The sequence below is a fragment of the Aegilops tauschii genome, chromosome 1, assembly GCF_002575655.3.
Source record: "Aegilops tauschii subsp. strangulata cultivar AL8/78 chromosome 1, Aet v6.0, whole genome shotgun sequence".
Taxonomy (NCBI): Eukaryota; Viridiplantae; Streptophyta; class Magnoliopsida; order Poales; family Poaceae; genus Aegilops; species Aegilops tauschii.
In genome coordinates this window covers 491215648-491268394 of record NC_053035.3, presented here as the reverse complement: position 1 = coordinate 491268394, position 52747 = coordinate 491215648, and the positions used below count along the sequence as shown (strand labels likewise).

At 43.8% G+C, this 52747-nt stretch overlaps 2 protein-coding genes and 2 pseudogenes across 2 annotated transcripts; 3 read left to right on the top strand and 1 right to left on the bottom strand.

Moving 5' to 3' along the window:
* The first annotated feature begins 5234 nt into the window (after positions 1–5234).
* LOC109760109 (serine/threonine-protein kinase 52-like) lies at positions 5235–20503 on the top strand (annotated as a pseudogene).
* Positions 20504–23115: 2612 nt separating this feature from the next.
* On the bottom strand, positions 23116–25906 carry LOC109760110 (uncharacterized; annotated as a pseudogene).
* Positions 25907–29127: 3221 nt separating this feature from the next.
* Positions 29128–29984, top strand: LOC109760120 (probable calcium-binding protein CML14). Its single transcript, XM_020318959.4, has one exon. It carries the CDS (start codon positions 29263–29265, stop codon positions 29794–29796), a length of 534 nt encoding a protein of 177 aa, XP_020174548.1. The 5' UTR covers positions 29128–29262; the 3' UTR covers positions 29797–29984.
* A 7110-nt stretch (positions 29985–37094) lies between these two features.
* Positions 37095–41035, top strand: LOC109760121 (delta(14)-sterol reductase). The gene is made up of 12 exons (XM_020318960.4): positions 37095–37568; positions 37723–37793; positions 37882–37938; positions 38190–38281; positions 38433–38480; positions 39006–39126; positions 39205–39251; positions 39407–39488; positions 39709–39785; positions 39896–40015; positions 40500–40574; positions 40668–41035. Exons 1-12 carry the CDS (start codon positions 37388–37390, stop codon positions 40819–40821), a joined length of 1125 nt encoding a protein of 374 aa, XP_020174549.1. The 5' UTR covers positions 37095–37387; the 3' UTR covers positions 40822–41035.
* Positions 41036–52747: the final 11712 nt, after the last annotated feature.

The window sequence follows — 52747 nt, the reverse complement described above, 5'->3', positions numbered from 1 at the left end:
CCATAGGAATCTGGTTGGGTTATACTGTAGCACACGAACACTCTGCCTCCACATGAAGTAGAAGACATACCTTCTCCTGGATCTAGCCAAGTCAAAAAGCTAGATGAGTACTTGGAATGTACTCGTAAGGCAACCAAACAATGTACTCCCTCCGTTTCAAAATTTTTGTCTTAAATTTGTCTAGATACGGGAGTATATCTCAAGCAACGCAAGTCACTGAGCAAGTGGCAATATAATGGTTAAACATTTAAAAGTATCAGGATTAGCTTAACTACCATGGAATGACTCAATAACTAGTTACATCTAGAGAGTAAAGAACATGAATAGATACGTGTCATCGAGATAGTACGCCGAAGATTTTTTTAAGAAAAGGAGGAATACCCCCTGCTTCTGCATCTGGACGATGCATACAGCCATATTATTAATTATTAACACAAGACCTTACAAAGTAGTACAACAGTAAGACCAAAGCCACCGTCTAAGCAACATCTGTCGCTACTCCTATCCAGTTGATGAAGGGGCGCCGATAGTCTGGGCATAATACCAAACAGACCTCGCAGCCAAACCTAACACCTAAGACCTGAGGTCCCAACCAGGACGCCTGCCGGGTATGGGCACCCACCAGTCCGGCGTGCTCCTCAACCAAGACGCCTGCCGGGTATGAGTCCGCCGCAGCCACCTGCCACCAATCCATCTTCAGAGCTGTACTGCTGCATCGACCTTGCCCGGTCTAGCTGCCGCTGACGCCACCACGACGCCAGACAGCATCGACCTCCTGCGTGTGTCCATCACCACACATCTGACGCCAAGCCTCCGCTGCTCCATGCCGCCAAGAGTCGCCGCCATGAATATGTAGAAAGAAACACCGCTCCACCGAAGAAGCCATCCGCTGGTCCCTCGAGCCCGAGTGCATCTCCAAGAATGCCGCACCCAAGGGGGTAACGACACATGAATGCCGCCGTCATCTGATCAACTGATCTAGGGTTTCCCTCGGAGGTATTGGGTGGGTTTGGGATTTGTACCTCGATGATGCCTTCATGAAGGAAACGATGATAAGGGCATCGTCATCACCGGCTCCGGCCAACGACCGAAGACCAAGTTTTCACTCTGATCCGTCCCAAGACATCCACCCGACAACCTGTGCACTGTCTCGACCGCCTTAAAAGCCCCAGATCTAGCCGCCTAGATCCGGCGACCAACCGCAACAGCAGTGCCACCGTAGGAGCCCTAGCACACCGGCCACTGCCTGAATGCGCCACCACTGGAGCCTGGGAGGAGGACTCCCACTCCACCTCGCCAAACCGCGAGAGCCGCCGAGATCGATCCCGCACGCTCATCACCGTCTCTGATCTGAACCAATCCGCGGCAAAACCACGAGATCAGCGATGCAGATCCGCCTTGGATAGGGACAACACCACGCCATGCCGTCGCGGGAAGCCCGAGCTTCACCCGTCGCCACCTTCCAGGGCTGCCTCCCCGGGATCCAGCCGCCGTCGACAGCCGACCCGCCGGCCACCGCAACCAAGGCCGCCATGCCCGCGAGCCCATCGAACGGCCAGCGCCACTAGATCTTCCTCGGAGGCGCAGCTCCGCCTCCCCGCCCAGCACCACGCCGCCGCCTTGCGCCGTCGCCTAACGCGACGCTGCGCCGCCGCGACGCAGATCGGGGGAGAGCGCTCCGGCGCCATGGGTGACCCGCCTCACCTGATCTGGCGCAGGAGGGAAGGGAGCCTCCGCTGCCGCCATCAGCCGCCTGGGGCTTTGCCCGGCGACCTTCTCTAGCGGCGGCGGAGGGGAGGGGGAGGATGGACGTGCCCGGCGGCGGCGGCTAGGGTTTTCACCCGAGCCGCCATAGTAGGAGGGCGACGCGGGGGTGGATGATATGTCAGTACGCCGAAGATGAATATGTAAAGTATTTTGCATCACTTTTAACTTGTTCTTGTGATCGTTGAAGGAACACCATTATAGATCGTAGTTCCCACGGTCATCCCAAGACCAACATTCCCATCGAAGACCATAATTCTCATAGTCATTCCAAGCAGAGCTTGACAGAAATCTCGGGGCTCAAGATTCCGTATTTTTACAAGCCACGGTCTAGTTGGGGGTTTACATAGATGTAAGAGGCCTACATACTTAAGAGGCGGACATGGAGCATGAAGGATGTTGGTTGATGTGTGTGTGCCTACCCATCAACATGCATGCTGGGCCATTTTTTTGGAAAAGGGGGATAGACCTCCAGCCTCTAGACGATACATGCAGCCATTTTATTAATTATTTACAGAGATCATACAAAGTAATACATCAGTCAGCCTGAAGCCACCGTCTAGGCAACACATGTTGCTACTCCTATCCTATTGATGAAGGTGTGCCGAATATCCAGGCCTAATACCAAACGAACATTGCATCAAACCCTAACATCTAAAACCGGATGCCCCAGCCCAGCCACATACCGGGACTGCGTCCCATACCGGACCGACACATTCTCAGAGGCTGCCGCCACCATCTTCCACCGGTCCATCTCCAGAGCAGTAACTGACCCATCGACCTTGCATGGCCTGTCGTCGACGCCAGACAACTCCACTATGCTGCACGTATCTGTCCACACGCGGCCGTCACCGAACCTCCGCAGCGCCATGCCACCGGGATCCGTCGTCGGCCTTGCGGTGGATGAGACACCGATATTCCGCTTGTCCCGTCCAACCAGCACTTGCTCCAAAATGATGCCCTCAGGAGGGACAATAACATCAAAGGTACCATCATCGTCCGATCCGGTAGATCCGGATCTAGGGTTTCCCCCGGAACATCACAAGTGTGGTGCCACGACCTGCAACAACGATGCCTCGAGAAGGGAACGACGTCATAGACGCCGTCATCGTCCGCCATGACCGAAGTTGGCATGATTTTCATCGGAAGTCGCGTCCCCCAACCTCGCAGCTAGCTGGAACCGAACGGAGCCTCACTATGGAGACGAGGGCCGCCGTCGTGCGACTGTAGGGAGCCTCCAGTCGCCCCTGACCGGTCCTCCTTGCACCATCGTTCGGCCAAGTCCGTACCGATATCCGCAGCCATCGGAGCCACCCATGCGCACGCAGCCGCCACACCGCTGGCCATGAAGGCTCCCATCACCGCCAAGCAGCAGGGCGTCGCCCTGACTACCGCCCCCGGCCTCCCCACATGAGACGCCGTCTCCGCCTCACAAGGTCCACCGTGGCGATCACCCACCCTGGACCTGCGGTGCATGGCCTGCCGCCACCGCGGCCCTTACCGGCGGCATCGGCGACTGGGGTTGGAGCTGCGGGGAGGGACCGGCGGCTAGGGATCTGGGGGCCCTGGCGTCGCCTGAGGGGGGCGATGCGAGGGGAGGATAGTCAACAATCAACACGCATTTGAAGGCAATGAAGAAGGAGCTGGCATCGCTGAGGAAAGAGCAAGAGAAGAGAGCTGCGAAGGGCTAGGGTTGCTATGCTTATTGTAGTAGCTGGTGCGGTGTTTTGAAAGAGAGGCGGAAGATTTGCCTCATTCCATTAAGTAAAGTAGAAGGAACAACCGAGTCTGTAGAGGCAACAAAAGACTAATAGTATGCATGAGGAATTACTCTGCAAGATGTTTCCCAAATGATACGCACTAGCCACCACCCATGTTGCCGCCTCGTTTTAAAGCTTCGCAAGGATGATGGTCGCCATGCTTGAAGTGCCTTGGAATACTCTCGTATTTATTTAGTTCCACAACATCCAAGTAAGAAGCATTGTGAAGGTTACCATAGCCTTTCTTCAGTGGTTTTTGTTCAACATCTGCTTGGCCCACCAATCCATGACCGAGGTGTTCACCACCCATGATGGCATGTCCAATGAGTGAAGACCTAGTCAATCTTAAATCATACCCAAAACACAGATAGTGAAGATGCTTTGTAACACGAGGTGAGATGTCGTCTCTGGAGCCCTCTTGCATAAAGGGAAAAGGCTATAATTTTCCCAACCCCTCCTCTATAGCCGGTTCGCCGTCTAGCACCTTTTTTTCACAATTAACCGGGCAACGAATTTGCATGTTGGAGGATCCCACATCTTCCAAATGGTGTGGTGCATCATTGTTGTACATACTTTGATCTTTTAATGTAAGAAAATATTAAGAAGGATTGTTCTACAGTACTAGCTTCAAAAAGAATTACTTGGGTGCTTATTGAAAAAATGAGTAGTAGCGAGTAATGATTTAGTTTGCGAGAAACCGAAGAAGTCTGCACAGTTAATAATTGGCTAATGGGAAGGAGGTACTTCTAGCATTAGCGACACCAATGGCTTGGAATAGCTAGTTAGTTTTTGACAGGAATGATGCACTGACCTTGTCCTCTTTAAAGAAAAAAAATTGAGAGCGTCTAGAGGTTGAAGACGGTGCTAAGGGAAAGGAATGGATGTACGATGAGTGTCAAGAATGTTCCTTATGGTCACTAATTTCAAGGTTGAAGACGGTGCTAAGGGAAAGGAATGGATGCATGATGAGTGTCAAGAATGTTCCTTATGGTCACTAATTTCAGGACCACTCAGACATGCCAGATGACACTGAGTACCCAACCCCGTCGTAACCCAGTTCCGCTAGAAGCCATCATCGTTGCGAATAGGATACCATGACACACTGACCCAGCGCCGCCTCCTGACATCCCCCGGACAACAACGGCTGAACTCGCAAACCAAACTCCAAGACAATGCCGTCGGGAAAGGACCACAATGCATGAGGGCTGCCATCGCCCATTCCAGGAAGATCTTGAACAAGGGTTTCCCTAAAGTGCAAGAGAGGAGGGCATATGATCTAATAGCAAGACACCTCCAAGAATGTTAGACGGCGCCCAAAAGTGTTGTTGGCTCTGGTGGAGCTAGAGCAAGGCTTTCTCCAGAGCAGCCACCGAACCCTCCCCTAAACCATCCAACAAGAATAACCCCATGCTTGAACATCTGCTGAGGACCACAAGGCTACCTGTAGTCGCGCCAGAGCTCCGATCAGCCACCACATTGTATTTCAATTATGTGTTCATTGTTTATCATTGTTGTATCTATCACATATTTATTAAGATGCTATATTTCATACAGTGTCACAGTGGTGCATCCCTCCTGACAAGGGTTCAAATCTCTAATGTTATCTAAGGAGCTAATAAACTCGTATCTATCATTATTTTTGCATGTCTAAACTTAAATTTTTTGCAGTTGGATGAATCATTAAACTTGCTGTTCTGCCCACGAGCAAGGATGTGCGCCAAAATAGCTCGAAACTGCACGAATGCTAAAAGAGATAATAGACCTACCATAAGTGAAGTAATCTGTGATCTAGATGAGCTCGAAAGCATGATTCCAAAGTCTTTCATAAATCAGGTATGTTTGATTAAGAGTAAATTACTCCTACAGTACATTAACTCGCATTTGCAAAGCAGTTTAGTCCATTAACTTAGCAATCATATACTCAATTTTGTAAACTTGAATTTGAAGAGCAAGTGCAATGTGATATTTGCTTCTGCAACTTGACAAGCACCATGGATGAGGATGCACGCGCAGGATCAGCTTGTTGTCGGGTCCCACATTTCAGCCAGCGTAGAGTTAGCTGACGTGCGCTAGATAATTGAGTCATTGACATGTGGGCTAGCTTGTTGGCGGGTCCACATGTCAGCCATCGTAAAGTCAGCTACCGTATGCCAGAGAATCTAGAGCGCCACGCGTGGCTTACGTTTTTGCATCTAGCCACTTATTTGCACTTACTTTGTCTACATGAGCACTCCTGGCTCGCTCTCCTTTATCACTTCTTCCTCGACTTGCCCCCTGCTTTTCATCCCTACCTATCGTGGTGCCCTCAATCCTGGCCTCCATGCCTCCATAATCCGTAGCTCTCATGGATTCTCAGCAAGGTAACTCCTGATGTTGGCTATGGAAAGGTTGTGCCACCGCACCACACAAACATGGAGTGGTCAAGCCTTAGGAGCTCATCGCGTGACCATTGATGGACGACATTGAGAACCCACCACTTGAGGTCGTGGAAGACAACCAGGAAGCAGTAGGGTTCATCCTTCTACATCGGTGACCACACGGCGTGTTCTCAGTTGTGCTTGACCACTCCATGTGTGTGTAGTGTAGTGGCAAAACCATTCTGCGGGTGACAACGCAGCTGCCTCACCGGGATCCACAACAGCCACATATTAGAGTAACTTAAATAATATAGCCAACGACAGGCTATATAAGACTTTCATGCCATCAAAAGCTAACACCTGAAAGTTCTTGTCTAACAGAGTTTGCTACGGATTAGAGATGTCTTTTTTACTTTCACCTTTCCTCTTTCTTCTCGTTTACTCTTTTCGACTAGGAGCATGCATACAACCTGATTCTGGCATGAGAGCCCAATCTTTTTTCTCTTGATCTCTCTCATCCACATAAATGGAAGTGTGATGTAAATACGCTTAGGGCATCTCCAATGTTGACTGCAAATTTCTCCGGCATATGTCCATTTTATGTCTAGACGAGGTCTGCAGACATGATGCGGGAGGGATCCATCCAATGCTAATCACAAAATATTCGGTTGGAAGGAGAAAAAGTAAGTGGGCACCATGAATGTGGTGGGATGTTTGTGAATTGGTTCGAGTTGGGAGGAGAGAGATGAGAGAGGGACCATGCATATGCGGTTGGGAGGAGAGAGAGAGAGAGAGAGAGAGAAAAGAGGGGGACCATGCACGTAAATGGTAAAGTGCATGTCCGGATTCCGGCAAAGCTCCCTAGTTTGTCTCTTGGATACCGGAATCCGTACGCCTGGACTGCTAAACGGACATATACAGGTCCCCGTTGGATTACAAAAGTGGTCCGGACATATAGTGTAGGCATGAGGATCCGCCTTGAAAATTCCCTTATAACCTGTACTTGCTCTTATGAAGACATGATCGGTAGGGATTGCTGAAACAAGGAATGAGTCAAGGATAAAAAAGGGGGCGCGGAAGGAGTGCTCACGTAGGCCTAAGGAAAATAGGGGGCTAGTTGCAAAAATGTGAGCCCCACACGCGACCTTGTCCATGTCGTCGCATAGAAGGAATACGACCGTGAACAGAGATTGGGATGTATTTGCTTTCCAAACCCAATATTTTTTATAACAATCCTCCCTCTTTATTACTTCCTATGTCGCATAATATAAGAGCGTTTTTTACACTATTATGAGACGGAGGCAGTACATTGCAATTAGTGTGACAACAAGAGAGGAACGAGGTCATTAGGAGGGTCAACCAGGAAGCTATTACAGAACGGCCCCTTGGCCAAGTTTGCCAGCTCACGAGGAACAGTATTCGCCTCCTGGGGACAGTGAATTAAAAAGGTACAGGGAAATTCAAAAGCCAGCTGATAGCAATCATCAAATATAGCAGCAGCTGCGCCTACAGATCGACCTCCCTTGTAGAAGTGCATGTTCTAGCCAATGCAACCAAAAGACCGACCTGATGGAAAAGACTAGGCAATACATTTATACGTAACACTCCCCCTCATGTGTGGCTCCTCAGGCCTAAACGTGGACCAAAAGTAGGCTACAATTTAATTATGCTAGTCAGTTCTTGAACTCAAGACCCCTTGGCTCTGATACCATGTAGAAGTGCATGCTCTAGCCAATACAATCAAAAGATCGATCTGATGGAAGAGACTAGGAAATACATTTATACGTAACATTCCTCATTCATAACAAGTTAACATAACCAAGTGTACGATTTTTGAGTCAATGGATTAAACGGCTCTACACCAGCAAGTTAATGTACTTGGTGATTTATTTACTTTTTGATGAATGTACTTTTTGTGCAAATCTATGTTCTTTCGTGAAGATATCTCTGTGCAAATTCCACCTGGACAACATTTTATACACGATTGATAGTCAATTTCCCTCTTCATGTACAGTTGACACACAAGCATGTCTACCCCTGGGAGGCTGACCCCACGAAGCTCGTAGTCCGTTACCTCATTGCTAGCGGACCCTTTGGAGACATGTACCACGGTGTCTACGACGGCCTCGAGGTCACAGGTCGGTACCATTTTCGATGCTTTTATCACGGATGTTAGTTTTAGACATCAACGCTTACCCAGTTACGTTTCAGTGAAGTTGCTTGATTGCAAGGAGGATGGTTCAAGGAGTCAAAAGGAAACAACAGTAGCAAGAGCAACTTTTTCGCAAGGAGTCTCCGTCTGGCACAAGCTTGATCACCCAAATGTAACTAAGGTACTCTTTGCCTCAACTATTCTATTTCCTTCAATTTTATTTGGTTAATTTGTTTTGCCCTCCTGACATGCATCATTTAGATCCCTACTACTAAATTAAGAAGTTGTTAATAAGCTCAGTATAAGCAACTGCAGTATCAGCCGTATGTGTTCTGTATAGTCCGTTAATTGCAATATGGAATGCACTTTCCTCTGGGCGGGAGCGGGCAAGACAATCGGCGCCAAGTGCAAGGTCAATTGGGACACTTTATGCCGGCCACTCGTGTATGCTGGTCTCGGTGTGCTCGAAACCGAGAAATTCGTAGGAGCCCTGAGATTAAGATGGCTTTGGTTTGAATGGAAGTAGTCGACCAATATTTGGGTTGGTTTGGGCAACCCTGTGATGACATGGAATACGAGCTCTTCTACGCCTTCACTTCTATCACCGTCGGCAACGGTGTGCGCATGCCTTTTTGGGACGCACCTTGGTGCAAGATCGGAATCACAAGAACATTGCACCCTCCCCTCCCCCACACACATTTTCAAGTCATCCGCAAGAAAGAATTGGAAAACTATAGAAGCGTTGAATGATGATACTTGGGTTTTCGAAGATCAATACGACCGCCAATTTCTTGCTAGAGCACTTCCCTAATTCCACCAGCTTTGGTCTTTCCTTCATGGCTTCTAGTTGCGACATGACATTGATGATGACATTGTGTGGAAGCATACTGACAGTGGCCACTACTCCGCGGAGTCTGCTACAAGGACCAGTTTCATGGCATGATCCACTCCTCGATGGAGCACACGGTTTCGAAAGCATGGCTCCGCCAAAAGTGAAGTTGTTTCCTTGGTTGGCCTCCCAGAATAGGAGGTTCGCCGAATCGTGGTCTATGCCCTCTTTGAAAGTGCGAGCAAGAAACAACCGACCAACTAATCTTCAAGTGTCAGTTCACAATTAGACTATGGGACACGAACAAGGACTGGCTTCAACTTGACTGCATTGACACCTCCGGTTGGCACATGCTTCACTCCACTAAGGAGTGGTGGATCGGTCATTCCCACTTTTCCATCCCCAATAGGAAGGCAATGGCCTCTCTTGCAATGCTAACCTCTTGGGCCATTTGGAATGAGCGTAATGCAAGGGTTTTCTGCCACAGGTCTGCCCCGCCCTCGGTTTTATTGTCCAATATCAAGAGGGAGGCGGCCCTTTGGATTTCTGGTGTCTACTACGCAACCTTCTTGTAGACTCGTGTTGGTCCTCGAGGCGCAGAATTTTGTAGGACATAGCAAATTTTCCTCAAGTGGATGACCTAAGGTTTATCAATCCATGGGAGGCGTAGGATGAAGATGGTCTTTCTCAAATAACCCTGCAACCGAATAACGAAGAGTCTCTTGTGTCCCCAACACACCCAATACAATGGAAAATTGTATAGGTGCACTAGTTCGGCGAAGAGATGGTGATACAAGTGTAATATGGATGGTAGAAATATATTTTTATAATCTGAATAAATAAAAACAGCAAGGTAACTAGTAACACAAGTGAGCAAAAACGGTATTGCAATGCTTGAAAACAAGGCTTAGGGTTCATACTTTCACTAGTGCAAAGTATCTCAACAATGATAACATATTAGGATCACATAACAATCCCTCAACATGCAACAAAGAGTCACTCCAAAGTTCCTATCGCGGAGAACATAAGATGAAATTGCTTGTAGGGTACGAAACCACCTCAAAGTTATTATTTCCGATCAATCAATTGAGCTATTCCTATAAGTGTCACAAACAGCCTAGAGTTCGTAGTAAAATAACACCATATGATACATATCAATCAACCCTAATGTCACCTAGATACTCAAATGTCACCACAAGTACCCATGAGTCAAGTATACGATATGCATAAAAAAACTTCAGATTCATAATATTCAATCCAACACAAAGAACCTCAAAGAGTGCCCCAAGATTTCTACCGGAGAAACAAGGATGAAAACGTGCATCAACCCCTATGCATAGGTTACCCCAATGTCACCTCGGGAATCCACGAGTTGAGTGCCAAAACATACATCAAGTGAATCAATAGAACACTGCTACTTCTTGAGATTGCGTTGGTTTTTCCCTTGAAGAGGAAATGGTGATGCAGCAAAGTAGAGATAAGTATTTCCCTCAGTTTGAGAACCAAGTTATCAATCCAGTAGGAGAAGAACGCACAAATCACCAATACCTGCACAAACAATCAAACAACTTGCACCCAACGCGATAAAAGGGTTGTCAATCCCTTCACGGTTACTTGCAAAAGTGAGATCTGGTAGAGATAGATAAACAAAAGATAAAATATATTTTTTGTTTCTTTTTTGTTTATAAATCTAAAAATAAAAGATTGCAAAATAATAGATCGGAAACTAATATGATGGAAAATAGTAGATCGGAAACTAATATGATGGAAAATAGACCCGAGGCCATAGGTTTCACTAGAGGCTTATCTCATGAAGGCAAAAAATACGGTGGGTGAACAAATTACTGTCGAACAATGGGTAGAAAAGTGCAAAGTTATGACGATATCCAAGGCAATGAGTATGCAATATAGGCATCACGTCCGTATCAAGTAGACCGACTCCTGCCTGCATCTACTACTATTACTCCACACATCGACCGACTCCTGCCTGCATCTAGAGCATTAAGTTCATAAAGAACATAGTAACACATTAAGTAAGATGACATGATGTAGAGGAATAAACTCAAGCAATATGATGTAAACCCCATCTTTTTATCCTCGATGGCAACAATACAGTACGTGCCTCGCTACCCCTACTTTGTCACTGGGTGAGGACACCGTAAGATTGAACCCAAAGCTAAGCACCTCTCTCATTGCGAGAAAACCCAATCTAGTTGGCCAAACCAAACCAATAATTCAAAGAGAAATACAAAGATACCAAATCATGCATATAAGAATTCATAGGAGATTCAACAATATTCATAGATAAGCTGATCATAAATCCACAATTCATCGGATCTCGACAAACACACCGCAAAAGAAGATTACATCGGATAGATCTCCAAGAACATCAAGGAGAACATGGTATTGAGAATCAAAGAGAGATAAGAAGCCATCTAGTTACTAGCTATGGACCCGTAGGTCTGTGGTGGACTACTCATGCTTCATCGGAAGGGCAATAGAGTTGATGTAGATGCCCTCTGTGATCGAATCCCCCTCCAGCAGGATGCCGAAAAAGGCCCCTAGATGGGATCTCACGGGAACAGAAGGTTGCGGAGGTGGAAAAGTGTTTTCGTGGATGCTTCTGGTGGTTTGGGAATATTTGCAAATATATAGGCGGAAGATCTAGGTTAGGGGGGTCACCGAGGGGCCCACAAGGTAGCCGGGGTGCACCCTCCACCCTTGTTGTCGCCTCGTGGCTCTTTTGACTTGCACTCCAAGTCTCGTGGGTGTCTTTTGGTCCAAGAAAAATCATCGTGAAGTTTTATTCCGTTTGGACTCCGTTTAGTATTCCTTTTCTGCGAAGCTCAAAAACAAGGAAAAACAGAAACTGGCACTAGGCTCTAGGTTAATAGGTTGGTCCCAAAACTAATATAAAATAGCATATTAATGCATATAAAACATCCAAAATACATAATATAATAGCATGGAACAATAAAAAATTATAGATACGTTGGAGACATACATCCAGTGTCACCACAGGTATCCCACGCAAGACATACATCCAGTGTTCTCAAATCCATAAAAGTATTCAATCCGATAATAGTGAAACCTCAAAGGTAAAACACAATTCATCACAAGAAGATAGAGAGGGATAAACACCATATGATCCAACTATAGTAACAAAGCTCGCGGTACATCAAGATCATGCCAAATCAAGAACACGAGAGAGAGGGATCAAACACATAGCTAATGTACATACCCTCAGCCCCGAGGGTGAACTACCCCCTCCTCGTCATGGAGACCGCAGTGATGATGAAGATGGCCTCCGGTGATGGTTTCCCCCTCCGGCAAGGTGCCGGAACGGGCTCCCGATTGGTTTTTCGTGGCTACAGAGGCTTGCGGCGACGGAACTTCCGATCTAGGGTTCTTTTCGGGGGATTCCATATTTATAAGAATTTTTTGTGTCGGAAACAAGTCAGGGGGTGCCCAAGGTGTCCAAAAGCCAGGGGCGCGCCCTAGGGGGTGGGCGCGCCTAGAGGGCTTGTGGACTCCTCGTCCACTTCTTGGCCCAACTCTTGTGCTTCTGGGGTCTCTTTTGGCCAATAAAAATCATCGTAAATTTTCATCCCATTTCAAGAACTTTTATTTCTGCACAAAAACCACACCATGGTATTTCTACTGAAAACAACGTCAGTCCGGGTTAGTTCTAATCAAATCATACCAAAACCATATAAAATTGTTGTAAACATGGCATGAATGCTTCCTAAATTATAGATACGTTGGAGACGTATCAGCATCCCCAAGCTTAATTCCTACTGGTCCTCGAGTAGGTAAATGATAAAAGAAACAATTTATGAAGTGTGAATGCTAGCATAGTGCATAAGTTTGATCAATGATAATTCCAAACACCTTTTCTAGCATCAATATATATCATAAACAGTAGCTCGTCTCATAAAACTTCTCATGATCAAGTAATCTATCTTATTGTGGCATAAATATTCAGATCCATAAGATTCAAAACAAAAGTTTAATATTGACATAAAAACAATAATACTTCAAGAATACTAATAAAGCAATCATGTCTTCTCAAAATAACATGGCCAAAGAAAGTTATCCCTACAAAATCATATAGTTTGGCTATGCTCTATCTTCAACACACAAAATATTTCATCATGCACAACCCCGGTATTGGCCAAGCAATTGTTTCATACTTTTAATGTTCTCAAGCCTTTTCAACTTTCATGCAATACATGAGCGTGAGCCATGGATATAACACTATAGGTGGAATAGGGTAGGGTGGAGGTTGTGAGGAGAAGACTAAAAGAAGGAGAAAGTCTCACATCAACTAGGCAAATTAATGGGCTATGAAGATGCCCATCAATTGATATCGATGCAAGTGAGTAGGGATTGCCATGCAATGGATGCACTAGTATAAGTGTATGAAAGCTCAAAAAGAAACTAAGTGGGTGTGCATCCAACTCACTTGCTCACGAAGACCTAGGGCAATTTGAGAAAGACCATCATTGGAATATACAAGCCAAGTTCTATAATGAAAAATTCCCACTAGTATATGAAAGTGACAAAATAGGAGACTCTCTATCATGAAGAACATGGTACTACTTTGAAGCACAAGTGCGGAAAAGGATAGTAACGTTGTCCCTTCTCTCTTTTCTCTCATTTTTTATTTTCTCTCTTCTTTTTTCTTTTTGGGCTCTTTGGCCTCTTTTTGTTTGGGGCTCTTTGGCCTCTCTTTTTTTGAAGTTCGGATTTTCATCTCTACTTGTTGGAGAATCATAGCCTCCATCATCCTTTCCTCACATGGGACAATGTTCTAATAATGATGATCATGACACTTTTATTTACTTACAACTCAAGAATTACAACTCGATACTAGAACAAGTATGACTCTATATGAATGCCTCATGCATATGAGAACAATATGACAATGATGGTGTGTGTCATAACAAAACGAAACGGTGGAAGTTGCATGGCAATATATCTCGGAACGGCTATGGAAATGCCATAATAGGTAGGTAAGGTGGCTGTTTTGAGGAAAGGTATATGGTGGGTTTAATGCACCAGAGAAATTTGTGCGGTACTAGACAGGCTAGCAATGGTGAAAGGGTGAGAGTGCGTATAATCCATGGGCTCAACATTAGTCATAAAGAACTCACATACTTATTGCAAAAATTTGTTAGCCATCGAAGCAAAGTACTAATACGCATGCTCCTAGGGGAGAGGTTGGTAGGAGTTAACCATCGCGTCCTCCCGACCTCCACACAAAGGATGACAATCAAAAAAATAAATCATGCTCCGACTTCATCACATAATGGTTCACCATACGTGCATGCTACGGGAATCACAAACTTTAACACAAGTATTTCTACCAATCCACAATTGCTCACTAGCATGACTCTAATATCACCATCTTTATATCTCAAAACAAACGTGAGGAATCAAACTTCTCATATATTCAATGCTCTTATATGAAAGTTTTTATTATATCCATCTTGAATACCCATCATATTAGGACTAAATTCATAACCGAAGCAAATTGCCATACTATTTTTAAGACTCTCAAAATGATATAAGTGAAGCATGAGAGTAATGACAAACTACTCCACAAAGATAATAGTGAGGATCAATGAGTAGTCAAATAATTAAGTAGCTATGTGAAGACTCTCTCTCATTTAAAAATTTCAGATCTTAAGTATTCTATTCAAACAGCAAGCAAAACAAAATAAAATGGCATTCCAAAGATAGCACATATCATGTGAAGAAGCAAAACTTAGGCTCAACCGATACTAACCGATAATTGTTGATGAATAAAGGTGGGAGCCAACCCGGGCATCCCCAAGCTTAGATGCTTGAGACTTCTTTAAATATTAAGTAGGGATGCCTTGGGAATCCCCAAGCTTGAGCTCTTGTGTCTCCTTAATTCTTCTTATGTCACGGTTTCCCTGAATCTCAAAAACTTCATGCACACAAAACTCAACAAGAACTCGTGAGATAAGTTAGTATAAATCCATGCAAAACCTTATCATTCTCTACTATAGACAATCACTAAAATTATAATTTGAAATTACATACTAAATGCCTCTGCATATTTAATACTCCCATCCTCGAATGGAATCATTAAACAAGCAAACATATGCAAACAATGCAATCATAACAGCAATCTGTCTAAACAGAACAGTCTGTAAAGGATAAAGGAAGATCCATACTTATTTAACTAAAAAATTTCTGAAAATTACCACACTGTAGAGAATTTATCATTGCATGTTGTGTCAAAATTTCAAGCTTTTGTCACATTCTGACTTTTCTAGGGAATTTTTGCAATAGTGACAAACTTTCTGTTTTGAAATAGCAACTCATATACTTGCAAATTGTGCATGATGAAGGCTATCCTTGAATATTTTATTGAAATAAAAGATACAAAACCTTATTCTAAATAAAAGCAAGAAAATCTAAACAAAAGAAATTGACGCTCCAAGCAAAACACATATCATGTGACAAATAAAAATATAGCTCCAAGTAAGGTTACCGATAATGTTGGAGACGAAAGAGGGGATGCCTTCCGGGGCATCCCCAAGCTTAGTTGCTTGGATATTCCTTGAATATTATCTTGGGGTGCCTTGGGCATCCCCAAGCTTAGGTTCTTGTCACTCCTTATTCTCTTCATATCGATATCTCACCCAAAACATGAAAACTTCAATCACACAAAACTTAACGGAACTTCGTGAGATATAGGTTAGTATGATAAAGACAAATCATCCACTTTGGTACTGTCAAAGACAAGATTCATAATTGTTTCCACATAACGGCTACTGTAATTTATCACTTCCACAATTTATATCACTTAATATAATCTATGGAAACACTAAAACAAGCAAACTATGCGTTGAAAACAGAATTTGTCAAAAACAGAACAATCTGAAACTCCATAGTTCTAAAACTGCATACTTCTGAAACTCCAAAAATTTCTGAAAAATTATGAAAACATAGAGAATTTTTATACAAATCATTTAAAAAAATCATATCAAAAGCACGTTCTAGTGAATTTTCAAAATTCCTGGACTGAGAGGAGAAGTTTCTGTTTTCGCACAGAATCAAGTCAACTATCATCCAGACTATCCCAAAGGATTTACTTGGCACTTTATCGAAACAAAAACTATAAAACATGATTAATACAATATCTTAATCATGTGAACACACAAAAACGGTAGGGGTAAATGTTGGGTTGTCCCCCGACAAGCGCTTTTCTTTAATGCCTTTTTAGCTAGGCATGATGATTTCAATGATGCTCACACAGAAGATAAGAATTGAAACACAAATAAAGCATCATGAAGCATATGACTAGCACATTTAATACTAACCCACTGCCTATGCATAGGGATTTTGTGAGCAAACAATTTATGAGAACAAGAATCAACTAGCATAGGAAGGCAAAACAAGCATAACTTCAAAACTTTCAACACATAGAGAGGAAACTGGATATTATTGAGATATGTAAAAGCATATGTTCCTCTCTCTAAATAATTTTCTATGGCATCATGAATGAATTCAACAATATAACTATCACATAAAGCATTCTTTTTATGATCCACAAGCATAGAATTTTTAATACTCTCCACATAAGCAAATTTATTCTCGTGAATAGTAGTGGGAGCAAACTCAACAAAATAACTATCATGAGATACTTGATTGACATAATCAAATTGAACATTAAAATCATAATGACAGGTTTCATGGATATCATTACTCTTTATTGCATACATATCATCACAATAATCATCATAGATAGCAACTTTGTTCTCATAGTCAATTGAAACCTCTTCCAAAATAGTGGATTCATCACTAAATAAAGTCATGACCTCTCCAAACCCACTTTTATCAACATAATCATCATAAATAGGAGGGATGCTATCATCATAATAAATTTGCTCATCAAAACTTGGGGGGGAGGCAAAAAAGATCATATTCATAAACATAGCATCCCCAAGCTTGTAGCTTTGCATATCATAGCATCATGGATACTCAAAGAATTCATACTAACAACATTGCAATCATGATCATCATTCAAATATTTAGTGCCAAACATTTTACTGACTTCTTCTTCTAACAATTGAGCACAATTTTCCTTTCCATCATTTTCACGCAAGACATTAAAAAGATGAAGCATATGAGGCAACCTCAATTCCATTTTTTTAGTTCTCTTTTATAACTAGTGATAAAACAAGAAACTAAAAGATTAAATTGCAAGATCTAAAGATATTCCTTCAATCACTCACCTCCTCGGCAACGGCGCCAGAAAAGAGCTTGATGTCTATTAAGCAACCTTCTTATTGTAGACTCGTGTTGGGCCTCCAAGCGCAGAGTTTTGTAGGACAGTAGCAAATTTCTCTCAAGTGGATGACCTAAGGTTTATCAATCCATGGGAGGCGTAGGATGAAGATGGTCTCTCTCAAACAACCCTACAACCAAATAACAAAGAGTCCCTTGTGTCCCCAACACACCCAAGACAATGGCAAATTGTATAGGTGCACTAGTTCAGCGAAGAGATGGTGATACAAGTGTAATATGGATGGTAGAAATATATTTTTATAATCTGAATCAATAAAAACATCAAGGTAACTAGTAACAAAAGTAAGCAAAAATGGTATTGCAATGCTTGAAAACAAGGTCTAGGGTTCATACTTTCACTAGTGCAAAGTCTCTCAACAATGATAACATATTTGGATCACATAACAATCCCTCAACGTGCAACAAAGAGTCACTCCAAAGTTCCTATCACGGAGAACATAAGATGAATTTCTTGTAGGGTACGAAACCACCTCAAAGTTATTATTTCCGATCAATCCATTGAGCTATTCCTATAAGTGTCACAAACAGCCCTAGAGTTCGTAGTAAAATAACACCATATGATACACATCAATCAATCCTAATGTCACCTAGATACTCCAATGTCACCACAAGTATCCGTGGGTCAAATATACGATATGCATCAAACAACTTCAGATTCATAATATTCAATCCAACACAAAGAACCTCAAAGAGTGCCCAAGATTTCTATCGGAGAAACAAGGATGACAACGCCCTATGCATAGATTACCCCAATGTCACCTCGGGAATCCGTGAGTTAAGTGCCAAAACATACATCAAGTGAATCAATAGAACACCCCATTGTCACCACGGGTATCCCACGCAAGACATACATCAAGTGTTCTCAAATCCATAAAAATATTCAATCCGATAATAGTGAAACCTCAAAGGTAAAACTCAATTCATCACAAGAAGATAGAGGGAGAGAAACACCATATGATCCAACTATAGTAACAAAGCTCATGGTACATCAAGATCGTGCCAAATCAAGAACACAAGAGAGAGGGAACAAACACATAGCTACTGGTACATACCCTCAAACCTGAGGGTGAACTACTCCCTCCTCGTCATGGAAACCGCCGGGAGGATGAAGATGGCCTCCGGTGATGGTTTCCCCCTCCGGCAGGGTGCCGGAACGGGCTCCCGATTGGTTTTTTTGTGGCTACAAAGGCTTGCGGCGGTGGAACTTCCAATCTAGGGTTGTTTTAGGGGTTTTCGTATTTATAAGATTTTTTGGCGTCGGAAACAAGTCAGGGGGGTGCCCGAGGTGTCCACAAGCCAGGGGGCTCGCCCTAGGGGGGTGGGCGCGCCTAGAGGGCTTGTGCTTGTGGACTCCTCGTCCACTTCTTGGCCCAGCTCTTGTGCTTCGGGGGTCTATTTTGGTCCATAAAAAATCATCGTAAATTTTCATCCCATTTCGAGAACTTTTATTTCTGCACAAAAAACGACACCATGGTAGTTCTGCTGAAAACAACGTCAGTCCGGGTTAGTTCTAATCAAATCATAGCAAAACCATATAAAATTATTGTAAATATGGCATGAATACTTTATAAATTATAGATACGTTGAAGACGTATCTATTACCGCGGGGGCAACGAACTTGCGATTAATCATGTCGGGAGAGTAAAACATTTGTACCATGGGGTGTGTTGTAACACAAATAAACTCTCTTCTCCTTCTCAATTAATATATCTTTTGCCTCGGTTTAATTTTTTTGCAATATATCATCATTAAAGCAGGCCAACATTAAGTTTTCGTAAAAAAATGTTAACACGTGGCACTGCTTTCGCTTCTCAGCTGTCAATTGGCATACTGTTATGCATTTTATTTCTTGCATAAATGCTATATCTGAGTTGAAGCTATATACCTCTTTGTATTATTATCAGTCTCCTGCCTTATCTCTAGGAGAGGCTTCTCGTCCTCGAAGTCTGTACTCCTATATATACCCCGTGAGGCTCAATACAACATCCAACACATTATGTCAATCCTCTCTCTCTCTCTCTCTCTCTCTCTCTCTCTCTCTCTCTCTCTCTCTCTATCCCTTGTAACACCTGACAAGTATTACCCTCTGCCATATCAAACATGAAAAATTGCCCTAACAGCAGTTTCGGTTTTTCTTCACAGCTTGTAGGGGCTATAATGGATGCTAGAGATCTGAATATTGAGGCAGCAGGTGCAGATTTTGTCATGACAAATGATGCACGCTGTGTTGTTGTGGAGTATGTTGCTGGAGGCACACTAAAAACATTTCTGATACAGAACAGGAGAAGGAAGTTAGCTTTTAAAGTCGTGGTCCAAATAGCTCTCGACCTTGCGAGAGGGTAAGTAGTTACTGCATTCCCGTAAGTCTCAATATTCTATTTTTGGACTCCATTCTTATAGATTTGGGAAATACTGACCTTTTGATGTTTGACAGATTAAGCTATCTTCACTCAATGAAAATTGTGCACCGTGATGTGAAGCCTGAAAACATGCTTCTTGACAAATCAGGCACCGTAAAAATTGAGGATTTTGGTGTTGCTCGCACTGAGCCTAGAAACCCCAACGATATGAGAAGCGAAACAGGCACCTGAGGTATCTGTTCTTGGACGGTGACTAGTCTCATGGTGTCCTGATAGTTTCTCTTGTACTCCTTGCATGACAATCTTATCTAATTCCATCCCAAATTAACCTAACACGCAAAAATAAAAATCTAATACAGTTTGAGATTTTCCCCATCAAACAACACCTTGCATGTTACATGCCTTAATTATGTTGACGTGCAGGTTCTCAACGGCCATCCTTACAACAGGAAATGTGACGTTTACAGCTACGGGATTTGCCTATCGGAGATATACTGCTGCGATGCGCTGCACCCAGATCTGAGCTACTCGGAGATGATAGCCGCTGCCGTCTCTCAGGTAGTAGAACTCTGCAATTCACCTACTCCCTCCGTCTAATACATCCCTACCTAGATAAATGTAAGACAAACTTTTTGAGACGGAGGGAGCACTTTTTATTTTTTCTTATGATCTATCAACATGAGGCTATACTTGGCAATATATACAAATTTGATGTCCAGAACCTGAGGCCGGAGATCCCGCGGTGCTGCCCGAGCGCCTTTGGGAACGTGATGAAGCGGTGCTGGGACGCGAACCCGGACAAGCGGCCGGAGATGGCGGAGGTGGTGACGATGCTGGAGGCGATCGACACGTCCAAGGGCGGGGGCATGATCCCCGTGGACCAGGCGCGGGGCATCGGGTGCCTCTCCTGCCTCAGGCCGCGCAGGGGCCCCTGACTCAATGCACGCACGGATAACGCGGCGAGGTGGATGTAGCGTCCTTTCTGCAATGCAGGCCGAGCCCTGGATCTCGCGTTGGTTGATTGCGTTTGCTTTAGTTTCAAACAAGGTACGCAAACCGGTTGATGGAGCTTCGCTGGTGTGACCCTTGGTTTGGCTGGCAGGCAGCCCATCTGATGTAAATTCCCGTGTCTCTGCCCCATGTGCTGCTTATCGATGAAGAACAGGCTCGCTCGTTGGTCTATGCTTTTTCTGTGCTGACATCTCATCCTGGTCTGCTAATTGTCGGCTTGAGCCATCGTACAAGTGCTAGTGTTCCTGAGGCTTCATGACCTGAAACTAGAATTACTAGTAAACAAGGTGCCGTATGTCCCGTACATGACAAGATCACCTACTTAATGAGTTGACCTGGCAGGATTTTAAAATGAAAAATCCACTGATAAACGAGGTGCTGTGTCTGTCCTGTGCGTGACAAGATTACGCACTTATTAATGAGTTGGCCTGGCAGGATTTAAAAAAAATCAACTGAAAAAGATGGTTTGATGTTGCCAGCGGTGCTCACTGCTCTTCTCGGACCTGATCTTTAATCTGCTGCATTTGATGATTTTGAATTAAGCACCATCCTCTACAAGAACAAGATCACCCTCAAACGGACCACAAGGACCAGGTCGACGGTCATGAGATATCTCAGCACCATTGACGATTTAAAAGAAAAACATTTCTGATTTGCTAACTGGCCAAGAAGAGGACTTTTTTCTTTGCGAGGGCCAAGAAGAGGACTTGTGGTTACAGTCAGGATGCCCTCGAGAATCTCCTACGCCATTTGGATATGGATTGTAAACCTATTCATTAATCAATAAAGCTCCCAATCTTTACGCAAAAAAAAGGAGGCGGAGTTGTTTATGTAGACAAACAAGGCAGGCAGCTGTAAGATTCTCCGTTGCAACGAGCGCACAGATCGATAATCCTGGCGGCCTGCTAATCTAACGACACCCTTTCATTTGATTTCTGGATCGAGGCAGCAAGAAAGAAAGATGCGTAGGTAGATTCGCTGCGTCTTCCTCGGCTAGCTTAAGCAGAGCTATGTGCTACTAGTACAAGAGTGTGTGACCAAGGCTGGCAGGAAGATTCCTCGGCTTCCTCCTTCCTTCCTCTTGTCCATGGACGGACGGCCGCCCATCTTTTGTCCTTCCAAGCTGTCACACGGTATGTGCAGAGCGGAATGAACAATAACGAAAATACGATAGTCCAAGAGCGGAAATACAGTGCCAGTGCAACCTTAAAATGCCCGCGAGGGCAAAGCCGACCAGGTCACATTCACTGGGACAACGCGCAGTCTTCATATTCTGACGAACAGCAAAACAGAAAAAACCATGCTTGTTTGCCTTGAAGACCAAGTGACACTTCCACTTTGGGGCCCAACCCTTCGGTTCAGCAGGTCCTTGCAACATATCATCGGTGCGCCGTTGATCAACTATGGGTGTGTTTGGTAGCATGTATGGACCTAGCCTAGTTGTTCTCCTCTCATACATGCTGAGCGTAGATATGCTCAGTCCATGCATTTGGTGTTGTTTGGCAACGGTGTATGCACTGAGACATGCTGAACTGAGACTTTGTTTGGCAGCCTGCATGTGTTTAGACATGCTGAACAATTTTGAATTTCGAATATTTGTTTTGGATGGTGAATAAAATTGAAAAAACGTGCACAAAAATTTAAAAATATTTTAAAATTCCGAACTTTATTGAAAATTTAAACAAAATTTGAAATTGTAATTTTTTTTAAAATTGAAATAATTTTTGAAATTTTGAACATTTTTTGAACTTCTGAACTTTTTGAAAATTCAAACATTTTTTGAAGTTCTGATTTTTTTAAAAATTGAAACAAAATTTGGAATTCTGAACATTTTTTGAAAACTTAAATAAATTTGGATTTTTTTTGAAATTGTGAACATTTTTTGAAAATTTAAACAAAATTTATTTTTTTGAAATTCTGAACATTTTTTGAAAATTTTAAAAAAATCTGATCATTTTCAAAAAATGTAATTTTTTAAAAATTATGAACTTTTTAGAAAATTCAAACAATTTTTAAAATTTTGAATATTGTTTGAAAATTTAAACAACATTTGAAATTATGAACATTTTTTTTGAAAAATTAAACATATCTAGACGTGGTCTGGTGGATGGGGACGAGGGTCAGGGCCAACATGGCTGCCTGTGGGGTGCATGAGATGGGCATGTCTGAGGGCCCTTTCTTGGATGAGATGGGCATAGCCCAGATGAGCCCATGCACCCTACCAAACAAGCAAAAGTGGGTCGGCTTGGGAACTTTTGCCCTCATGCACCCTACCAAACACATTCTATAGGTCTTGCTTCGCCTGTCTTGATCCTCATGCCATATTCAACCATGATGTTGCCACGCAGATCTATCGCTTGCTTACGGACACTATTATTGTTCCATAGATATTTCATATAAAAATAACAAATATCCCCAGCAAAATGCTTCCCTTATGATCATATTTCGCTTGTACTAGTACGCACTTAACGGGGATATTGTACAATTGATGAAAAGGAGCTAGAGTGTCAAGTTATGTGGATTTTCACATCTAGCTTCAGTTCTTGGACCGCCGGTGTAAGCTCGGTGCCCGCAAAGGCAAAGACGACCATGTCACCTTCACTGAGAACAATGCAAAATCCATCTTCATATTCCGACAAGAAACCCCATGGTTGTTCGCCATGAAGGCAAACTGACACCGCGCCGACTCCGGTGCCACCTTGAATTCCAACTTCATCCAATACCTTATAGCTACAGCCAGCACAAACCTTTTTTAATTTCAACCCATGTGCCTCGCTGCCGACGACGCCGTCGAAGATTGGGATCTCCTCATCCACACCGCCAATGAAACACCCGAGGCGCAGAGCGAAGCCGCTCCGCACTTCCGATATGACGACTTCCACGGTCGCCTCAACCGCGTCATCAAGGGCCGACACAGTGAGGTCTATTGCGCCGTGGTCGCCATGGATACGACGCGTAAACGCCCGACAATCCTGCAGGTCCTTGTGGCGTATCATTGATGCACCATCGATCAGCTGTAGGTCATGCTTTACTTCTTCTGTCTTGATCCTCATGTCGTATTCGACTACAATGTTGCCACTCAGATCTATCCCTCTCTTCGGGCCGATCATGCTGATGGAAGAACCCTACGAAATAAATGTTATTATTGTTTAGTAGCTCTTCATATGAAAGTGAGAAATATCTCGATCCAAAAGTTTCCCTTGTACTAATATATACTTCAAAGGGATATTTTACAGTTGATGACCATGATGTTTGTCATCTGTTGAGCTGAATGGTTACAAGGTGCATAACGGTGTTAAGAGATGGGAAATGCCCCCATTCCCTACCTTGTTTGGTTTTGTTTCAAATCCCAAATATTTGATTTCATAAGCATGTCCAAGTGAGAAGAGAAAAATAGAAAAACCTATGCTATGCATCTTCACATGCATATAAACAGAAGACAGTCAAATTTGTGTGGCTTGCAGAGTAGTAAAGAAGGGTCCAAAATAATTCTGTCTTATTTTCCATTTGGAACACACTTACTTCCATAAAATATTGTTTTTGAGGGTCACTTAGTTGCACAATTTTGAACCGTTTCCATGGTAAATCATGAATTCACAATGTAAGACTTTGTACAGATTAGTCAATCTGAAGCATATACAATGACATCATACAAGAGATTAAGTGGTTTGTAGCACGCTATCAAGAATATGTATGATCCAGTCCATAAGTTCTATGCATGCGACAATGCAAAATGAAAAACAGTAATTTGAAATGAGGAATTAAATAACTTAACCCTTTCAAGTATTTTGGTTTGTCTGATTAACCCCCTCATGTAAAAAAAGTATTGGACGCTCGAAGTATCATTTCCTAGGCACAATTTGGGAGATTGCTTTGCCCAAGTGGGCAATAATTCAAAAACCACGTCAGAAACTGCACCTAGAGATGAAGACAGTATTGAATACTTTAAAGAGAAGATGAATGCATGGTTCAGCCTAGAGTTTCAATCAAGTAATCAAATCTTTGACGAACCCTTTTCAACTACTTAGAACTTTGTTTAATGCTCAATTTACAAGCCTTGGTCTAAGCAGAACAAACACAATGGGGTAAGGTAGGCTTAAAAAAATACAGATAATTATGATACACACCTGTTCCACGCTGATGGGATCATCTCTACGGAAATTGACGACATAATTAAGCAATAGGTCCAAATGATCTCGCACTGCTATGTATCCATACAACTGTATTGGCCTATCATCGGTAGGAGTTTTAGCCAACTTTAAAGAGAAAATTTGGAACATGCGGCTAGGTGGATGACGCTTACAATATCCACTGCGAATGTCAATGAGGCAACCTGCGGGATCTGTTACGTCATTGCCTCCAACCAAGCTTCACATAAAAATACAAGTTATATTTGAAATAAATATTAAATAGTACTACCCATGCAGAAAGTAAACACGCGCCTTAATGTTCCATGGTCAATTAATCATATTTTTTTTCATCCAAGTGAAAACTATCTCTTTTTTTTGCGGGGAAAGTGAAAACTATCTATATTGCTCAAAAAAAGTCTATTGTTTGTTGCTAAAAAAGTGGAAACTATCTACGTTCTCTTTTACCTGAAATTTTACTCTGAATTTGTTATCAACAAGTAAAACACAATGAAGAGAGAGAGAGAGAGAGTCCATTTTACTCTCCTCGGGTATTTCATATAACTCACTAAAATACTTCTTGACTGACTACAAAAACATGTTATTTCAGCCCCTTATAAAAGTCTTGTTTTGTTTCTCTCTTTCTAGAAATCCTATTTTGATTTCATCTTTTTTCACGATGATAAATAATCATAAGGATGTTACAAAATGTTCTCATGATTTTCCACGATTACTTGCATAGGTGATTAACAGTTGGGATACAAAATACATGGTAGAAAGAATGAGAAGGTATGAACAAATTACATGCATAGGGCATGATCACAAAATCTGAACCAAAAGCTTAGGAGAGGCAAATGAGATAAACATCATGATTGGATGAACTGAACCTATTCTAGTAAAAAGCACAACTCGAAGCAGGGAGGACAGCGAAATAATTCAGACTTAAGTTGACAACCAAAAACTTTACCGGAGCTCATATGCAATGAACCACAATAACATAATATGACGTGCAATGTCGGTTGATCCTAGAGCATGAACAATGTCATAGAGTAGTAGTAAGAAACGAAAAGAAATAGGAAAGAGGGATATCATCGATCCCATACTCTCGTTACGGTCGGCGATGCGATAGATTTGCTTCCACGCATGAGTGCGCTTGTATATAGAACCGTCACGGTGGCTGCTCTTCCGAAGTACGTCCATTGGGGCTACACCGTCCTCCGAGGGGCCCCGAGATCCACGGCGAGATCTACGGCAACATGGCACACGAATAAGATGGGATCATTAATTAATTATCAGGATATATTTGGGATGATTAACTGAATCATATTTCTTGTCGGTATTTTCCACTGTTTTACTATGCGATTCCTCTCTAGAAGTCTAGATCCAAAACTATATCAACCAAGTAGGGGTTATACCAATAAAACTTTGGCGCGAGAAGAAGAGGAGGAGGAGGAAATTAAAACCCACCGGGAGAGACGACGGGCGGGTGGACTGGGAGGCGGGAGAAGTCGTCGTCGCGAGAGGACGGAAGAGAGGGATGGCGACGAGAGAGAGGAGATGCCACGCATCGTCGGGGCAGGGCAACGTCAGTCGTCGGGGGAGACGGAGGATCGATCGAGCGGGGCGGAGCGGTTTGCCGTTTGAGCAGGCGGCCCACGCCAAGTTTTGTAGTACGAGTAGTAATCTGTAGCTAGTTTTGCATTGCAGGCCCCACAACCAAGTAAACGTGTGATCAAGCGAATTACTCCAGCATAAAAACAGAAAACGTACAATAATAGGTTGACCTGGCAGCATAAAAATAGGCGGAGACATCATTGGCGACGGTGCGCTGCTCTGTTGCCGGTGCTCACTGCATTTCATGATCCGCAACGACCGAACGTACGTAGTTTCCATGCAAATCGATGGGCCATGGCTAACCAATCATGAGACGACATTATTCCAGCACAATCATCATATAATTTCTGATTGGTTTAATTTGTTGGCAGCAGATCAGATCTGGAACCGTGTATGTTTATGTAGATGCATGAGCATGACCGACCCATATGCCGGTGGCGGTGGGTGATTAGATTAGATTATTAGATGCTAATAGGACAGCTGTAGGATTCTCATTTCTCTGCTGCTGCTGCTGCTGCTGACGATCTTGACCTGCCTGCTAGCTTTCTTCTAGTCTAGGCTCTGCCTCTGGCCGGGTGGGTGGATTCCGTGCATCTTCCGCCTGGTTGCGCTAGCTGGTGCCGAGCAGCTAGGAGGCAGTGTAACCAACGAACGTACGGCTGATAGAAAATTCAGCCCCTGCTTTCCTTCCATTTGAACGTACGGCCCACTGGAAGGACGACAGCCGTACGTTCGTTTGTTGGTTACACTGCCTCCTTTCCTTCCGTGGACCATCATTTTGTCCTGCATGCATGCAAAGGAGGTCCAGAAACGAACCTCGTTTTCCATTTGAACACTCCCAACCCAAGGTATTCAAGGCTGTCACACGGTATGCGCAGAACCAGCACATTTGCACCATGGCAAGCCTGTCACGCGCTATGCGCAGATCTATGTGGTTTCACTGTAAATTCATAACGACAACTCTGCACGAGCTTTACAAGTACCCAACTCCAACTGTGTCAAGCCCCAACACAGGAGCTAAATTCTCCTTCCTTTTCGCCCTTTCTGAACCTCCCGCGAGCTGTAGGTAGCTAATGTTACAAGTGCCACGACCCAGTAAACCTCACGCCAGCAGGCAGCACCACCACCATCATCTCGCTCTCAAGGCTCGAGTAGGTTTACGAGCTGGTCTAAAAATAATATGGAGAGGCTGATTATAACTTGCTACTCACAGCTTATAAGTTTTTTATTTATTTGGAGATAGTTACAGCTGACCTGAGTTCAAGTACAGGCGCCACCAGGGAACGAAAAAACAACAAGGTACTACCGCGCTGTTTCCAACGCGCACGGCGCACCCACCTCACCTCGAGTCAGTCTCCTATACAACCAGTCAGTCATTCTATAGAAACTTTTTCTACTTCAGACAATAATCATATGACTAAACTAATCTAGATACTCCCTCCGTTCCCAAATATATGTCTTTTTAGAGATTTCAACATACGAAGCAAAATGAGTGAATTTACACTTTATATTTAGGAACGGAGGGAGTATTAAATTTGTAAAAACTAATTCAATGGAGAAGTTTCGAAAATTGTCCAACCGTGCAAAGACCCGGCTGAAAAAAACGCATACAAGTTATAGGATAGGCTACCCAAGCCCTTTCTCTCCTAACCCTAGCGAGAGGTGATCTTGGGCGCACCGCGCTGCTACCTTCCGTTCATCGGTGAGATGTTGTCCCCCCATCCTCCTTCACCATACCTATTGTTACGGGAGCGCTTGAAGGCCTCGATCTATGATGGAGATGACGTTTCCTCTATCTTGAAATTTTAGGTAGGCCTTCGTTGTCCGTCGCTTCAACCCTTGCGACAAGTAGTGGCGACGACATGCAATAATTTAGTTCTCGGTGGTGCACTGCTGATAGTGATGGCGTTTGTCATTGATTGATTCTTCCATCTCGATGTTTTTGTATGTGGCAGCGTCTATGGTTCGCAGGCAAAGATTCTCACCATTCATTTTGGACGTGAAACTAGAGACTGTCGGTGTGGTGGCACCAAAACTATCCTTTGCGCTCATCCCGATCACGTTGATGCATCCTCAGGGGTTGACGTGATGCGTGCGAGTTTTATTGGAAGCCGAGCTTTCCTGGTTGTGACGGTTTCTTTTCTTTTCTTTAGGGCGATGGTCTTGCAAAACCTTGGTCATGATAATTTTCAGTCCGCGAGCCATGTTAGGATGGCTTGAGCATTGGAGCGGTATGCCATCGGCCTATTCGAGAGCCCCAGGGAACCCGGCACAATTTCTTTTTACAGTTATGTTTCTACTGCTAGTTTGGTTAATAGACTCAAGTGTTTTTTTGTTAAGAAAAAAAAAAGGTACAAACACCAAGTTCTTTTGTACTCCATGTCTAATTTTGATTTTTGCATGTGACGCAACCAAGTAAAACCTCACGCCAGCAGCACTGAGCCACTGACCATCCCCTCTCTCAGGTAGGTTTACAAGCTGGCCTATAAAAATACTACTCACTTTTCTAAATCGTTTCAGACAACTGAAATTGAACTACATCTTATAAAGGTGAACATAGGGAATATTAAAGAGAGGTTAATTATAGCTTGCTAGTTACAGCCAACCTGAGGCAGCCACCAAGAAAGGGGAGGTAAAAACAACAAGCTACGTACACTGCAGTTTTTGACGCGCACGGCGAGCGCACCCATCTACAGTTTCTTCCTCCTCCGATCCTTCCGTGCACGCACCCACCGACCCGGTCACCACCAACGCCGACGCGTCTTCCTCCCTGCCTGCCGCCCGGTAATCTCTCCATAAATATATACCAAAGTCGTCTTCTCCACCCCGGTCTCACCCCAAACCCATTCCGCATCTCCATCTCCACCTCCACCTCCTCCGATCCCATCCACCCCCCACCCTCACCGCCACCAAGTCAAAGATCCAACCTTCACTCCACCACCATGACGAAGCCATCGCCATCCCCATCGCCGGCGCCGGCCAAGGGCGCGGGGTCGCTGCGGGGCAGCCAGCTGAAGCAGCTGCGCTCCCTCTTCGACCGCTTCGACATGGACGGCGACGGCAGCCTCACCCAGCTCGAGCTGGCGGCCCTGCTCCGCTCCCTCGGCCTGCGCCCCACGGGCGACGAGTCGCGGGCCCTCCTCCTCGCCATCGACGCCGACGGCAGCGGCACCGTGGAGTTCGACGAGCTGGCGCGGGCCATCGCGCCGGTGCTCACCGCCCATGCGCCGCGGCTCGTCGACCAGGCGCAGCTGCTCGAGGTCTTCCGCGCCTTCGACCGCGACGGCAACGGCTACATCTCCGCCGCCGAGCTCGCGCGCTCCATGGCCAAGCTGGGCCAGCCGCTCACGTTCGAGGAGCTGCGGACCATGATGCGGGACGCTGACGCGGATGGGGACGGCGTGATTAGCTTCGGGGAGTTTGCTGCTGTCATGGCCAGGTCCGCGCTCGACTTCCTCGGCGTCCCCGCCGCCTGAGATGTGAGATGATGACCGGCCGGGCTCCGGCTGGCTCTGATCGGATGGACTGGTAGTATGATTCTTCTTCTTTGGTAGAACTAGTCGTAGTAGGGTGGTTCAAGGCCCGGACTGGATCAACTGTGACGAACTCTCATGGAATTGCAACGTTGACCTGGAATGTGTATAAATTTTGGTAATTTGGTCAATCGATGCGTCCGCTGCTTGTTGGTGATACCTCTGCCGTATGGATCCGTCCGTCCTGTCCATTTTTGCAAGTAGAGATGGGCATTGACTCATTCGGTTTATTACTGCGTCCTGATTATGATCTTTGTTCGAATTATTTACCGTGACTAATTTATCTTTCAACCTTTTGGAATCATCACTGCGGTGGAGCTGTCGTTGCCATGCAGCAGAGCTAGTCGGAGAGAGGGCTGACGCTACGCGCAAAGCCAGGTCTTAGCCTCGATCCACCGTTCGTGCTCTGCTGCCCGTTTTGTCGGGCGCGGCTTTGTTGTACTTCGTCTGTAAATAAATATAAGAGTGTTTAGGTAGTGATCTAAACACTCTTATATTTATTTACGGAGAGAGTACTGTACAATGCAAGGTGCTTAGGGGGAGATACTTAGAGAAATAAATCAGATTTTTTTTAAGCATCGATGCTTATTTGTACATGGTAGACGCTTAATTAGACGTCTCTTCTATAGAAATAGGCACCGGTGCTTCAGAAAAACCTGAATTATTTTTCTAAGCACCTCCCTATGTATCTAGCATTGTACAAGGTCTAACAAGACCGAGCACGGCGTCGCCTCAAGGGACTCTCTTGGCGGGTGGGGTCTGCGGCCACTTGCCATTGAAACAATCCTGGGCAAATCATTTAACCCCATGTAAACTGGGGCAAATGATCTAACCCCCCGGATAAATCCAGGGGTTGGGATGCAGAGTGATGGAGGAGGAAGGAGATTCGATGACCGGCGAGGCGACAGGGTCGCTGTCCATGCATTGAATCAGTTTAGGCGGGTGGTGTTGTCGTGGAGGAGACAGCAGAAGGGAGACAGAGGCAGAGGAGATGTCAGGAGGGGGACGGAGGCGAAGAAGATAAATACGGCAGCTGGGGAGTATTCTTTCAATGTCTGGAGGTGGGGAAGAGAAACCCAGGGATATTAGGTGGATGAGATCAGCCGCATTACCAAAAACAACGAAACGACTCCTGAGTCGCCTGCTCTAGGGCGACCCAAAGCAGGGCAACCCGAAAGACCCTCCCTCCCCCGCCGCCACCTCAGATCCCCATCGTATAGTTCGTGTCGTTGGTACCCTCCCTCCCTCGTCTTTGTCAGCCTCTGCCACGGTGGTGGCAGCTCCGCTGCGGAAGGGTCCATGGGTTTTCTTGTGTGGTGGTTGTGCTGCATGAGGTTGTTTGGTGGAGGGCCCGGACTCTAGATCTGGCCAACAGTAGCTCGAACCTCTATTCCAGCCACCAATGCGCGTTGACTCCTAGCGCTCGGAGGCATGTTGATCTTGCCCGCCCCGACGCGGGCGGGACTCCTCTAGATCCGGGCGCTATTCGTGGCCATTCCCCGACGAGATGCCTTGGTTCCCGTCTGTGCAGAGGCGGCTCCTAGTTTACCTCGCCGGAGCTAGTGAACATGTGAAGATGAGGTGGCCGGAGGCTGGAATGGCCCACACTCATGGAGACCAAATGAAGCACTGACGTGCTTCAGTTGGACGGTGAGGTGTGATGCTACGGCCAAAAACCCTGTATCGGTTCTGTCGGCACCGATGTCGACGACGCCTTCAGGCGCCATCTTCCTCCTTGGAGGCGTCTTCGAGAATCTTGACACATCGTCTACTTGGGTGAAAGCCTTAGATTAACCTCCTTAGAGGCGCCGTCTTGGAGACACTGGCTCGTTTGTTGGTTAATTGATGTTTTGGTTGGAGGGTGGTCGGCCAGTTGGAGGTCCATGGCTGCAGGCGCTGACATGATTGATGGTGGTTGCTCCTTGTTCCTTCCAGATTTAGGTGGTATCTCTTGGTGAGATGCACGCATTGGCCTCGTCGTTCGACATTTGTGGAAGCTCTCATGTGAAGCTGGGTTAGTGAGTTCATGGTTCACCTTGGATTGCCTCGTTACCTTCGACACCCATCCCCTTCTTCAAGAGGTGTGTCGGGTGGCAACCAGACGACCAAGCTCAAGCCCTGCCTTGCTTAGTCAGGTGAAGATGGAAGCGTGTGTCCTCCTCCTTGTTGGTTGTATCGACGAGATTAGTGGTTGTGTGTGGTGTTCTTTCCATCCTTTTTGTTCCATGTTCTGTTGTAGCTAGTGTTTCTAGTGTGATTTGTACCTTCTCTCTTGTTTTCTGTTGTGAACCGGGGCCGATCTTTCGATGAGAGGTGAGATAACTACGATTTTTGGAAGGATTTGACCCCCACGATCCAGCTACCAACCGTACAGGGGGAACCGTACACGACTGATATCCACGGCAATGGCTGAACCAACTCCACTGTGTTATCGACCGAGCCAACGGCACGATCGACCTATCCACAAAGAATTTTTCCTGCAAGCAAATCGAAGAATATGCAAGAAAATAATCCTGATGATATGGACATGGCCTCTTTAGATACAAACAAAAATAGAAATCACCTGATTATTTTCTTGCAAACCTAAATGGGTGGGCCCAGTAGGAAATTACGTATGTGTTGCTTCATTGCGTAAGTGTTCATTCATTTATTTTTTATATTTTTTATCTAAGAAAATATATGTTTAAAAAGTTAGTTACTCAATTTTAAAAATATTCCCTGCATAATACAAATATTTATATCATGTGAAAAATGTCAACAAAGCTTTTAGAAAACACTGACAACATTAAAACAAAATGTTCTTGACAATGAAAAGATGTTCATGAACATTTTAGGACAACTTTCATGTATTTAAAAAAATCCATGACATTTTCAAAATGTTTATACCATTTAAAGATAACGGTTTTGCTAAAAATCATTTAGCTGAGTTTTAATTTGGTCTCATTCGCTTTGTGAGCTGTCAGATCTCGGGGCATCCTGATCTCGTGGTATCATGTGACCCGTTTATTGTTTGGCACACGGCCTGTTTTAGTTTTTTGTATTCTAGCGGCCCATTCAGTTGATGGGCTTTTTATTCTATCAAGCTAGGCTCGTTATGTTCGCCATGCTTGGTTACGTCAGCCCAATAAACTGGTCCTTCAAAAAAGGTCAGCCCAACGAACTTGATTTTGTCTGTAAACATTGTGACGGTGCAATAAAGCTTTGGAGTTTGTCTAAAAAACCAACCACTTACATCTTCTTTGACTCAAAAAACTTACGTCTTCTTTCCATTGCAAATTTTAGTTGTTATTATATGGTTCTAGTTTGACCTTGTATAATTTTTGTACATGTGTTTTGTGGGAAATTAACTATTGTAGAGCTTTTTCCGTGCAGGAGCTTTAATTAGATAGTTTTGCACGGGAACTTGAAACTTCAAAGGCGTACTGAAGGAAATATGCCCTAGAGGCAATAATAATGTTATTATTTATTTTCTCATATCATGATAAATGTTTATTATTCATGCTAGAATTGTATTAACTGAAAACATAATACATGTGTGAATACATAGACAAACATAGTGTCATTAGTATGCCTCTACTTGACTAGCTCGTTAATCAAAGATGGTTGAGTTTCCTAGCCATGGACATGAGTTGTAATTTGATTAATGGGATCACATCATTAGGAGAATGATGTGATTGATTTGACCCATTCCGTTAGCTTAGCACTTGATCGTTTAGTATGTTGCTATTGCTTTCTTCATGACTTATACATGTTCCTATGATTATGAAATTATGCAACTCCCGTTTACCGGAGAAACACTTTGTGTGCTACCAAACGTCACAACGTAACTGGGTGATTATAAAGGTGCTCTACAGGTGTCTCCGAAGGTACTTGTTGAGTTGGTGTATTTCGAGATTAGGATTTGTCACTCCGATTGTCGGAGAGGTATCTCTAGGCCCTCTCGGTAATGCACATCACTATAAGCCTTGCAAGCAATGTGACTAATGAGTTAGTTGCGGGATGATGCATTACGGAACGAGTAAAGAGACTTGCCGGTAACAAGCTTGAACTAGGTATTGAGATACCGATGATCGAATCTCGGGCAAGTAACATACCGATGACAAAGGGAACAACGTATGTTGTTATGCGGTTTGACCGATAAAGATCTTCGTAGAATATGTAGGAGCCAATATGAGCATCCAGGTTCCGCTATTGGTTATTGACCTGAAACGTGTCTCGGTCATGTCTACATAGTTCTCGAACCCGTAGGGTCCGCACGCTTAAAGTTTGGTGACGATCGGTATTATGAATTTTTGTGTTTTGATGTACCGAAGGTAGTTCGGAGTCCCGAATATGATCACGGACATGAGGAGGAGTCTCGAAATGGTCGATACATAAAGATCGATATATTGGACGACTATATTCGGACACCGGAAGTGTTCCGAGTGGTTTCAGATAAAAACCAGAGTACCGGGGGGTTATCGGAACCCCCCGGGGAGTTAATTGGGCCTCATGGGCCTTCGTGGGAGAAGAGGAGGGGCGGCCAGGGCAGCCGCGCGCCCCCTCCCCCTCTAGTCCGAATTGGACAAGGAGGGGGGGCGCCCCCCTTTTTCCTTCTCCTCCTCTCTCCCTTCCTTCCCTCTCCGACTCCAACAAGGAAAAGGAGGAGTCCTACTCTCGGTGGGAGTAGGACTCCCCCCTTGGCGCGCCCTCCTCCTGGCCGGCCGCCTTCCCCCTTGCTCCTTTATATACGGGGGCAGGGGGCACCTCTAGACACACAAGTTGATCTGTTGATCTATTCCAGCCGTGTGCGGTGCCCCCCTCCACCATATTCCACCTCGGTCATATCGTAGCGGTGCTTAGGCGAAGCCCTTCGTCGGTAGCAACATCATCACCGTCATCACGCCGTCGTGCTGACGGAACTCTCCCGTGAAGCTCTGCTGGATCGGAGTTCGCGGGACGTCATCGAGCTGAACGTGTGCTGAACTCGGAGGTGCCGTACGTTCGGTACTTGGATCGGTCGGATCGTGAAGACGTACGACTACATCAACCGCGTTGTGCTAACGCTTCCGCTTTCGGTCTACGAGGGTACGTGGACAACTCTCTCCCCTCTCATTGCTATGCATCACCATGATCCTGTGTGTGCGTAGGAATTTTTTTGAAATTACTACGTTCCCCAACATTAGAAAGGTACAAGCGGTAGTAGGAGGAGTACAACCGCAGTTGCACTGTCGCCCTACTGCTACCAAGTGGCAAACCAGTCCAGAAGACCTCGCGTAAGCGGTAGTGGCGGCGGTAGTGAATGGGCGGTAGTACCGCACGCAAGCAAGCGGTACTACCGCTCTACTGTTGCTCCACTTCCGCTTATGTTCAGAAGCTACAACGAGACCAGCGGAGGTGGTGCGGTAGTAGAGGCAGAAGTGCAACGGTGGGAACCCAGGGCAAGCGATGCGTGGACGAACCCTAGACGCAGAAGACGTAGGAACATCCGTCCGCTCGATCGCTGCTTCTGTATCGATACTGGGCACATCCTCACGCGAGCCAACGGCCTGGGCTCTACACTGGGCCACATACCCAGTGCCTTGCGAGCCTAGGTCCGCGACGTCCGCTACTGGCCCACCTTGGCCTAGTAATTCAAACAACCGTTGCGACCGTGCCGCCTGGCCGGATCTACTCGATCGAGTCGGTCACCGGCGCCGGCGCCACCGATGGACGCCGCTTCTTCTTCTTTCTTTGCACCACATTCCAGGAATCAACTTTGGAGAAATCAAGCAAAGTCAGTTTTGGGAGACTTACCTTGGGGAGAGGTCCATGCCATGGTCGGATCGCCGTCGCCGCCGCCTTCCGATTAACTACTTGATGAGCCACCTCTGCCATGTCCGTCTCGTTCAGGCCTAACCTCGCTGGGTTGTCTTGCGGGATCAACGCATCCACCAAAAGAGCAATGTCATCCTCCGAATACCCCACGTTGAAAGCCTCATAGATCACATCTAGTGGCGTTGGCGACGCCACCTCCGGCGGGACGGCGATCGTGAACTCGTCATCCTCCTCCTCATCGTCTCTGGTGCCCTCCGCTAGGGCCCAGAACTGGTCGCCGACTCGCTGGTGACCGTCGGCGGTTGGGGGTGCGAGGTCCAGCCCAAGTCGCGTCCCCCATCGCCTCATTTCTTTTCACCCTCCACTGGTTTCAAACTGGCGAACATTTTTTTTGAGGTGAACTGGGGTTTTATTAAAACTCAATAGTCTCCGGAATACAAATGATATCTTGACGGGACCCTAGCCACACATGGCGACCCACTGGTAAAGAAACATCGGCCTTAACTAGTGCATGAGCTTCAAAGTTGCTCTCCCTAGACTCAAAGCAAAAAAATTGCATCATTGAACTCCCTACTCCTATGCTTAATTTCACTCAGGACGAATGCATACACAGCAGCTGCACCCTTCTTGATGTTTGCTATCACCTCCAAGCAATCTGAAGCAATTGTTAAACGATGGATATGAAGATCTTGGGCCAATGCTAGTGCTTCATTGCATGCACATGCTTCCAGAGATGCAGGATTCATAAGACCATCAAACACAATAGCCGAGGCACCCAAATAACAACCATTATTGTCCCTGCAAACTACCGTCGCACCTCCGCAATTCCCCTGTTTAGACAAGCCTCCGTCAACATTCGGTTTTGTCGATTCACGTGCAGGAGGAATCCATTTAGGCGCACCCTGATGCGCAGATTTCACGACAACAAGTCTTTGTTGGCGGGTATTAGCGATCTCGGGGTCCTCCAAGAATTTGTTGATGAAGCACCAGGTTGAAATCGGGCTCTGGAATTCGTTGCCGTGGATGGCTCTCCTTCTAGCTAGCCCACCATATAGCCCATAAGGTGGCCAAAACTCGGGCTAAATCCTGCTGGTTAGCGCATTCAAACAGCAAGAATAAGCATAGCCTCGCATCTTCATTCTTGTTTAAGATCACACGTTCCAGGAGCTCCTCATCTGCCAATGCCCAAGTGCACCGTGCCATGCGACAGTCGAAGAGGGAATGTCGCCATGTATCCTCCATTGCACCACATATAGAGCATGCGTCCGAGTCTGCCATGTTCCTGGAGCAACGCAACGAACAGAGCCCGTAGGTAGCGAGAAGATGCCCCGTCTATCATAGTGGCAGGCCCAAAAATCGTCTTGCACGTCAAGTACAACATCCACATCAGGGGCCCAAGGTTTCATTATTGAGCGACGCGCGGGGGGTGGAGAGATGGGCCTCCCAAGGTTTCATTACTGACGTCAAAGGCCCACCTTCACTGCACATTTGATTGACTCCCTGTTTACTGCGATCCACGGGCTCCCCCGGTTTCTGCCACACCACCGGAGGAGCTCGAGCGCCCGGCCGGCCAGCATCTCGCCGACAACGGCAGCGCCTTCCACCGTCTCCCTAGCCTCCGCATCCCGCCCTCCACCGTCGACCCCGCATCGCACCGGCCTCCTCCGGATCCGTCGCGCCCCGCTGCAGTTCGCTTCAGAGTGGCTAGTCGAGATCCCCTTTGGCCGCGACGACGGGGATGGAAGACGCGGCGGCGGCCACCGCCGACGTGCTCGCCGCGCTCGCGCCCTCCTGGAGCGCGGCGGTGGTGCTGCTCTCCTACCTCGCGTACCTCGCCGCCGCGGGCGCCCTCCTCCCCGGCAAGCTCGTCGCCGGCGCCGTCCTCCCCGACTCCTCACGCCTCCACTACCGCTGCAACGGTGCCCATCATCTCCCTCTCTCTCTCTCTCTCTCTCTCTCTCTCCCTCTCCCTCTCTCTCTCTCTCTCTCTCCGAGGCGCAAAGCGTTTCTCTTTCTTCCGCCGTCCGTCTGTCTGCTCAGCCGACTCTGACTGGCGCGCGCGCGCGTGTGCAGGTCTGCTCTCGCTCCTGCTGCTCCTGGGGCTCTCCGCGCTCGGCGTCTACATGGGCTGGATGACTCCCACGGTGAGTTCCACAAAAGTCAACCGCATCCAGGAGACTCACAAAAAGTTATGTTGAATTGATCAGCGCATCGATTGTTATTTGCTTGCAGGTCGTGGCTGACCGTGGGCTCGAGCTGCTGTCGACCACCTTCATTTTCAGTGTCATTGTAGGTGCCACTTCCTCTCTCGACATCCATCCTTATTAAGTTTTCTTTTATAGAACTATGATGTAAATTTAGACTTGTCGGAGACTCCTGTCTGAACCCGACTGTCACAAGTTCAGTCATGATAAAGCCAGACTTGGGTAATACAGTAGTATTGAACTTGAACACCTAATACTATTTGGTAACATCTGGTCACAGATGGAACAAATCATAACATCCTCTGGATTAACTCATGTCATGATGTTCCATTTCAGGTCAGTTTCCTGCTATATTATACTGGGTTAAGGTCCCGCCATCAAAGTTCTTCATTGAAACCACATGCTACTGGGAGCTTCATACAAGACTGGTACTTTTGCGGAACTTTATTTCACACAAACAGGACCTTTTATCTTCACAAGTCCACTTCTGTTTTCTTCTTTAATGATGTTAGATATCACTTTGTCAATTCCACTCCTGTTTTCCTGTTTAATGATGTTTGGTGCCACTTTGTCTAACAGGTGGTTCGGAGTGCAGCTTAATCCCCATTTTATGGGAGTTGACCTCAAGTACGTTGCCACTATCTTCCTTGTTTTCTTACCTAATTGTGACACTTGCTGGGAAATTTGGGATGGCATATGATTGCTGTGAAAATTGAGTTATTGGTTTGCTGGTGTAGCTACTCCCATTCATTTGATAATGGTCTTGTTGACCCATTGATAAATTAACAGCAAGTTTGTTATTTTCTTGAGATCTCCTACCTTAAAAACGGACATGCTGGCTTCTATTTTTATATAGATACATGAATACAAATGAATATTTCTTATAGACTGAAGGACAATTGGAAATGAAGTTCAGCATGCTGCATAGCTATTTATTTATTTCTCCATAATTGTTTCCACAGGTCATATCATTCCTATTTTCTGGTGGCAATTAGTGTGAATACAAGTTAATGTTGAATGTTAACTATATATATTCAGTTTCAAAAACTTTCCCCGTATAAGTTTATCATTAAAACAGTAAACAAAATATGAATCGCAGTAAACTATGGACCTGATCATAAATGTTTTTTCTTCTGTTCATCATGGTTGCAGGTTCTTTTTCATAAGGGCTGGAATGATGGCATGGTTGTTTATCAACCTCTCTTTGCTTGCAAAGAGCTACCTAGCTGGTTCAGTTAACCGTGCAGTCATTCTTTACCAATTCTTTTGTGGGGTATTGAACACTGACAACTACTTATTCCATCATCAGCTACTATATTATAAGTGAAATTAATTGTGTTTCTTCATGCAGTGGTATATTATAGATTACTTCATTCATGAAGAATTCATGACCTCCACGTAAGTACATGTTGTTTCTAGTAAATAGATGAAGTAATTGCAATATGCCAGTGTTGTTGCTTATAGAATGAATACGGGGCTTATGGTGGCAAGGATGAAGCTTCATACTTCATTGTTTCTTTTCCTTCCTGTGATCACTTGACCATTATTTCCAGATGGGACATTATTGCTGAAAGGTTGGGATTCATGCTGGTGTTTGGTGATCTAGTTTTCATTCCTTTTACCTTCACTATTCAGGTATTCCATTTATGGAAAAAGGGTGTTATTTGAATTGCTAATGTCTACTCATGCCACTACTGAATATACTTTACTCAGCGCATTATTCCTAAATTTGTTCTCTCAGTCATATGACTATTGAATTTGCAGGTTCCTGTAACAGTATCCCTGTCTGTTGTGTTAAATTATGAAGGTTGACAAATGAGCTGCTCACCAAGTTTTATGATGTGTTGTTGACCAGGGTTGGTGGCTTCTTGGAAACAAAATGGAGCTGCCACTGTTGGCTTCCGTTGCTAACTGCATCATTTTCCTTATTGGGTACTCTTTTCTGTGTCCCTCGCAAACCCTCGATTGGATTACGTATGCTGAATAATCTGCTTCTTGCATTGTAATATCTTTGACCAAGCCTTGCTTCATTTTGCACACAGCTATCTAGTGTTCAGAGGTGCCAACAAACAGAAACATTTGTTCAAGAAGGATCCTAAAGCTCCTATATGGGGTAAACCTCCCAAAGTTGTTGGGGGAAAACTACTTGTATCTGGCTACTGGTAAGTTCTACATTCATCTCGTGGAACCTGTGCTTGTTTTTCTTCTTTGTCGACTAGTTATCTATGCACATCTTGGTCTGAACTGTGTACTGTTGGCTATTTTAGCAGCATCATGTATTGCAAGTGATCTCTTTCTGTTTAATAGTGTAAACAAAATAGAGCCCGCATACACTTTTTTTTCTTCTCAACGGATGAAGAAAAATGCGAGGGAAGCACATGTAGGTAAGTAGTAAGTAGGTAAACAGTCAACACAAATGTGATTCATACTAGTTAGTACACTGCACGCCTGCCTACCTAAATGATGTTCACGAGAAATTTATGCAACCATTGCACTTGACTGAACAGCAGTAGTTTTCTAGACATGTTAAGTTTTTCAAACCTTGGATGTCCCCTTGTCTCTTGGGAGTAATCATGCATGCTAACTGCTGCTGTCCCGAATGTAAAAAATTAAAAGAACAAGTCCCCTCTTTGTCGTTGCGTGTAGGGGCATTGCAAGGCACTGCAATTACCTTGGAGATCTGCTTCTGGCTCTCTCATTCAGCTTGCCTTGTGGAGCCAGGTGAGAGATACCCTTTCTGTGGCATAAAAAAACAATCATCTCAATCCAATCAGGCACGAATAACCTTTGAACTCTTACATTTTTCTGCTGCAGCTCCGTGATCCCGTACTTCTACCCAACCTACCTGCTGATCCTGCTGATATGGAGGGAGAGAAGAGACGAGGCGAGGTGCTCGGAGAAGTACAAGGACATCTGGGCAGAGTACTGCAAGCTTGTGCCCTGGAGGATTCTACCTTACGTGTACTGATTAGCTAAAGAACCAGAAGGCCATGTTGTATTGTTATTGTAGACCGTGATGATCATGCCGAACTAAATGGTATGTTCTTCCGTACATTGTTCTTTGATACCCAGTTTTGAATTGAAGCTGCATCGATCTCTAGCTTGGTAGAGGAAGTGCTGCTAATTTTCATTTGAGCTGTCCTTTTTCTTCTTCATCAGTTACTATTGCTGAAAGAACAGAATAGCGTTGGAAAATTGTAGAAAGTTTTGGACCTCGATAAATCCCGAACATTCGGATTTTAAGCATGTCATCCTGAATGTTTGTCATGGCAACTTTAGTAGATGTGAGGTGGCAAGTTTAGTTGTTAAGACATGGCAACTTTGTTCCAGTTTGTTTTTTTTTTGTCAGAAAATTGCCATGTTTGCCAACCTCGCATGAATTAAGGTTGCCATGAAAAACGTTCGGGTTGCCATGCTTAAAATCCGATCCTTAGGGATTTATCATTTCCAAAAGTTTTTGGTTTGTTTTTCCAGCACGTGTGGTCGAATTACTAGGACACCTGAGCTAGATAGCTGTTTGTAGAACCATGTCCGAACTTTAAAACCACCAGGCTGCTTGCTGCCTGCCTGATGTTATGTTTATACTCCCTACGACAATCCATATTATTTGTCGCCCAAACAGATGTATCTAGACGTATTTCCGTGGTAAATATATCCGTTTGAGCGACAAGTAATATGGATCGGAGGGCCCTTGTATCGTTGAGCCAGAGAAATTAACACAAAGCGTGATACAAAAATGCTTGCTAGTAGCAGCCTAGTAGGCATTGTGTATATATGACAAGAGTGTAAATGACATAGCTCAACGAGTGGCCAATAAACAGTTACAGCAAAAATATTAAACACACGACAACAACAAGATTATTTTAGCAGGTACTACTAGTAATTAACACACAAACAGAAATGCATCAGGAAAACAAGCAAACAGGTAAATAAATCAATCAACCACACATGTAGGATGCAGCCGACCGAGTCTGTGCTCTCGATCGGCCTCGTCTTCCGACCCTTGATGATCTCATGCTTGTGATCCGGCATCGTCGGAAGCTTGAGTCTCCGGCGGCATCTGAAGCTTGTCGACCAAGCTCTTGGCCCCCTTGAGCATGAGCGCGAGCCAGATGAAAGTGAGGTGCTCTCCACCTTCACCCAAGCTCTTGGCGTGCAGGTAGCCCCTGCACATGCTGGCGGAGTAGCAGAGCATGCACATGAGCATCCAGCGCGTCCTAGGGTCCGGCAGCTCCAACAGCTCTTTGGCCAGCTTGCATGCCTCTGTGATGTGGACGAAACCTTGGCTTGTGTTATCATCTCCATTGACCGACTTGTGATCACCCTCCGCCATGTCGGCAATGAGCCCCTTTAGTTGCTCTTTTTGGCTCAACTTATCCTTCTTCGACAAAAAGGAGGACTTGATTTCCTCCATGGCCTCGGAGATGAGATGGTGCCTGCTGCCGGACAGAAGCATCTCGGGATTGAAATTGAGCAGGTGTGCCATGTAGTTTGATATCGAAAATGTGCACTCCATACGAAGCTTTAATAATGAGCGCTCGAACCTCCTCCTCCTCCTTTTTTTGTTGTGGTACTCCTTCTATTTCAACTACTTCTCCTCTTCCTTCTTCTAGTCCTGCCCCAAATGTGCACTCTGTATGAAGCTGTAATGATGGGTCCCTCCTCATTTGTTGTTGTGGTACTTCTTCTAGTCCTAGTACTCTTCCTTCTTCTATTACTACTCCTTCTCCTATTCCTTCTACTTCTCCTTCTCCTATTCCTTCTACTACTCCTTCTCCTATTCCTTCTACTACTCTTCCTCCACCTCTTTGTAGTCCTCCACCATATCTTGCTTCTTGTTCACCAACATCATCGACCAAGTCATCGCAGCGAAAGCAAAGATCAGTGGCGATGTGCCACAGAAGGACGCTCCGGTCAAATGAGACGCGTAAGCATTGTTTTATCTCCACGCCACAATGCTCTCGCAGCTCCTTGCTTAGAACCCAGTTGCTGGAATTGAAGATCATGTAACTCGCAAGGTCTCGGTCTTGTGTTTCCATCAGATCTATAATCACATTTTGTGTCACCTCTATGGAGTGCACTTGACCAAGTTGAGGCCTGCAAAAGCAGTTGAAATTGCAATTGAAGCCCATGCTCCTGGCACACATGTATATCCACCCGATGCTCTTGTCACCTTCTTGGAGAGCGGTGCCTATGAGGTTGTAGCTGGGTAGTGTCTCGCATAGAGCTGTAACTTTTGTCTTGGACATTAGGTGGTATAGGAGCCGGTGGATGGACGGTGCGAGGACATCCATGGCGGCAGTGAGGCACATAACGATGTATGGTATCTTCACGTCGGTGTGCTTGTATTGGTGCTTGCCGCTCATTGCAAACAGAGTCAGGGCGGTGATGTGCAGGATCGGGACCATCAACCGATGATAGAGCAGGTAGAGAGGATTGAGACCTCCAACCACATGCTCTCATATGATCTGCAGCCAGCCCGGCAAGGCTCTCTCAGCGACGGGCAGAGGTCCCAGAACATCCTTCACCCTGCCAGTCTTCTTTTGTGCTACCAGGTCCTTGGCAGCAGTTAGCAGAGACATGTCTGCAAGCACCATCAAGACTCTGTCTGCCCTCCTCCGCGTCGCCTGTTGAAGAAGGGATCAGCTAGAGGTCAGTTGACGGAAAACGTAATTTAGGACAGTCAACTCATCAAAAATTCGTCTCAGCCCATCTGCTTCCTGCTGATAATACCGTGCGTACTTAGAGCCAGCCGTGGAAACAAGCTTGACCCATCAAACGAGAGTGTCGCGAGGGCGCAACCCATCTCTCATAAGAATATCCATTTTGTGATGCAACTAGCCAAAGACTACTCTGACTAACATAGAGCTCATATTCTACACTAGTACATCTGACCCAGTGTGGAGTGTGGACCGTAGGTTGGTGAAAAGTTATGTATGTACGCTTCTCAACAGGGTGAAAATGGCATGAATGAATGCAAAGGGATAAAGAAAAGTTACAATAACCGCAAACCACAAATAATCTTTTTTTGGTACGTCAACTACCAAACCGAGATATCCAAAAATTATCTAAGAACTTTCCTACACATTCTAAATATTCAACAACATCTTCACCTCTTCGTACCCAACTACCAAACCGAGATTTATATACGAGCTAGGTCCAATAGATGATGTGATTTTTATTGGAGTATAACCAAATGTCAAGATAGTTAAGCAGACCATCTCAGAATAGCTTGACCCATCGGCCAAGATAAAACAAATAATGAAAGAATATTTTAGGAAAAAATGAAAAATTTACATAGAAATTGTGGTTTAATATAACATGCAAGAATAAGCATATAATAGTGAAGTTTTGCAAAAAGGAAGTCTCGCAAAGACTTAATTAGTGGTTTTTGTATTACCCTAAAAGAAGAAAGAAAACAATACAAAATCAAAATAATGAATGTGTGCACTTAAAAATATAATTTAAAAAGTCAAGAAAAAAGAAAATATAATTTTTTTAAAAATTCCAAAATATACACATAAATTATGTTTTTTATAATATTTAATAACAAGCATATAAGTGTGGATATTTTTTTGCAAAAAAGAAGTTTCCCTAAGAAAGAATGAATTAGTAACATAAATTGCATGTTTTGTACTATGCAAGGAATAAACATATAATAGTGCAATTTTCACACACTAGTATAATTTGCATACATAATGTGCAATAGTTGCTTGTATACTTACACACATAAAAATAAAAAATGAAGTTTTCATAGTAAAGAAGTTTCCACACATAAAAACTAAAACTAAATAAAAAAATGAAGTTTTTTAAGAATGAATGAATTAGTTGCATTACTATTACCCTTTAAGAAAAAAGAAACAGAAACAAAAATCTAAAACAAACAGTTACAAAATTTGCACACAGTTTACATAGAAATTACATTTTTTTATAATATGCAACAGTAAGAGTATAATAGATAAATTTTTGGAAAAAGAAGTTTCAAAAAGGATGAATTAGTGGCATTAGTATTACCATTAAAGAATCAAAACATGAAATAAAAATAAAAAAATAAAAAATAAATCTTATGCGTAAGAATGAATCAGCGACATTGGTATTATCCTTCAAAAATAAACAAAAAAAATAAAAACTGAAACAAATTAAAATAATAAATTTTCTTAGAAAGAAGGAATTAGTGTCATTGGTATTACTCTCTAACAAGACAGAATAATAAAAAATTTATTAAAAACAATTATAAAATTTGCACAATATATATACAAGAAAATTGCACTTTTTAAAAATATGCAAGCACAAGAATATAGTACTGTAATTAGTGGCATTGGTATTACCATTGAAGAGGAAAAGAAAATAAAACAAAAACTAAAATAAAATAAAAATAATAAAGTTTATAAGGACGAATGAATTAGTGACATTGATATTACCCTTTAAGAAGAAAGAAAATGAAACAGAAACTAGAATAAAATTAAAATAATAAAGTTTTCTAAGACAGAACGGATTAGTGCCGTTGATATTATCCTTTAAAAAGAAAAAAAATGAAACAAAAACTAAAATAAAATCAAAATAATAAAGTTTTCTAAGAAAGAATGAATTAGGGCAATGCTATTACTATCATTTAAGAAGGAGAAAAAAATGAAATATTTTAAGCAAATAATGTCAAAATTGACACACAGTTTACATAAAATTTAGGTTTTTTAATAATATGCAAGAATACGCATATAATAGTGGGATTTCGAAAAGATGAAGTTTCCTCCGAACTTATGAATTAGTGACATTTATATTACCCTTAAAGAAAAAAAGAAACAAAAACTAAAAAAATGAAGAGGTAGAATGAATTAGTGGCATTGATATTGCCCTTTAAGAAGAAGAAAAATAATAATACTTAGAAAAACTTGTATGCAACTTTACACTTTTATGTAAGAAATAAACATATGGTAGTGCAATTTTTGCACTCTAGTACTACCTCAGTACCAAAATATCAGACTTTTTTTAAGGCTAAACTAGCCTAGAAAAATGCCTTATATTTTGATACCGAAATAGTATAATTTATACATATGTTATACATTACTTGCATATATACATTTTACACCCATCCAACATCCCGTACCCGTAAAAACCGACTAAAAAAGAAAAAGCAAAAGCAAAAAATTCATACAAACAGAAAAAAGGAGGAAACAACGTCGGCCTATAAGCAATAATAAACCGACTGGCCCAAAACCATGGACAGTAGAATATTTGGGCCCAAAACACAACAGTAGCCACAACAGAAACAAAAAACAAGGAGCACGAATCTTGAAGCAGAAATCACGGTAGCCAAATATAAGTTTGGCTGGCGGGCTCTCGTCATGTTGTCAAAGCCAAAGATAAATTGGACATGCACGGCTACAACTTTACAGCCCCGGCCAGCCTCTCAACTTTGGAATGCGCTAGCTTTGCGTGTCCACAATAATATTCTACTACTACATCCTCACAAATTTGGAATGATATACTATGTCCCGGCATGCATGCCTTAGCTTTGCGTGCTGTGAATGTGATAATATATTCCAAGTCCACATACTCTATGCTTTATTAAGGACTTTGACTTGTTTTCTGCACCAAACATATTTGTGCTACCACTTGAAAGTGCACTCGATAATAACCTCAGAAATAAACTATTTTCACTCCTTGTCACATGTCTTCTTACTCCACTACTTTTGATCACTAACATAGAAAACTGTCGCAAGCACAGGGTCGCCATAATGCAGCCTCCATAATCGTGAGACCCCTTTGTTAATTGGATATCGTTTTGCCACATGTGAAGTTTACTTCCCGCCATATGTAATTATATGCAACTGTCATATGGAGCATGCTTCAAAAGGCAGTCTTGAAATGCCACATATGGCAACTGGGAGGCCAGATATGAAGGATGCTCCATAATTTAGCTATTCCTGACAACATGGCAACATTAACGCGTCAGATTTGGTCACGCCGCGTCCACAATTCTTTGCCATGAAATCCCCAGATGGATTCAACGCAAACTTCGACCTCTCATATGGAGGTGATTTTGGGCTCCTTCTCATCCATGCGGAGGGGTTTCAGCTCCGTGTCTAGCACCACGAGATGGATAACAACGGTGAAAACAGTTGGGAGCTGGTGGACAGATTTTGTGTGCGTGCGGCCATGAGGATACTATGCTGGTTGGGGTCAGGGATCATGCTGAATCTGTGTCCATGTTGTTGCAGACAAATGGGGCTATCATTTTCGTTAACCCAAGGAGCGGGAATGAAATGATGGCATGTGGCATGTGTTGCAATTGTATCGCACTTCGTGTGTATGATGAGACAACAATCGGGGGCGGAGCCGGAAAATTTGACCATTGGGTTCGCTCAGTCACTCTTTATGAGAGCTTGGCACTAATTTATGAAGATTAAAGTCTAATTGCAACAAAAAGTATAGTTTCCAAAAACAATATAACGAAAAGAAATACTATCGTATACTCCCTCCGTCCCGTAATGTAGTGTCAAAAAGTCTTAAAAAATGTCTTACATTACAGGAAGGAAGAAGTATCACATACCGTGTTGCATTTAACACAGAAAAGTGCAAGACATACCTACGTCTAATGGGTGACCTTGATATGCCTGTATCAGATATCTGGATCTGATGACCAAGTTCTCTTCAAATAATACCGTTCGATAGCCTAGGTCAATCAAAGTCAATGAAGAAAAACAAATCAAAATACTAGGGCAAAAAGAAAACTATCGCACTCGGCAATTAGTCCAGATAGAACATATACTCCGCTGCCTGACCATGAATCTAACTGCCACAATTTTTGGGCTACAGTTGTTGTCGCTGTGCATCTGCAGCGGCCTGCTTGCCGGTGGCGTGCGGCGGCCGAAGCGCCCAGCAACACGAATAGAGGAGAGTCGAGCAGGAGAGATGCAAACTGGAATGGGAATGGGCTAGGCCAATCACGGTTTAGGCCTGGGAATGGACCCATTGACATTTGCTTATGGGCTTTTGGGCCCTGTATTTAGCTATCCACACGAGGCTCTTTATTTGATGGGGTCAGTGATCATTTTTTACTGGGTTCACGTGATCAAATAAGTACCTACACGCACGTACCAGCCAAATTTCGTCGGGTACGTTGGCTCGGCCGCTGACAACAATAATGGATGCGAAATATGAAAGTTAATTTGACTATGTATGATATGATTGGTTGCCCCATTGCTACACTTGTAATTCTGAAATTTGTACGACCGTTTTTCACCATGAATATTTCATCCTTGTGGGGTGCAGAAATCTTCTCATTATCCAAAAAAAATTATGGGCAATCTCGCAAAACTTCTACTACTCAATATCAATGATTACAGGAACTAAATAGGATCACAAGGCAGACCAAGCCCTTGTGGCATCGTTTGTACTGTTCTTTCTAATATAATAATACAGGGGGCGTGTTTGTTCAAAATAATAATAATCTTGCTATTTATATATAAGCATTCAGCTGAAGGGAGGAAGTAGAGGTCGAAGCGTCACTGCTGCAGTACCAAACAGCCTTCTAAATGTCAGCAGTTTACTAGTACTCGTAGTGAACTGTGGAGCTCTTCCGAACGAAGAGCGCAGCTTGCTGAGTCCTCCTTCCCAGCAAACCAAGTCTACGATTTTGTATGACAATTGTTGAACAAGATTCTTCGTCATACTTCCTCCATCCCAAATTACTTGTCGCACAAATGTATGAAAATGGATTTATCTAGAACTAAAAATACACATAGATACATCCAAATTCTTCGTCATACTAATTCTATAACTTGTTTACCACTAAGGTGGTTAGTCCTACACTTTGGATCAGCTGCTGCATAAGTTGGGAAAATCACCACATTGACATTGTATAATAAAACTGATCTCCAATATGGGAAGAAACTGTTCCTTGTGAATTCCGGATTGCGTCCTCTTACTAGTCTATTTTTTCTCACAGCCTGTCACATATATAGGTCAACAAAAATATATGTGTCCCTGCAAAAAAAAAGGGGTTAGTGATCCAAGAACTTCCATGCTGAATGTTCTTAAGTTCATCAGGGAAGCAAGTTAGTGGGTACAGATCCATAGCACTGGGAACAGTCGACTAAATTCTCCGCTCCTTAACATGTAAAAATTAACAGCTGTAAAAAATATATTCTCAAACATAGATTACAGATATTCTTGCAGATTCCCTTTTCCTGGTTATTGAAACATTATTAATCATACCGAATGCCGTAATTCTAAAACCAGTGATGCAAAGTTATGATTGAAAGCAACAAAACAAGAAAGTTTGCAAAGCCGACATAGCACAATAACACTCAATAACTACAAAAGGAAAATATATATCAAAGTACACCACAAGTCCAATAAAGCAAGAACATTGCATCTTTAGCTATTTTTGGATGACGCAACGCGTAAATGAAGCAGCAGAGAAAAGAGTCACTTTGCAGAAAATACTAAACCACAAGTGCGAGAGCTCATGTACTATTCAAATATTGTTACCTCTCCTGATGCATCACACTGATAAGCCATTCCTGTACTCATGTTTATCTTTTTGAGACAATGTAGCCATGTTGGTTACAAGATCACCTAATTTTATGCAACAAAAAATATTAGGGCCTATTTCCAAAGTTTAGAAAGAATAACTTAGCCCACACTCACCACTTTGGCCAGGTTTAGTGAACATTTTACACTCAAAAGGGCGGCTTCTGAATAACAGGTGGAAGAAATAAATAGGTAATCAAGAAACCAATGATATATTTGCATACAAAATCGTTATACCTAGGGATGCAAATTTGGAACTTTTAGGGTAGCCTCAGACCCTACTTACTTCAATCAAATGAACTAAAGTTTAAAAATGAACTGAATTCTGAAAAGTTAGTTCATTTAGTTGAACTAAAGAGGGTCAGTGGGTACCCTCAAGGTTCTAAATTTGGATGCCTTGTTTCTTTCCTGGTTTTACTGGTTTTATCTCTTCTTTTTTCATTGTTTCTTTCTCGGTTTTCGCTTGTTTTTTTGCCTTTTCTTTCTTTCTTCATTTTTTCATTTTTCTTTGTTTTTCTTTTTCCGTTTGTATTGCTTTCCTTCATTTTCTTTTGTACTTTTTGAGTATACATCAGGACCATTTTTATATACACGTTCACATTTTTTAAATACATGATTAACATTTTTGAACACTTGTACTTTTTGACATCTACTTTCTTCCATATACATTGTATATTTTTGGTATACACGTTTAACATTTTGAAAATACATGATTAACAGTTTTTAACTTATACTTTTTATGTCTACTTTTATCATAAACATTGCACATTTTTTGTATACATCAGGAGCATTTTACATATACATGTTTAATATTTTTCAAATATATGATTAACAATTTTTGCAACATATATTTTTATGTATAATTTTTCCATACAAATTATACATTTTTTATACATCAAGAACATTTTCTATATACATGTTTAACATTTTTCAAATACACAATTAACATTATTTAAAACTTATATGTTCTAATGTCTACTTTTTTCGTACACATTGTACGATTTTGTATGCATTAAAAAATGTAAAGTGTTTTTGTGTGTGTGTGTGTGTGTGTATATATATATAATATTTGAAAGTATAAAAAGGTAAAAAAATAGAAACAAACAGTGAGAAAGCGAGCGCTTTTGAGGACTGTGGCCTCCCGAGTGCTGGGCCAGCCCAGTCTGATGCTCGCTTTAGACGAGGCAACAATACGTGTCACTATAAGTGGCACATGGGCTCACCCAACAAATGCTTACAATCTAGCAAAGCATGCACTTAAATCGGGGCTTGGTCGCCATGTTTGGTTGGGCCACCCCGGGGATCTTCATTTCGTCCATGTAAACTGTGTGACGAATCAATAAAGCTTTGCTGATTGTCTAAAAAAACAAATGCTCAAACCAATTGTTCACTCTCCTCTCGTCCTAAAATAGTACTAAAAATTCTCGTCATAAAATGCCTCTAAAAGCAATTTTGTCCTAAAAATAAATAAATAAAATGTGCACTCTATGTCCAAAAAATAAACACTCTCCTCCCCACAACACACACACACACACACACACACACTTTTGTTCACCTTCTTGTCATTCTCAAAAAAGAAAAAATCACCTTGTGATTGGCCGATTTTAACTAAAGTTCCAACAACGTGACTTTGTTGGTGGCTCCCAATATATATGATTTTTACACATGTCGATTTTGATGTCAACTTGTGAAGTTTGTCACAACCCTTCTGGAGGCTGGCCGGTGCAGATGACACCACTTGCACGTCAACGCAACGCAGAGAGAGAGAGAGAGAGAGAGAGAGAGAGAGAGAGAGAGAGAGAGAGAGACACTGACAATGTGAGGATCTCTCTTGTGGTCAGTGGATCGAAGGAATTTTCATGGGATTCGAGCTAAGAATTTGAATTCGGATGAGGATTCCTCCCAATCACCCACACCTCTATCCGTTACAACCGAGCCACGGCCGTAGCCGTCCAAATCCTAGCCAAAGTGAGACGATGGACTACTGTAGCTATTTAACGGTACACCCGCTCAGCGGGCCCAGTTTGGGCTAGCAAGCCACTAGGGAAGCCTTTTGGGACGGTTGGACTTGGGCCTTGGACCCAGTGGGACTGGCGCTTCGCTCTTGTCGGCATGCTCCTGATCAGCTACAGGCCTTCTGTCCTCATCTTCAGGTTCAGGTGTTGCATCTTCAGAGATAACAGGAACAGGGCTGCTGACATCCCCCCTCCGATGAGAAACGGCTTGACCCCAAGCCGCCGAGCGGGGAAACTGTTGACGGAGAGAATCCAGGTCTTCCCAGGTCGCCTCTTCTGGAGACGATCCGCTTCACTGAATCAAGCCCTGAGCAATTGTACGCTTGCCTTGTCGACACACACGCTTCTGAAGAACACGCTGCGGAACCTGTAGAGAAGAAAAGACGACGGCAGCTTACAAGCAACAGGGCAGTTAGGTAAGACCACCTTTTTCAGTTGAGAAACATGAAAAACAGGGTGGACTCTGCTGTCAGGAGGTAATTGCAGTTTGTAAGCTACTTCACCAATTTTTTCCAGAATGGTGTAAGGGCCGTAGTACTTGTCGGCCAACGTGTGGTTAGCTCTATGCACAACCAACGACTGCACATAAGGCTGTAGTTTGAGGAATACTTGTTTGCCAACCTCAAAAACTCTCTCGGTTCTTTTCTTGTCTGCCATGTGTTTCATTCGTTGCTGGGCTCGAAACAAATGCTGTTTGACAGAAGCCACCACTACTTCTCTGTCCTGCATCCACTATTGTATGTCTATTGGAGCAACTGTATCACTAACAGAGATGCCAATGTACCTGGGAGAATGGCCATACAGCACTTCAAAAGGTGTTTTGCCCACAGCAGAATGCCAATTTGTGTTATACCAGAATTCACATATTGATAACCATTTGCTCCATTTGGATGGATGAGAACTGATGAAACTTCTCAGGTAGCATTCCACTTGTTGGTTGACTCGCTCGGTTTGCCCATCAGTAGCAGGATGGTAGGCAGAACTCATATTCAGTTGTGTGCCAGTCCTGTGAGTCAGAGTTTGCCAAAAATTACTTGTGAAAATAGGATCTCTGTCTGAGACAATGTACTCTGGCATTCCATGCAGTTTATAAACATTGTCAAGGAATATTTCAGCCACTTTCTGTGCAGAGAAAGGATGTTTGAGAGGCATGAAAAGACCATATTTAGTAAACTTATCTATGACCACCAAAATGCAATCAAACTGATATGAATGAGGTAGCCCAGTAATGAAATCCATAGTGACAGTTTCCCATGCTTTGTTTGGAACAGGCAAGGGAGATAACAGCCCTGGATATTTTACTCTCTCAGGCTTAGCTTGTTGACAGACTAAACAGGACTGCAC

Excerpts from the sequence above, each read along its gene's own strand:
- LOC109760120 (XM_020318959.4), top strand. The coding sequence starts at position 29,263 with ATGACGAAGCCATCGCCATCCCCATCGCCGGCGCCGGCCAAGGGCGCG.
- LOC109760121 (XM_020318960.4), top strand. The coding sequence starts at position 37,388 with ATGGAAGACGCGGCGGCGGCCACCGCCGACGTGCTCGCCGCGCTCGCG. Across the intron at positions 37,569-37,722 it reads CCTCCACTACCGCTGCAACG|GTCTGCTCTCGCTCCTGCTG; the intron begins GTGCCCATCATC and ends GCGCGTGTGCAG. Across the intron at positions 39,786-39,895 it reads TGCATCATTTTCCTTATTGG|CTATCTAGTGTTCAGAGGTG; the intron begins GTACTCTTTTCT and ends TTTTGCACACAG.